Source organism: Lissotriton vulgaris, chromosome 6 (assembly GCF_964263255.1).
Source record: "Lissotriton vulgaris chromosome 6, aLisVul1.2, whole genome shotgun sequence".
Taxonomy (NCBI): Eukaryota; Metazoa; Chordata; class Amphibia; order Caudata; family Salamandridae; genus Lissotriton; species Lissotriton vulgaris.
In genome coordinates this window covers 1,098,477,106-1,098,549,194 of record NC_141694.1, presented here as the reverse complement: position 1 = coordinate 1,098,549,194, position 72,089 = coordinate 1,098,477,106, and positions in this window count along the sequence as shown.

The following is a 72,089-nucleotide window of genomic DNA, read 5'->3' as shown; positions in this document are numbered from 1 at the left end:
CTGCAGTCCAATAGCACTCTACTGGTCGATGATACTTAGGCACATCAGCGACATCACTAGCGGGCAGCTTCAGACTACCCCACTGGTGGCACTCCTAGGTTTCACGCAAGATGTTCCGAAGGGTTCTCGTAAACTAACGTCCATGTTGCTTCTGCTCGCAAAACGTCAGGTGGCAGTGCACTGGAAAAATCTTACCCGCCTACTGTTGCAGGGTGGATAAATGCAGCTGTTTATTGCAAGATTCAACTTTCCAATTACTGGGACTTGTTACCTAGCAGATCGAGACCTCTGGATATTTGGGGACCATTTGTAACTTGTAAATGTAAATTGATACTTGTATAGCGCACTACACACCAGCAAAGGTCTCAAGGCGCTTGTACGAATACCGCTGTGGAACCCATCCTGGCTTTCCCTGTGAGGGGTCCACTCCTGGGCACACCCAAGGTGGAGGCCAGGCATCCTTAGAGTTGTGGAGATTAAGCAAGCTATTGCCCAAAGTTGCAGAGTGGGACTCCATGATTGGAATAGGCACCGAGGCGAGAATTATCAGGTCCGTGGAATTTTTAGCCCAAGACCCAGCGAGGCGGGTAATTGAACCCTGGTCCCGGGCTAGACCTCTGCATCAAGCCTGCCGCTCTAATCATTGAGCCACACTTCTCCACTGGCTGGAACAGGGAGGCTCAGACCTCCGGATAGATGGCGATGTGTGAGGCCTCTTGTCTGCTGTTGGGTGGGAGTGGGGATCGCTGTTTGTTATAGACCGTGATTAACCTGTTGTGATGATGTTTCTCTAGTGGTGTATATGATAGATAGCTGGCTGTGTGTTAGGCAGACGGACGGTGATCACTGATATGTATCAAGTATACAATTTTTATTCGAGTTCAATGGTACCTGTTGACATGGTGGGGAGTTTACTTGTTCTACACAAGCTTATTAGTTAACATAACACATATAGCTTGAATCCATTGCCAAGGACATATTGGTTAAATTAGAGCTGACAGGTTCAGGCTCGTTGCCGGTCCCCCGGGATGGCGGTATACCGGCTGTGTACTATATATTGAAGTATTGTGCTATATTATGCTGCTGACCTCTGGGTTGTTGGCACCTGGCTGTGTATTTGCTGCAACTTGTAATACAATTTACAAAAAAATAAAAAATTCCAGCCATGCTCGCAACTTCTCTCCAATGTTTGTGGACCATTTTATCCTTTGGAGCACCTTATGCATTTCTTCCCCTCTTGTCTCTCCTGTTGGATGAGAGGGGGTTGCTGTTGGTACTTCAAGATGAATCACTGCCCTCAGGGCCCTGTGATCCCTTGGGCCCTGGTTTCGACTTTGAAATCTATCAGTCTGGCTGCGATGGTTTCACTGACTAAAATGAAAGTAGTAGTAAAGTTAGGACTACTAACTTTAGGATGCCTAAATGCCTTCTGTGAATACCAAAAGTCTTAAAATTAGGATTTTTCTCAATTTAGTAGTAGCTAACTTTACTACTACTTAATTGAGAAAAATCGTAATTTTAGGACTTTCGGTATTCACAGAAGGCATTTAGGAGTCCTAAAGTTAGGAGTACTAACTTTACTACAACTAAATTGAGAAAAATCCTAATTTTAAGACTTTCGGTATTCACAGAAGGCATTTAGGAGTCCTAAAGTTAGTAGTCCTAACTTTACTACTACTAGATTGAGAAAAATCGTAATTTTAGGACTTTCGGTATTCACAGAAGGCATTTAGGAGTCCTAAAGTTAGGAGTCCTAAATTCTGTGAATACCGAAATGAGTAAGTTCATTCTGTGAATACCAAAAGTAGTAAGTGCATTCTGTGAATGCCAAAAGAGTAGTAAGTTCATTCTGTGAATACCAAAAGTAGCAAGTGCAATCTTTGAATACCAAAACAGTAGTAAGTTTAGGATTGAGTCTTAAGTTCATTCTGTGAATCGGGCCCCATGTCCCACAAGGCGCCTCACCGCAATCCCTTTAAGTAAATAAAGATGCGCTGTTTGTGCAGTCACAAGTTAACATCAGCATCAGCCTTTTGTGGTTGGCGGCGGTTCGGCGTGCCCCAAAAACATTGAGTATAACCAAGTTGTTGCCACTATTACTGCCGAACTCTTTCTGGATGGGGGCTTTAAGGTGCGCGTGGCCACACACCTAAATACACGACCAGTAACCTTCTTTATCGGGAAAGAACAAGCCCACACAGGTTCGCAGGAAACTTCCTTTTAATTATCAGCATCACAGCTTCGGCATGACCGGTTTCGGCTCCCTTGCCTTTATCAAATGCCTCTCACTTCAAATAACATGCTGTCCACTTTTTTAAATGTAGAGAGTCCCGCTTCGATTGGTGCAGACACTCTTATAGGCAGGGAAAGTCTCCCGAACTCGGTGCTCCCAGTTATGGTGCTCCAAGCTCACGCGCTGCGGTCTCAACCATGTAAGTACTTCCCCCAGTGGGCCGTGACTGCAGCTTCACCTCACCTGCCTGGATGTTTTTGTGGTTAAAAATTAACAGTTCCCGGAACCTTCATCCAGCCTCCATGTCCCACAAGGCGCCTCACCGCAATCCCTTTAAGTAAATAAAGATGCGCTGTTTGTGCAGTCACAAGTTAACATCAGCATCAGCTTTTGTGGTTGGCGGCGGTTCGGCGTACTATAAAAACATTGAGTATAACCAAGTTGTTGCCACTTTTACCGCCAAACTCTTTCTGGATGGGGGCTTTAAGGTGCGCGTGGCCACACACCTAAATACACGACCAGTAACCTTCTTTATCGGAAAAGAACAAGCCCACACAGGTTTGCAGGAAACTTCCTTTTAATTATCAGCATCACAGCTTCGGCATGACCGGTTTCGGCTCCCTTGCCTTTATCAAATGCCTCTCACTTCAAATAACATGCTGTCCACTTTTTTAAATGTAGAGAGTCCCGCTTCGATTGGTGCAGACACTCTTGCAGGCAGGGAAAGTCTCCCGAACTTGGTGCTCCCAGTTATGGTGCTCCAAGCTCACGCGCTGCGGTCTCAACCATGTAAGTACTTCCCCCAGTGGGCCGTGACTGCAGCTTCACCTCACCTGCCTGGATGTTTTTGTGGTTAAAAATTAACAGTTCCCGGAACCTTCATCCAGCCTCCATGTCCCACAAGGCGCCTCACCGCAATCCCTTTAAGTAAATAAAGATGCACTGTTTTTGCAGTCACGAGTTAAATTAGGAAATTAGGAAATTTCGCTCCTTTCTTCAGTGGCACAACTGCTGAGATCGACAGGGAGCTTCTACGTTGCACTAAATAATCAACAAGTCCTGCCCATATGGGCGTGGCCTCTCCTGTGGCCTCATGGAACTCGTAGTGCAGGTAGGTATTACTTCAGTGAGTTCCAGTCTCATTATCGCAGTATAAATAAACATATGTGTTACCTCAGTGGGTTAAAGTTGAAGACTGCTGCAACTCAGCACCGCTTTACCAGTAAACATGGGGTACTTTCATGTACGCACCGGACCGGTGCTCGCACTCTGCCTCTCATGGATTCAGCTTCACCTGGCGCTCCGAGTCTGTACGAAACAGTGGGTCTCCTCTCGGGGCTGGACTGAGCCGCTATAATCCACAACAAAAGTAGCCCGAATGAAAAGAGGCCTCAGGCAGCTTGTAAAGTTCCGCTTTTAATGATGACAAACTTGCAGGCTGGTCACAAACAGAGTTCAGCTTCTCACTAACTAAATTGGCCAGACGCGTTTCAGGAAATTTCGCTCCTTTCTTCAGTGGGACAATGTGGTTCACTGACAAAATATTGATGTTAAATATATAGAAGTAAAAAATATCGATGCAAAAATATAGAATGCAAAAACATCGACTCCCTATACTTGAACAGGTAAGTACAAAAGTAACGGAAAACAATATTGATGAAAAAAACGATGGGGGTCGTTAGCATGACGGGCGGATCGCCACCGCCAGGCAAGCAGTGGTCACCACTGGCCCGGCAGTGGCGATCCACCCCCCACATGGCGCTGTATCACCGTCGCAATATTTGGATGGCATGGGGCACTGTGGCGTACGGAAAGACCGTCCGCTGCTTTTCCGCCGATCGGATTCCTGACCGGGCGGAAAAGGCCCTTAAGATGGTGGCGGTGCCTTGCAGGCACCGCCATCCATATTAGCATGTGACTTTTTCAATGCCTTTTCATGGCGGAGACTCCGCCATGCAAATTTTGCTTTGGGAGTCTGTTGCGGGCCTCCAGGGGGGTGTGGAGGTGGGGGGCTGCACTTGGGAGGTACCTATGGAGCCCCCCAACATTGGTATACACAAGGTGGCAGGCACTGCGCGGTGCCTGTCACGTTGTGCATGTCAATGCACAACATGCATAAATTGCAGATATATCGATAAGCAACAAAAAGGTGACCAGTCGAGCTTTGCAAAGGACTTCTACTGTGTGGCAACACCTGTAAGTGCTTTTTAGTAACCACTGAACCGTTTCAGCTATAAACAAAAAATATTGAGGCAAAGATCTGCAGAATATGTGGGAGATGACAGATTATGTGGCAAATGTGCCAAATCTATAAATATGCAAAAATCGTTACAGCCTCAAAATTACATAATTCCTGTGGCCCTGGATGTAATGGCTATAATACATGGGCTGCAACTTTAGTGCACGACATCCAAGGAAAGTCATACTATATTCCTTGGGATGCTGACGGCTTGGCTTTTACAGTTGCATGAAGCTGGAGGTTGCTGAATATCATTCATCAAAATTAAAACATACCATTTACAAGCATTCATGATGAATTGTAAGGTCCAAGTAGGATGTTTCTTTGATTTCAAGGGAGGAAGTGGTCCCTTAATCTTCGTTCACACTGTTATTGAAAAAAGGTTTTATTTTTAAAATATTAAAACAGACTTCTATTTTAGTAAAAACTGACTCCTAGTTATATTAGTTTGCTGCCGTTGTTGACTTCAGATATGTTTTGGATGACTGGAGGCCATTGAGAGGCTGAGCGTGGGTGTGGGGTCTAAGGTGTGGCAAAAAAAATATATTCTGTATATTTTAGGTCTTCCACCATCAAGTAGCTTCATATAAAATAATGGGCAGCTTAGATGAAAAATATATACATTTAAAAAGCTGTTACTCAGTGGGGAATGCAATATAGTACATTGTGAAACCTCTATTAGTTAATGCACTGCAAAGGTCTGTGTGTAACTAGAGAGCCACAGAATTAAATCTTGGTTGGTGCAGTGAAGAATAGCGATTTGTATATTTTTAGTACTACAAGGTCTCAGCCTGTGACAGAAAGCACTGTGAATATGTAATTTATTATTTTATACTTGAATTACACATTATAAGATAGACTGCTGTAAAATAAGCAAAATGTTCCTGAGAAAATTTTGTTTCCAAAATATTGATTTTAGTAATACCCAGAACGTATGTAATTACATTTATTTAACTAACTGTCCCTTCAACACATCTCATGGGACAGTATGCTCTATCTAAATACAATTGCAATTAATAGCAGGCCCTTCACAGCTCATGTGTTAACTCACACTACCACTCAGAAAGAATACATCTTTGTCATCACAAAGCTTTGATTGATTCAATCAATTGAAGCCAGTACTGGTTCCCAAGCATGTGCAGATTACGCTTTACATTTGTAAATTGACTAGTAGCGCACATTTGCATTTCTTTCAGGCAAGCAGGCACCCTGGCAGGAAAGCTTATTTAGCTGCCTGCCCAACTTCGGTTTCATCGCACAGTAAACTACACTGACACTCCAGCTGAAGCATTTTAACTATCGGAAATAACAGTCCGGGCCGGTTGCCTTTGTCTTTGTCCAAAATGAAGAGCAACCGTTTTGGATTCCAGGCAGAAGTTAGTCTAATGAATGCACCCCCCCCCCCCCCCCTTCCCATGACTCCACGCCCCCCCCTCGGGGTCATGTCCCACAGATTGAAGAAATCATATATGTGGTGTGCGTCTTTTAAGGTGCCATATCTTGAATTCTAGAGTATCTCCTAGTGAAACACACACTAAATAAATATAAATTGTATTATGCTGTTCTACAGACCTGTGTATTAAAAAAAAGAGGTGGCACATATTTCCTCCCAGAATAACACAGTCAACCATGCCACATATTTTGATCCTCCATTGATACATAATTCCAGTGACCCTATCTTTTAGCAAATGTTCAACTAGATGTATGCTTTTGCACACCTTATGGAATATTGGGATCAGGAGGATGCAAGAAATGCACTAGGAATGATTGGCAGGTGTTTGGTGAGAGGATGACATTGTTGTCAGATTTATTATAGGGCTCAGTGTGCTACAGTTTTGTGTAGCTCACCTATTGTTACATCAGATCCTCTTCTCAGGTGACAACATGGGCCATTAGAGTTAGAACAGCTGTAAATCAGTGGTTATCCCTGTCTTGCAGAACCGCTAACCAATACCCAATTTAGAGCTAGGAGAAGGCCCAGATTCCTATGTTGAGCCTCAGCCAACAGCCCTCTGCAACATGCCTGCCAGAGTGTTGGGAGGCTCACCCTAATTAAAGAGAGCGGAACAATGCACTTTTAGGGGGAAGCCTACCAGACAGCACAGCTGTCTGGTTTGCTAAAGACATCTTGGGGACATTCAGAAAGCATCCCTGGGAATGCATACTGCCCATTGCTAACCATAGTATTTGTGATTTGTAGCTCACATTTGCTCACTTTCTATGTGCTGGCTTTATTTGTTTTAGGCTGCCCAGCTTGAGTTAGTCCATCCCCTGGAGCATACCCTGTTTATGGTATCCTTCCACAAACTCACTTTCTATAAACAAGCTGTTAAATGTTCTCTATGACACTCCCCTCTACAACACTCTTGGCCACTCTACAACACTCCACAACCATCCACTCTATGCCACTCCATGACACTCTATGCCACTCTACTCCACTCTACACCACTCAACTCTATGTGACTCCACTCACCACTCTCCTCTATGCCACAAACATTTAGCCATGTTGAACAGCAGCCACGCTGGCGAACAACATGGATAAAAACACATTGGCAAAGCCAATAGCTCTTGCATTGGCAAGACCTATTGGCTGTACCAATGCTTGTTTCCTGATAGCAACTGCCATGACAGGCAAGGAGGTCACACATATGAAAACAAAACAGAGGACCTTACACCTAGGGAGTAAACACACTACACATCAAGGTCAATGATTTTTTTGCTTTGCAGGAAAACATCTGTATCTCAGGATTTGCTTAAGCAAAATATAAAATAATGATCAACTAGCACCATAACATGGCAGTTGACTAGCATTTCAGTTTTGCTGAAAGTGTTTCTGCTGTACTTACACAAGCATTTTTGCCAAGACAGTGGTGGCCTATTTGTATGCAACGGGGGTCTTCCCCTAGGGCGGTGGAGATATTCCCTATAGTGACCCAGCAGGCTGGCGGATTCCCACCAAACTTGTGAATGAGCCCCTTTATCTCCAAAAGCAGAGCCTATTAAATATTACATTAGTGTATAACTGAAAGAGAGAGTGTTTCCTGAATTTATATTTCTTGCTTTTAAGAGCTAGGCTTATTAAAATGTAAATAATTCTTGCTTTTAAGAGCTATCCTTATTAAAATGTAAATAATTCTTGCTTTTAAGAGCTATCCTTATTAAAATGTAAATAATGTTATGACTGTTGTGTTAGAGCAACATAACCGCCACAGCATCACCACCAGTCTGAAACTAGACAGGGGTGCTGACATCATAAACAAAGGTGATTTAAAACTGGAATTTTGGAAGAAGTCAAGACCCAGACAGCGGAAGGGAGCTGAGCCCAAACGTCATTGAAATCCTAACTTCTCATAAATTCTTAAGTTCCTAAAGAGGAAAATGCCATGGGCATTAACCGTTTACAGCTAACAACACCTTCTTCATCACCCCATGCCACTGGTGACTGCTTCATGTATCCTGAAATTAGTAAACTGGAGACCCTCCTACACTGCCACAAAGAAGTGAGAATATAAGTGTTTTTTCAATCACAATATTAGCTTCAAAGTTACATTTTAAGTGGCCACTTGACATACTGTGAAATACCAGAAGGAAAGAAGGAACATTTCGAGCATTTATACCAAATTACTGATTACCGCTGGTAATTCATCATTCCTAGGGGAACCCTCAGGGTCCCACTGGTAACTAGCTGGAGATTCCTCCCAAGTGACCTGCACCCCCATACCAGTAGCTCTGAGGGGATTACTAGCCACTTTAGCGGGCATTTGTTAGCAGGCCAGGTGTGTTTTGAATTTGTAACAAAAGTAGTAAGAAAGCATTATGTTACCATCTTAAAATGATTCCAGTCAGTCTCCATGATTTGACCAGGGAAGAAAAGCAGCCACTTCAGTCTCTAACCCCACTCTACTCATCAAAATCTAGGAAATGAAAATGAGAAGCTGTCTAGACCAGGAGAGGGCAACACCTCTCCCTTAGTGGGTGCCCTGATGTTAGGTGAAGGCTGATCCCTGAAGTTTTCAGAAGCTGCAGGTGACCTCGAGAAGGTACGGCTCCTGCCAGCACACGACAACTGAGGTGCTCCTCAGTCTACAGCAGCGGTCTTCAAACTTTTTGATGCCGAGACCCCCTTGTAAAACCTTTTTAGGGGTAAGGACCCCCTTCCGACAAAAGTTTCTAGAAACTGGTACTCCTCATCATCATCTTTTGACAACCATAAATGCGCCTGTTAGACCTCATCACATCCATCCATCATTCATCCACCCACACTTTCACACATCCATCCATCCTTTCATCCTTCCATCCATCCATCCATCCTTTATCCATCCACCCTTTCATCCATACATCCATCCACCCACCCTTTCATCCATCCATCCATTCCCCCATCATTCATCCCCCACCTTTTCACACATCCATCCATCATTCATCCATACAACCTTTTATCCATCCATCATTCATCCATGCAACCTTTTATCCATCCATCCATCCATCCACCCTTTCATCCTCCCATCCATACATCCATCCTTCATCCATCCACCCTTTCATCCATACATCCATCCACCCACCCTTTCATCCATCCCCCATCATTCATCCCCCCACCTTTTCACACATCCACCCATGCATCATTCATCCATCCATGCAACCTTTTATCCATCCATCCATCCATCCATCCTTCCATCCTTCATCCGTCCACCCTTTCATCCTTCCATCCGTCCACCCTTTCATCCATCCATCCATCCTTCATCCGTCCACCCTTTCATCCTTACATCCATACATCTATCCTTCATCCATCTATCCTTCACCCATCCACCCTTCACCCATCCACCCTTTATCCTTACATCCATAAATCCATCCTTCATCCACCCACCCCTTCATCCTTCCTTCCATACATCCATACATCCATCCTTTACCCATCCACCCTTCCATCCATCTACCCATCATTCATCCACCCACTTTTTCACACATCCATCCATGCATCATTCATCCATGCAACCTTTTATCCATCCATACATCCATCTACCCTTTCATCCTTCCATCCATCCATCCTTTATCCGTCCATCCTTGCATCCATCCATCCACCCATCATTCATCCCCCCACCTTTTCACACATCCATCATTCGTCCATGCAACCTTTTATCCATCCATATATCCATCAACCCTTCCATCCATCCATCCTTCATCAGTCCACCCTTTCATCCTTCCATCCATCCACCCTTTCATCCATCCATCCACCCTTTCATCCATCCATTCATCCTTCATCCGTCCACCCTTTCATCCTTACATCTATCCTTCATCCATCTATCCTTCACCCCTCCACCCTTTCATCCTTCCATCCATACATCCATCCTTCATCCATCGACCCTTTCATCCATCCATCCACCCATCATTCATCCCCCCACCTTTTCACACATCCATCCATGCATCATTCATCCATGCAACCTTTCATCCATCCATACACCCATCTACCCTTTCATCCTTCCATCCATCCATCCTTTATCCGTCCATCCTTGCATCCATCCATCCACCCATCATTCATCCCCCCACCTTTTCACACATCCATCATTCGTCCATGCAACCTTTCATCCATCCATATATCCATCCACCCTTCCATCCATCCATCCTTCATCAGTCCACCCTTTCATCCTTCCATCCATCCACTCTTTCATCCATCCATCCACCCTTTCATCCATCCATTCATCGTTCATCCGTCCACCCTTTCATCCTTGCATCTATCCTTCACCCATCTATCCGTCACCCATCCACCCTTTCATCCTTCCATCCATACATTCATCCTTCATCCATCCACCCTTTCATCCATCCATTCACCCATCATTCATCCACCCATCTTTTCACACATCCATCCATCCATCCATCATTCATCCATGCAACCTTTTATCCATCCATACAACCTTTTATCCATCCATACATCCTTCATCCATCTACCCTTTCATCCTTCCATCCATCCACCCTTTCATCCATCCATCCTTTCATCCATCCATCCACCCTTCCATCCATCCACCCTTCCATCCATCCACCCTTGCATCCATCCACCCTTTCATCCATCCACCCTTTCATCCATCCATCCACCCTTTCATCCATCCATTCATCAGTCATCCACCCACCTTTTCACACATCCATCCATCCTTCATCCTTACATCCATCCATCCACCCATCATTCATCTACCCACCTTTTCTGTGCCTCTCTCATGGTGGGGGGGTCAGTATCTCTCTGCTCTTCTTCCTTCTTTCCCGATCATGGGAGGGCATCTCTGTGCCTCCCTGCTGGGGGCCGGGGACGTGTCATGGGACCCACAGCTCCAGGCGCGCATTGACCTCAAAGGGCTACACTACAGCCTGCTCCCCCAGCCCCCCTCCGCTCCCCCCCCCCCCCACTTTTCCTCCTCCCCCAACTCGAAACGGCTTCAAGGGCACACACACACACAGCCACACCCGAGTACTTGACAGGTATTTAAAAGACCTTTTACTTGTTAATGAGGCTTTGATGTTTTTCAGGCCTTTGTGTGAATTAGGCCTCCGCCATGAACACCCTCGATCAGCCCACCGCCAGGAACTGCGTGACCTGGCAGAATCTGCGACCCCCTTCCAAGGACTCCACGACCCCCCTGGGGGTCGCGCCCCACAGATTGAAGACCTCTGGTCTACAGTGTTGTGGTCGGGGATACTGGTGGGGGGGTAACTACGGGGCTGATAATGGGTCGGGGTAAACAGGGGCCTACACGGACTGCAAACACTATGAGACGGAGCGAACACAATTAGTCAGATCTGTGCTGCCAGCAACTAGTGCTGTCGTCACCTTCATTTTATACTCCCCAGTCCACGCCCAGCCCAGGGAGTTGAAGTGATTACAAAGTATATTATGAGCCGGGTGGCTCAATACGTCCCATCCCACCAACATTTGTGCAAACAATGAACTAAAATAATAAAGATAACAGAAAAAACTAGCACAATAAACTCTTCAGTGTGACTTGCAGAGTCTTTTATCGGTTCGTTAGCACAGATAGTCCTTTAGTCGTTGACTTGGCTGTGGATTGCTCCTCAATCCATAAGGGTGCCCTCTCTTCAGTGTCTCATCGCCTGACAGTAGCGGATTGTCTTTTGGATGTCTCGGGAGTTGGGGTCACAGTTCTCCTCGAAGGTTGCTTGACGTTCTACTCTCTCTGACACTTCCACTTCACTGGACATCCTCGGGTGTCTAGGGGACTCCTTGACTCTTCTCGGCCTCTAGAGTGCATCTGAGGTGGCACTATTTTCTTGAACCATGAAGGGTTTCTTACAATTTGGCGATCTCCTCTTCGAGCAGCCACCATAGTCCCTTGCACCCATACTACCTCCCACGGCTTCTTCTCGAAAGATGTCCAGAACGTTCCTCCTGGATGCCAGTCCTTCACCACCACGTGATCGCCTCTGCTGATATTGGATCTCCGGGCTCTCCGACGTTTACTGGCCTTCTCATTGCTGTGCTCCCATTTTGCTTGTGCTTTCGCACTGTCCAGTACCCCTGGCATCCACTTCTCACTCACAGGTACCACATCTTGAACAGCTCTTTTCACCACAAGGTCACTGTGTACACAACATGTCGTGGTGTGGGGTGTTTGGTGATAAGCTCTTAAGAACCTGTCTAGGCATACCTCCAGGTCGTCTTTCTGGTCCACACCTGTTCTTAGCGCTTTATTAATGGTTCTCATGAACCTCTCTACACCATCATTGGCTTGAGGCCATTGGGGTGTGATCTTCCTATGACGTATGTTGTAGTGCTCCAAGTATTCACAAAACTCTTGCCCCTGAAATGGGGGTCCATTACCTGTGCATATCTCCTCAGGCATGCCCAGCAGAGCAAATGTCTTTTCCGGAATGGGTTTAATGTTTTCAAATGATGTTGAATTCACTAGTTCCACCACTGGAAACTTCGAATAGCTGTCCACTATGACTACTGTACGTCTCCCATCGGGGAAGCTTCCGAAGTCCATTCTGAGGGTGTTCCACGGCATGGTGCTAAGTGATTCAGTGATCACTGGCAAGGTCGGCATATTTGCTCCAGTTATCAAGCAAACGTGACACCGTCTCACCTTCTCCTCGACCATGCGATCAATTCCTGGGAACCACACCTTGAACCAGTTTGGAGCTTTCGTTTTTCTATTCCTTGGTGTCTTTGGTGAGCTAGGTCTACCATTCTCCTCGACAACTTGGTGGGAATCACTATTCTGGCCCTATGTAATATCACTCCTTCTCTGCTTTCCCTCAGCTTCTCTCTACATTTCCACATTCCTAGGCACGCTTCATGTTCCTAATCTGTTAACCTGCTGGATCCTTCAAAGAATAATTTCCAGTGATGGTTATGAAATGCCTCCTTGACAGCTATGAGGCAGGCATCTTCTCCGGTGGCCACCGCAATTTCTTCCTCCGACAGGGCTCTTGGACAGGCTGCATCAACAAGTTGCTTGACGAACGACTCCGTGCCCTCGTCTGTCTCCATCTGGACCTCTGTACTACTCACCACTGGGTGCCGCGACAGGTAGTCCGCAGGATTGTTTGCTCCGGGTCTGTATATGGCCTCAGAGTTGTAGTGTTGGACTTGCACTGTCCATCTTTCTATTCAGGGTGGTCCACTCCTTGCCGTCTCACCAAACAAGGGCACCAGCGGTTTGTGATCAGTGACCACCTTGGATTGATGACTGCTCAGGTATATATCAAAGTGTTGAAATGCCCACCTCATGGCAAACGCTTCCCTTTTGATCTGGGTGCATCGCATGTCTACCACCTTGAGAGCTCGTCTGGCGAATGCAATCGGCACCCACTCAGTCCTAGATAAATATTTCCCCATTAACGCCAACTCAGCTTCCTCCATGCAGGTTGGATGGGAGGCATTCAAGGTGGTAGTTCAGGGTCACTGCATGGGGCAGGCGGTGGGAGCCTATAGAGAACTCCGTCAGGAACTACTGGATCTGGAAGGGAGCATCCGCAGCTTAGATAATGCTCAGGGTACTGGGGACGCCACCCGGGTCACATTGCAGGAAACAAGAGCAAAATATAATGATGCAATTGGGCGGCTACGCTGTTATAATCGCAGGGATTCCTTGGACAGGGTGCAGAGGGAGGAAGGTAAGGCGGTCCGTCTGTTGGCGCTGTTAATTAAACCGGAACTAGGGGGATCCCCCATCACACAAATTGGCTTGGACACCGGTGAGGTAGTATACGGACCGGATACAATCAACAATGTCTTCCTAACATTTTACGCTGCTTATGCGACCCCAACTATGGCCCCCTGATCGGTGGTGAGGGAATTCCTGGAGCCTCTGCCTCTGCATGTGCTGGAGGAGGAGGACCAGGACGAGCTGGGGGAACCTATAACCCTGCAGGAGATTAAAGCCGCCATCCATGCGTTGGTGCTGGCCAAATTCTACTAAAGTTTTGCTAACTTGCTTGTGCCACACATGGTTCAGCTGTATGCAGACTCGTATGAAGCTGGGGAGTTGCTTAGTTCCACATGGGCAGCCTTGGGATCCCTCCCAAAATCTGGGGGTAGGGGTCAAAGAGTATAGGCCCCTTTCTATGCTCAACATGGATTGTAAGATTCTAAGTAAAGTGCTGGCCAGTAGGTTGATACCGCACATGAAGACGTTAATACAATCTGATCATAATAGGTTTATCCCTTTCCGTGACACCTCTTAAAACCTTTGCAGGCTCTACTCTGTTCTCTATCACGCCGAGACCCTGTCCAAACTCCAGACCGCGGTGCTCTCTGTTGATCTAGAAAAAGCTTTTGACACGGTGGGGTGGGACTACCTGTTCGAAGTTATGATACGCATGGGTCTGGTAGAGGCTAGGGTGTGGTTTCTGCACACACGGCGCCTACTGCAAGGGTCAGAACGGGCAGAACAATTTTCAGAGAGTATAAGGTATCTCGGGGGAACTAGACAGGGGTGCCCCCTTTCTCCCCGCTCTTAATCGCCTTGGTAATTGAACCTCTTGCTGAGAGACTTCGCCAGGGATGTGACGGGATCAGACTGGATATCGGAGGGCGTATGCATCAGGTTTCCCTTTACGCAGACAACCTTTTGCTATATCTTTCGGACGCAGTCGCCACGGCTATACGCATTTTAGACAACTTCGCAGGGCTCTCGGGACAACGAGTCAACAAAGCAAAGACGTATCTGTTCCCAGTTGCGGGCCCTATTTCTAGACCGGACACTTTGAAGGTCGACATATTGTGGGCTCAAAATACTTTTAAGTACCTGGGCTTAAATGTATTCCATTCGCTTGATGACTTACAGGAAGGCAACCTGAGTGGAGTATTGCGCTCGTTACTGGCATACATTGCAATTGCCTGTGAGGTTCCGAGACCCTATCTAAAATGGTCATGCTCCTGCGCTTATTGTTTTTCTTTGTCAAGCAGCTGGTTTCGCCCCCTGAATACCTTGCTGCGAGACCTGGTGTGGGGCGAAGGGTGCCCTAGGGTATCACTTACCACGTTGCAACGCCCTACTTCTGAGGGTGGCCTGGGAGAGCCGAACTTTTAATCAATCAATCAATCAATCAATCAATCAATCAATCAATCATTTGTAGAGCATGCTACTCACTCGTGAGGGTCTCAAGGTGCTAAAGGGGGGGCAACTACTGGTCGAACAGCCAGGTCTTGAGAAGTCTCCTGAAGGTCAGCAGGTCCTGGGTCAGCCGTAGGTGGGTGGGGAGGGTATTTGATGTCTTAGTGGCCAGGTGGAAGAATGATCTGTCGCCGGTGGCGGTTCTGTGGAAGCGTGGGACGGTGGCGAGGATGAGGGCGGCAGGGCGAAGCTGGCGATTCGGGGTGTAGAAGGACCGTCGTTCATTGAAGTATACTGGTCTGGTGTTGTGGAGTGCTTTGTGAGCGTTGGTGAGGAGTTTGAAGGTGATCTTCTTGTTGACTGGAAACCAATGCAGGTCTCTCACGTGGGTGGTGATGTGGCTGTGGCGAGGGAGTCTGAGGGTGAGGCGTGCACAGATGTTTTGTCTGCGTTGGAGTCTCTTCTAGAGTGTAGCCGTTTGTAGTAAAACAGCTTGATGCGCCAGTTGTCTTGAGATAAATTTAATGTAGGTTACATGGATGAGGAGCCAGCTTCAATCAAGCCAGCTCCAACAGACACCCACTCAAGAATGAAACGTGCACATTCCAATGTATCTAAGCAGCATAAGAATGTCCTTAAAGAAACACTATACATGAAATTAACAAATGGTTACTACAGATTACTACATTACCATCCCTTCTCATAACGAAAAAACCCAAAATAAAACACAATTCAACAGAAGCAGGTTAGATGACATTAACAGAACTTCATTCCCTGAACCTTTCAGTTTTAATAATAGTGCAGGAACTTCTCCTGAAGTCTCCAGGGACATTTCCCATACTGGAAGAAGCATTATTATTAATCTTTGAGGATAGCTGCTGGTTAGAACACTGAACCTTAGCTACCTTGCTCAAGTTCCACCAACAACCATCTTCAACTTGAACAGCACTCCCGACAATTTTAACAACTTTAGCAGGTGGACCAAATTTACTTTCAACTTTGATGACATGAATAGATTTCCTTATTTTAACTGTGTCACCAACCTTCAGGATGGCCATTTTCGACCCCATCTTGGTGTCAAAGCTCAGCTTTTGCTTGGCCTGAGTGATAGAAGATTCCCTTTTACAAAAGACATCAATTTATGCACATCTGACTCAGTATTAAGCCACTTGGACATCCACCCTGGATGGAGAGAGGTATTAGGCTTCCTTCCCCTCATCAATTCAAAGGGAGACACTTTTGTGGAGGAATGTGGGGTGGTTCTATAAAACCATATCATGTTATTAAGTGATTTTACAACATCTTGATTACTGGCTTTTGCCCACTTTACACAGTCCCCAACCACCCAATTCATCCTCTCAACAAGTCCATTTCCTTGAGGGTGATAAAGAGAGCTTTTTATGTGCCTTACACCAGAGATGGACAAAAAAGATTTGAAATCATTACTGACTAATTGTTTACCATTGTCAGAAACAAGAGTCTCTGGAAAACCTTCTCTAGCCCAGACTTCGCTTAAAAAAATCGATGATGGTTTTAGTATCAGCTTCTCTAACTAACTTGTATTCAGGCCATTTTGATGCATAATCAACCAAAACTAAAATAAATCTTGAACTGCCACTGAGAGTCATATAGGGTCCCATGACATCTACACCAAGCTTCTCCCAGGGACAGTTAGGACACTTAACAGAATGAGGAGAGAAACTGAAGTTTTAAGGGACTTGTCAGATGACTTGCAAATACAACAATCCATCACAAACTCGTCAACTTCTGAGTCTATTCCTGGCCACCAAAATGTGTCGCGGATGCGATGCTTAGTAAACGAAGAACCCAAATGTCCTTCATGGGCTCTAACTATAATCCCCTTCCTGAACGAATGTGGAGGAATAAGTTTGTCATTACGTAGCAGAATATCATCTTCCACAGATAACTCGTCTTCAATTTTTGAAAATGCTTGAAGAGAGGGAGACAAAACCTTTTTTTATCTGGGCCACCCACAACTAATGAACTTACAAACTTCTTGAAGAATACAATCATTGGCAAAAGCTAACCTCCACTCGTCCTCAGAACAGAACTTTAACTCTGGGATGTCAACACCTGCTACAAGGCAATCTTCACAATCCTCATCAATGAGGTCTGAAAAGGAAACATCATCTTCATGGGAGTCTATAGAGGGAAATCGAGAAAGAAAGTCCGCTCTGCTATTCTTACCTCCAGAGATATGCCTGATATCAAAATGATATTGCAGTAATTTACTAACCATTCCCATAATTCTGGTGGTACAACATTTAGTGAGAGTTCCACCCAAAATATTGACTAAGGGTTTATGATCTGTTTGAAGCAAAAACCGCTTTCCCCACACATAGGAGCGAAATTTCTTGATGGCCCATGCACAAGCTAGTAACTCTTTTTCAATGACTGAATATTGTAATTTAGGTGACCTCAAGACCCTAGTAGCAAACCCTATTGTTCTTTCAACTCCATCCTCCACTTGTGTCAGTGTAGCGCCAAAACCTACTTGACTGGCGTCAACAGTTAAACAGCATGGTAGGTTTGGGTCAAAGGGTTTGAGTACGAAACTCTCACTTAAGAGATTTTTAACCTCTTGGAAAGCCAAGACACATTCATTACTCCACACAAACTTAGGGGTCCATTAGGATGGTGGACGGATGCATGACCACTGTGCTGGAGGCGGCGGAAAATGCACCTCACCGTCCACCAGCAGCGGGCCTTCCGTCCGCCATATTAGGAAGGGGAACTGGGCACATTTACCGTCTGCCGTGGAAAAACATGAACTGCCGCGGGAACACACCAGACACCACAGCGGACGGAGCCAATCCAGCCTCACCGCTGTGCGGAATGACGTCCCGACCGTCCACAATATTACGTAGTCACAAACAAACCAGAACACCGCAGCGGAAACACCACCATCTCATAGACGGCGGAAGCACCACAACGGAGAGGGAAAGCAGTGCCTCGAGACCCACCGCATGGACCCTATCGCCATGGACCCAGCCGTACTTCACTTCCAGCAAGTCATGCACCGTCGTGGACGGCGCCGCAGGTACGCAAGCATGCAATACACACATACCACGCCACAGCATACATGAACACTGTTACCTGTTCACACCAGCAGAGTCAGATTAGGAACGAGGGCACTAGGGCACTGCCCGAGGGGCCGGTGTCCAGTCCCGACTGCTTTTATGGGCAACCGTGGTGGACCGATTTGGGCAGTCCCTGCATTTGTAAACGACCGCCAGCAGCCCAGTGGGTGCCTGAGAGGCCTGCCTGTAAGTAAATGTGCGTTCATTGCCACCCTCCCATCAATGCCAGAGGTGTCACTCCCTTACTCTTGCTGGGCCGGACCAGTAATATATGAATATTGAGCGGTGCAGGGGGCATGATCAAAACTCGCCTCACTTGTTGTCAGGTGCGTCACCAGTGTCAACTAACCCGTGGTAGACAGGGCATGTTGTAAACACAAGAAATCCACAATGCAAGTACACAACAAGCACGGACACTGACAAAGTACACAACATGAGTAACTGACTTTATTAAACATCACAAAGATAGCACTCTGATGTACCCAGGAGCCAGCCCAGTGGCCAGTACACATTGCAGAGCATGTCCATGAGAGGCTGCACAACCAAGGGGCAAGAAGCAGCACAGTTCCAGGCAGGGCAATGAGAGAGTGCAGAGCATGTCCATGAGAAGCTGCACAACCAAGGGGCAAGAAGCAGCACAGTTCCAGGCAGGGCAATGAGAGAGTGCAGAGCATGTCCATGAGAAGCAGCACAACCAAGGGGCAAGAAGCAGCACAGTTACAACAGAGCCAGTGGCCAGAACAGAGCAGGTACATCCGAGGCAGCACAAGTCAATGGCATATTGCAGGGGGCATGATCAAAACTCGCCTTACTTGTTGTCAGGTCCGTCACCAGTGTGAACTAATCCGTGGAAGACAGGGCATGTTGTAAACACAAGAAATCCACAATGGAAGTACACAACAAGCACGGACACTGACAAAGTACACAACATGAGTAACTGACTTTATTAAACATCACAAAGATAGCACTCTGATGTACCCAGGAGCCAGCCCAGTGGCCAGTACACATTGCAGATCATGTCCATGAGAAGCTGCACAACCAAGGGGCAACAAGCAGCACAGTTCCAGGCAGGGCAATGAGAGAGTGCAGAGCATGTCCATGAGAAGCTGCACAACCAAGGGGCAAGAAGCAGCACAGTTACCACAGAGCTAGTGGCCAGAACAGAGCAGGTACATCCGAGGCAGCACAAGTCAGTGGCACATTGCATCATAACTCAAACAGGGCCAGTGGCCAGAACAGAGCAGGTCCATCTGAGGCAGCACATGAGAGGGCACAATGCAGCAGCAGAACAGCAACAGGGCAGTGTTCCTGTTGTATTTCTATCTAGGACCCTAATTCGATATTCCCGATTCATGCCCTTATGCGGTTATAATTAATAATATCCTTATAAAGGCATAAGAATCATATCCATATTCAGTAATAGCCCATGCAGTCCAAAGCACAGCACGGCTACTCCCATCGACTCCTAGAAAGCACAACGCGTTCTTTAAACAAACCAAGCCTCCAGCAGCCCGGGAAATTCCCCCCTGCTTTTGTTTTGATTTGAACAAGAACTCCTGGAGTCCAGAAAGAACTGTTAGTTCTTAGTGACGTCTTATGTCCAATCTTACGTCAAACCCGGCACCTTTAAGGTATAAAATACCAACAGTTGCCTTAAGAAAACACACGGTGGTTTGGAGCAGAGCGGCTATCTACTTGCCCGAGAGCCCAGCTGATGCGAGAGCCCACGGAAGCTGCCCCTCCCCTTTGACGTGCTGGAGAAGCTACTTTTTCTCACGCCGAGAAAATCCAGCATCGGTGTTCCCGAGTCACCCTTGCGGGTTGCTGGGAGATCAAGTCCTGAGGAAAGAGATACCAGACCTCCCACATTCTATTAGCAAGGTACGGAGCTTACTAAACCCTTAAGAGAATTCTTGATTCAGATCCTTGGCAAAAAACAATCTTAACCAACTTAACTTAAACTGCTACTTACTTACTCCTTCCCAAGTATTAGGCTTAGGTCAGGTACATCGGGGTAGGCGTAGTTAGAAGCACCAGTTGAGTACGTTAGTCAATGGTTTTATGTATGTATATATTTGATCTATTTTAAAGTATCATATGGCTAAGAAACCATATCTATGCTTTTACAGTATTATTTCATAATACTACTTTTACTGTACGCACTTTACTTCATGATAAGTATTGCAATTGTGGCAATTAATTTCTCTTGCATGAGCAAGAAGACTGCTCAATAAAATAACACCTTTAATTGAAAACGCCTGTCTCTCTATTTCTCTGCACTCTGGTGAAACTAAGTATGCACGATTGACTGAGTGAAATAGTTGCCTATTGTTTTCACACAACTCTAGAGATACACTCTATCCTGAGGGAGCAAAGTTGTCATGTTTGTATGGTTGTCAGAAGCTCCCTTCTTGTCTAAATCCGGAGAGTTAACTCTTTCCTGAACATTCGAGAAAGCTTCTAGTGACCTCTGAGCTAGCTGGCAAAACTAATTAGGTCTAATATAGTCAGTAGAGACCTAGTCGACCTCAGTCCTATGTCTACACTGCTGTTTATATTATTCCAATGTGCAGAGCCTATTGGGAATATAGGAACTACACTACATTCCCAACAGAGCAGGTGCATCTGAGGCAGCACAAGTGAGGGGCACATTGCATCATAACTCAAACAGGGCCAGTGGCCAGAACAGAGGAGGTCCATCTGAGGCAGCACAAGTGAGGGCACAATGCAGCAGCAGAACAGCAACAGGGCAGTGTTCACAACAGAGCAGGTACATCTGAGGCAGCACATTAGAGGGGCAAAGTGCATCAATAGTCCATGGTACAGAACAGAGCATGTCCATCTGAGGCAGCACATTAGAGGGCACAATGTAGCATCAGAACAGCAACAGGGCAGCGTTCACAACAGAGCAGGTACATCTGAGGCAGCACATGAGAGGGGCAAAGTGCATCAATAGTCCATGGTACAGAACAGAGCATGTCCATCTGAGGCAGCACATGAGAGGGCACAATGCAGCAGCAGAACAGCAACAGGGCATTGTTCACAACAGAGCAGGTCCATCTGAGGCAGCACATGAGCGGGCACAATGCAGCATCAGAACAGCAAAAGGGCAGTGTTCACAACAGAGAAGGTACCTCTGAGGCAGCACATGAGAGGGCACAATGCAGCAGCAGAACAGCAACAGGGCAGTGTTCACAACAGAGCAGGTGCATCTGAGGCAGCACAAGTGAGGGGCACATTGCATCATAACTCAAACAGGGCCAGTGGCCAGAACAGAGGCAGGTACATCTGAGGCAGCACAAGGACGTGTGTCATACGGACAGTCCCATGGACAAGAATATTGCAAGGGTGGTTACAATGAACAGTCCAGACATCAAGTACAATGAGATTTGAGTGATGGGAACTGCACCTCACAGCACAGAATCAGGTGGACTTTAGGATTTTGTAGCTTCGGACACAGTGGCAGGACCTGATACAGGAGTGTGAGAAACAGCCACAGCTCCTGTGACTGACACATGAGCGATAGACTCAGACAGACTGGCAGGACCTGATACAGGAGTGTGAGAAACAGCCACAGCTCTAATGACTGACACATGAGCAATAGACCCTGACACACTGGCAGGACCTTATACAGGAGTGTGAGAAACAGCCACAGCTCTAATGACTGACACAGGAGCGATAGACCCTGGCACACTGCCAGGACCTGATACAGGAGTTTGAGAAACAGCCACAGCTCTAGTGACTGACACATGAGCGATAGACCCAGACACACTGGCAGGACCTGTCCCTGGACACTGACCAACAAATACCATGCCAGCATCTGAGACATGAGATTGGAAGACACACACAGTGGCAGTACCTGAAACAGGAGAGGGCACAACTGACACAGTGCTGCTACATGAGGCATGACAGCGAACAACAGACACAGTGCCACTATCTGACACATGAGAGTGAACTGCAGCTGACCTACTAGGACCACTGAAATGATGAGCCCCAAGGCTGTATGGGCCAGGAGGCACGGTGGCTCTGGGAGCTGGGGACAACTCTACTTGTGTGACATTGGGGTGGTCAGGTGTCACCGGTGTGTGTTTCCGTTTCTTTGGGATTTGGAAGGGCACCCTGGACATGACTGGACTGGAAAGTGGTGCGGGCTCATCTGAAACATCACCCATCAAAGGTGGATCATGTGCATGTGGGGGTCTGCTCTCTGGGGACGTGCTGGAACCTGCTTGATGCTTGCTCTGGCCCTGCCTTCTGCCCTCTGCATCATGTGTAATGGGGGATGCTACAAAAGTATACTCTTTCCTTCGCTTCACCGGGGTGTGGATGGGAGTAGAGGTATGGGGGGCCTCCACCTCCGAAACATGTGGTTTACGTTCCTTCACCAACACCAGCTTCAGAGGACACATGGGTGATGTATGTCTGCCTTGGTTGATGTCCTGTCCATGGGAGACGCCTTGGCCCTGGGAGGTGCCTGCTCCCTGGGAGGTGCCTTGGCCGTGGGAGACGCCTTGGCCTTAGGAGGTGTCCTGTTTCTGGAATGTGCCTTATCCGTGGGCGGTTCTTTGTCCCTGGGAGGTGCCCTGTCCATTGAAGGTGCTCCGTCCCTTGTAGGGGCCCGATCCTTGGGAGTGGCCCTGTCCTTGGGAGGTGCCGTGTCCATTGTAGGTGCCCTGTCCTTGGGAGGTGACCTGTCCTTGGGAGGTGCCCTGTCCTTGGGAGGTGCCCTGTACTTGGGAGGTACCCTGTCCTTGGGAGGTGCCCTGTCCTTGGGAGGTGCCCTGTCCTTTGTAGGGGCCTGGTCCTTGGGAGGTGCCTGCTCCTTGGGAGGAGCCGTGTCCATGGGTCGTGTCCTGTCCTTTGCAGATGCCCTGTCCTTGGTCTGTGCCTTGTCCATGAGATGTGCCTTGCCCTTGTGAGTACCTTTTGAGGGGGATGCCTGTGTGTCCCATGAATCTGTGCCCCCCATCACCCCTTGAGGGTCCTGTGTGTCATCTCGAGGGTAGCTGATGCTGTGTTCTGTGCAAGATATCCCTTTCCCAGGGGATGGTGTCTGTGGCCTCTGTTGCCTGCCTTGCTGCTTGTGCCTGCTTCTACTGCAATACCCTGAAAATGATGCATGTTCAGAAGTGTCACTCTCCCCTGTGACAGTAAGTGGTGTGGATGGGGGAACTGAAGTAGAAGCTTGTCCATGTGACTGTTGAATGGCTGCAGACACTTCGTTGGATAAGGACTGTACTGTACCCAACATCACCATGCATCCCCTCCATGAATGCTACCACCTGCCCCAACTTCCTATCGTGGCCCAGGAATGCATTTATCATATTTGTTTGCCCTACATACAGCTGTCGCAACAGATCAACCGCCTCAGCACTAAGGGCAGTTTGTGGCACAGGGGCAAGGGCAGCTGTGCCTGCACCAAAGGCCACTCTGCTCCCCCTATTCTTGCGAGCACGAGCAGTACTTTTTGCAGTTGGTGGCAGTGTGGGCCCAGTGTGCTGTGTACCGATTGAAGGAGTAGATTGTCCACTTCCTGTGTCTACCAACAGTGCTGACTCACCACCGGTGTCTGAAGATGAGGACGATGGTGTCTACACATGTGAGTCCTCAGGGATAGTTCTGTCCCCCTCTCCGGGGCTGCTCCCTTCCATCTCAGTCTGTGTTTGTGTGGTCTCTAATATGGATGCATTGCCACCACTTCCCTCTGTCGTTTGTCTGTCAGTGCCTTCATCCAAAGCTGAAAGAGAGAGATCAGAGGTATACCTAAGTGCCACACTCACTAACTGCAAATTACAAAATCCAAACTTCCTTGACTGCTGGACAACATGTCGCACCCATCCTGCACTTGACCACCCCTCCCAGACATCCTTATATCAAAGAATTAGTGGGCCCTGTGACACATGTACAGGAAACAAACAGGGCAAGTGCATGCAGACCACCACACATGTGATGCCATGGGACCACAGACATGAATGGCATGTCCTGGGCCCCTGCACTACAATGCAACTGGTATGTCCAGCTGGCTGACATGGATTCTGACTCTCACTCCACTAATGCCACCAATTGCAACAGCGTCACACCATATACACCATGCATGTCACTACTGTGTCTGACCAGCAATACATGCATGCACTCCCAAGTCACAAACCCATTCAGTGTGCTTACCGCTAGTTTGCTGCAGCTCCCCTCTCAACCGTGCGGACAGGTCAGGATGTGTCACAGCTATGATACTTAGCATTACAGGGGTCAAGTCAGTCAAAGAAACTTTATTCGGTGTATTTCAACCATAAAAGTACATTAAAAACAAACAGTACATACATCAAGTTTCATTATAAGTCCAGATAAGGAAAAAGTTACATACATTAGTTCATTCATTGATCCAGACAAAGACGCAGTTTAAGAGCCAGTTAAAAAAATTCAAGAACTTGAAGGACACTTTCACTATGTAGTAATTGTAAATATAAAAAGGCTGGTCGTATCTGTTTAAAATTCATTTTTTTTAAAAGGGCAATTAAAAAGCGTTTGCGGGGGAATTCATAATATTTACATAAAAACATAAAGTGCATCATGTCCTGTGGAGACTTTCCGTCGCAGCCACAGGACGAAGGTTTTTTCCAGAAGCTCTCCTTTTTGGGTCTTATAATCAGATGTTGAAACTGGTTGAATCTAAATCTTGTAAGCAAGAACTTGGCATGGGTGCTAAAAGTGCCAAGTAAGTAAGGCTCAGTTGTCAAGCATGTTTTGACCATGATAAGTTTCCTCACGCTGACTTTTTGTATCTCAGCACCCTCCCTCTCAGCCATCTTGCGCTGTGTAAACACCTGCTTCACTAGGTCAATGTCCGCCTTTACAATTCCTGATGGATTTTCAAATAGATCTGGGCGACCCAACTCAGAAAAACATGTTTTTAAATACCTCAGCCAGGGGGAGCCTAATGCGCTCTCAAGGGCCAGGAAGTCATTCACAATTAAATGTGTAAGGGGGATTTCTTCACATAACCACATTTTCAGCCAACATGATAGAGGTCGTAGGGACAGGATATCGCTCAAATACCCCACTCCTAGTTCCTCGTGTACCATAAAGTTAGAAGTAGAGGCCGAAACACACAGAAGTCGTTTATAAAACTTATTTTCTGTGATCTGAAGTTGATCCCCGGCCATATAGCCCCAGAGCTCACTCCCGTATGCTGCGGTTGCTACAGATTTTGCGTCATATAATTTGATCATAGCAGCCGTGGGTTTTTTGCCAAGCTTAGACGCGAAATTAAAAATGGAGGCATTAACCTTAGACACATCACACTTCTTTTTAACAAGTTGCGGGGCCCAAGATAATTTCGAGTCAAAAAGTACGCCTAGATAAGAGAATGTGCTGGAAAATGGTATAGCTACATTATCTAGTTTGAAGGTGTATTGTCTTTTTGGCTGTTTCCCCACCTGCATTACGAAAGATTTTGAGTTGTTCACTAACAAATCTCTATCTTCCATAAACTTTTTGAATGCATTAAGTAACTTTTGGAGGCCTTTTTCTGTTCTTGCTAACTACACCGCATCATCTGCGTATAATAGAACGGGGATGCTTCTATTCCCCACTCTAGGACTATCTGCTTTCACCTCCCGCAAGACACCATCCAGCTCGTTTATATAGAAGATAAAAAGGAAGGGGGCTAATATGCAGCCTTGCCGTACCCCCTTCCCAGTTCTAAAATCGTCAGTCACAGACAGGTCTTGAGAGTACCTTATATTTGCACTCGTGTTGTTATGGAGATCAACCAGGAAATTTATAATGTCCTTGTCCACTCCCTTGTCCCTCATGGACCCCCACAGCTTCCCCCTGTTAACACAGTCGAAAGCTGAGGAAAGGTCCATGAAGGCCAAGTGGACTGTGCCTTTTTGAATAACAGTATATTTAGTTAGTATTAGGAAGAGGTTCAAACACTGAGTTGTGGTCGAGCGGCCGCTGCAAAAACCGTATTGGGCGATAGACATGATATTATTGTCCCGTGTCCAATCTAAAAGTCGCCTCAATACTATTCTCCCCACAAGTTTTGCCATGGAGTTAATCAGGGAGATGGGCCTGTAACAAAGGGGACTATCCCTATCCCCCTTTTTAAATATCGGCACAATGGTAGAGAGCCCCCAAGATAGCGGGCATCCCACCTTTGCGGCTGCATTGATAACTGCCACAATAATCGGGGCCCAGAAATTAGGATCAGATTTAAAAAGATCCGGGGGTATCCCATCCGGTCCAGGTGATTTGCCCCCTGTGAGCCCCTCTATTTCTACCACCACCTCTTCTATACTAACATTCAAACTAGGATCCCCTATAGTGCATTCAAAAGGTACTACACTTAATTCAGATCCCCCATACAATTTTTATAAATGTGCTACCCACTCCTCTTTTGTAATGACACATTCTAACCCCTCCCATGAGTCTTTCACCAGGAAGGGTTTCTTAATCACTGCCCAAAATCTAGCACTGTTGTTCAAAGTGTGTGGTTCAAGAATCTCAGCCCAGGCATCATTCTTCAGAGCCTCCTTTCTCTTAGCAATGACTGATTTATACTCTTTGCGTGATCTCTGGACTAATTCCTTATTTCGCGGTTTTAACAACAAAACCGCTCTGAGATCACGAGCTGCCTTGGAGCATTCCTTGTTGAACCATCTCGGGCCCGCACTCCCTTTATGGGTTGAAGGTTCTGTAATTGAAACAGCTATCTTGTCAGTTAAAGTCTGAAAATCCGACAGAACCTGGGTTGGATCAGAACCAGCCTGCGTACATCTATCGATGATGTCGCTGCAATTAACTTGAATGTTCTGATATATAAGGGCCGGGGTACACATAGACCATTTTAGGCGGCGTCTCCCGTCAGTTGGTGTTACCTTACCCTTCCCTAGGTTATGACTTTCTCTAGCCACCCAGGGTCCCCTTAGGTGTATGGTCAGAGGATTATGGTCACTATGTAAATTATTTTCTATGGAGAATGAGCGCACAAACACCTGCATAGGCATTGTTAGTAACATGTAATCAATAAACGTCCCCTTCCCATGCCCTTTAAATGTTGGGGTAAGGAAACTCTTTGAGGGATCGCTTAATGCCATTCCAATGGTTCATGTTCATTGAGTAAGTTATTAAGACAGTCCCCCTCCACGGTATGTTCCATATGTAACCCGTTTAATCTAGGACAGAGCATTTCCTGAAGGTTTTTCCCTAGGGGATCACCACAAGGGTGAATGTTAAAATCGCCCATGATCATCAAGTTATGAGAGCAGTCCCTCATAGAGCTACCTATTTTTTTTTTTTTTTTTAATATATTTTTATTGCAGGAATCAGTAAATCAGTACAGTAGCGACCAGCATTGTATTATAAGCAACATATACAGAATAAAGCCCTCTGGCCCCCCTCCGTAAAGTCTGTACACAGCCAACCGGCCCACAACCCTGGGGTCGGGCGGCGAAATGCAACAGGGGTCAGTAGGATGCTGGAGCTGGTCCGGATAATACACTGTCCGTCATCTGCTTTTCCAAACAAACCCAAAACCCCCAAAATAAACCCCCCCCCTCAAAATATCTAAAAACTGAGAACCCCCCCCCCCCCCCCCCACCACCAGCGCCAGGGAGCTATCAACATAGGATCTGCTATTTGACCCACGGGGAAGGTAATAGGACTGTCAGTGCTGACGTTCATCGGGACTCGGGGCGAGTCGCTTCTTCACTTTCGGAGTCGCTGGGGGCACAATAATCCCTGAGGGCCTGCACCAGCATTTCCCACTCCAACGCGGCCTCCTGCGCCTTCTCATTACCCTGCCTCCAAGCCAGCTGATATCTCAGCGCGCTCTCTCCCGCCGCCCATTTCAAAAGCTCACTGTGCCATCTGCTGCCTGCCGGACCAGCTCGTGCCTTCCAGTTCCTGGTCACCTCTCGCTTAGCAAGGAGGAGCCCCAGGTCGATAAATTTACTGGAAATTTTATTCCGGGGGGTATGGGGGAACCAGTGTAAGAGCCCCACCGCCGCATCGAATGATAAGCGCCTCCCCGTCACCTCCTCCAGAGTCGTCGCTACCTCCTGCCAGTAGGACGTCAGTCCTGGACAGGCCCATAACATGTGTAGAAGGTCCGCCTCCTGAGCCGGGCATCTAGGGCATTCCGCTGAAGCCGTGGCAAAATAACGCCTGATTTTCACCGGGGTCAGGTACGCTCTATGGAGAACATAATAGTGGACCAGTTGGAAACGGGCGCTACGTGTGCCCCTCCAGGCACGTCTCACCAACTGGGCCCAGGTCGTCTCCGGGATCTCCCTACCAATGTCCTCCTCCCAGCGGGTCCTCAATGTGGTGAGAGGAGCCAATCCCTCGGCAATCAACCTGCCGTAGAGGCAAGTGACCGCCTTCACCGTGCCCGCCGACATCATTACGTACTGGCACACCTGAGACAAGTGGGGTTCCTCCAGCCCGTTCTGCCAGTGTGCCTGGATCGCTCGCACAATGGCCGAGTGCAGCAGAAAGTCGCCCCGGGAGATCCCGAAGCGGTCAATGAGATCCTGAAAGGACAAGAGCGCTCCGTCCTCGTACAGATCACCGACGAGCTGTAAACCGGAATCCTCCCAGGCCGCCAATCGTGACCAATCCCCTCCGTGGGGGAGGGCCGTCAGCATCCCCAACGGTATTTCAGGCGCATATGGTGTTCTCAGTCGGCCTCTGGCGTGAGCCCGATTCCAACACAGTCGGATAGTCCGCTCCTCCATCGACAAGTCCCGCAGGACCAAGCGTTGTCGCAGCGCTATAAAGGAGAGAACATGCCTGGCCATACCCGTCCCTCTACCGTCTTCCGGGCCCCTGAATTCCCTGGCGATCTCCTGGGCGAAGGTCTGGAGCTGCGCCGCCAGATAGTACTTCTCGAAGTCCGGCACAGCGAGCCCCCCCTCGTCTTTCGGCCTCATCAGGGTATTGAGGGCCACCCGCCGCCGGCCCGTTCCCCAGAGGAACCCGACCACCATAGAGCGTAAGCGACGAAACGTGGCCGGTGGGACCCAGATCGGCAAAGTTCGGAAGTAATACAATAACTGGGGAAGCGCCACCATTTTGAGCAGGGCGATACGTCCCGCCACTGAGAGCGGCAGCGTGGCCCAAAAGTCCATGCGACCCCGGAGTGCTCGAATGCAGCGGGCAATGTTCCCATCTAGGAGGTCGGGTTGGTCGTGGTAAACGAATACCCCAAGGTACTTAAAGCAGTCGGGCTCCCATCTAATCTCCCTACTTAGCGCAGGGGTGGGGGTACCCCTGCGTACCGGAAAAAGACAGGTCTTAGACCAATTCACTCGGAGGCCCGAGACCGCTCCGAACTCCGTGAGCGCCAATTCCGCTCCCCGTAAAGCGTCGACCGGGTGCTCCAGGAAGAGCAACAGGTCGTCCGCATATAGCGAGACATAATGCGGGCCCGCAGCCGTCCATAAGCCCGTATAGTGGGCTCCCGAGCGAAGGTGCATCGCCAGTGGCTCCACCGCTAGCGCAAAAAGAAGCGGGGACAAGGAGCACCCTTGCCGCGTGCCTCGTTCCACCGGATACCGCGATGAAATCAATGGGCCCGATCGGACCCTGGCCGAAGCAGAAGCATAAAGAACCGCGGTCCATCTGACAAATCCCTCTCCGAGGCCGAATCTCCTTAACACCGTGCAGAGGTAGTCCCACTCTAGGCTATCAAAAGCCTTCTCCAGGTCCACCGACAAAACTACCGGGGACGGGGCATCCACAAATGGTTCCCCTAGCAAGCGGAACAACCTACGAATATTCATAGTCGTGTTCCGCCGTGGGATGAAGCCGGCCTGGTCCTCATGCACCAGGGAACTCATATGTCCCAGCAGCCTCGAGGCCAAGATGCTGCTCAATATTTTGTAGTCCACCGTCAACATTGATAGGGGACGGTAGGACCCCGGGTCGGATGAATCTCGGCCCGGTTTGAGAAGAGGAACCACCAACGCTTCACACATCGAGCTCCGGAGTCGCCCCAGCCTCTTCGCCTCCCTGTAGACCACCAGTAACCGAGGGGCCAAGAGGTCAGCGTAAGCTGCATAGAACTCCACTGGTAGGCCATCTAGGCCCGGGGTCTTGTTCCTCGCCATCCGTTTGATGGCCCCGCGGATCTCCCCCAAGTCGATATCGGAACCCAGAGTTTTCGCCACTTCCTGCCCTACTGTGCGGAGCTCCAGTGGGCGAAGATAATTATCAAGCCGGTCTGGGTCACGTGCGGAGCGACTGCGGTATAAACATTCATAATAATGCCGGAAGCAACTAAGAATCTCCGGTTGGGTGCATACCTCGGTCCCGTCTGTCCCACGCATATTTGTCGTCGTCTGGGACTGGCGCGTAGGGTTGGCCAACCACGCCAGCAATGCACTCGACTTGTCTCCCTCCGCGATAGACCGGACCGTATAGGCCTTATAATCAAAACAGCGGAGCCGTTCGACCTCCACCGCTACCCTCTCCCTCGCCTCCGCCGTTTGTGCCTGCAATTCCGGGTGTCCGGGGCGGCTAACTTCAAGCTCGCGGAGTGCCCGGTCCGCCGTGTCTAAATCAGCCAGGATGACGCGCCTCATGCCCACCTTCTTAGAGATACAGTAGCCCCTCACCACTACCTTAAAAGCGTCCCATTCTAACGCCCTAGTACTCGCGGAGCCGCCGTTGGACGCAAAATAATCCGATATTCTCTCCCCCAGGTCCGCCTTGAAGACACTGTCCTCGAGGATCTCGGGTCGCATCTTCCAGGTGGGCACCGCCGGCGTCCCAGGAAACCAGCGAATGTCCAGTAGGAGGGGGTTATGGTCCGAGATGGTCCTCGATAAGTACTCCGATCGGACCGCTGCCGAAACCAGTTCGGGCGAACCAAGAAAGCCATCTAGTCTGACATGCAGCTCATGGAGGCTCGAGAAATATGAATAATCCCTAGATGCTGGGTGATGCGCCCTCCAAATGTCCGTCAAACCCCAGCGGGTCTGCCAATCCTGACGACCCTTAGCCGTGCGACGGACCGGGGAATCGGGGAGCGGGGGATGCGAGCGGTCTATGTCCACATCCACTACGGAGTTAAAGTCTCCCCCCAACAGGAGGGGCCCGGCGAAAAAGTGGGCCAACGAGCCCGATAACCTGGAAAGGAAGGCAGTCTGGTCTACATTAGGAGCGTACACACAGCAAACGTTCAGGTCCCTCCCTCCTAGAGTGCCTGAGATGGCCACGAAACGCCCCTCTGGATCCAACACTGTCCTCGTGACCTGGAAGGGGACCCCTGCCCTGATCCAAATTAGCGCCCCCCTGGCATAAGCAGAGTACGACGTGGAAAAGACCTGCCCCCGCCATCTACGCTGAAGCGCCGCCCCTTCCGCCTTGTTCAGATGCGTTTCCTGCAGCAGCGCCATTTGCACTCCCCTACGCACTAAATAAGCATGGACCTTGTGGCGCCTGGACATAGTGTGAAGCCCCCTCACGTTCCAAGTAACACATTTCAAGTTAGCAACATCAGCCATTGTCCCAGATTGTTCTTGCACAGTCCCCCCATCCGGGTCCCCACAAAGAAAAGGCATCAATCCTCCCAGCGCTGATGGCGGCCATTTTCCCCAACCAAAACCAAACCACCCAAGAACCAACAAAGCCCCCCCCCACCCACCCCAGAACAGGACCCAAACTGCACCATCTAGATCCCATCCAAACCTCGTCGTACATCAACCCCGAGCCCCCACTAATCCTACGGTCGCCACCGTAGGAAGGCCTTATGGGCCAGGTGCGGGCTGGGCGGAGGCAGTGGGCCCTCGTCGCCCAGGCCACCAGGACTATAACAAGCCCCAAACAGTGCTAAAACCTTCCGGGGCAAAAGCAGAGGCCCCCCAACCCTCTCTCCCTCGTTGTCAGCAATAAAGGACGGCAACCGCCTCCCCCCTGCCGGGCCCCCACCCAAAACAAGGCAGTATACCCCGTTACCCTTGTCCATCTAGAAGGTCCTCCACCGATTTCGGTGTGATCACCGGTGTATGGGTACTATCTGCCACTGAATCCTCCGAGTCCGACGGTGCCCCCTGAGCACCCGGGTTTTCTTCCTCCTCGATGGCTTCGTCTCTTGCTCCCGACAGTTCCGACAATACTTCCAACACTCCCCTCCGTTCCGATGATGTCTCCGCAGTCGAGGGCCCTCCCGTGCGGCCGCGGCGATTCCTGACCCTCTTGGATCGCCTCCTTTGTTCCGGCTCATCCGCCTGTTGGGACGAGGAGCCAAAACCATCTTTCCCTGTCCGGTACAGTTCGAGCCAGTCACAGACCTCCTCCGGGGTGTCGAAGAACTGGGTTTTGTCGTCGACAATGATGCGGAGCCTTGCAGGATAGAGGAGTGAATACTGAATGCCCTCGCTCCTGAGTTCGCGCTTAACCGCTAGGAAGGAGAACCGCTTGCGCTGCGTCTCGTAGGTGTAATCAGGGAAGATGTTCACCTGACTGTTCGCAACTTGGAACGGGCCATTGTGCCTGGCGGCATTGAGGATTAAGTCCCTGTCCCGAAAATGCAGCAACCGCGCCACCACCGGCCTCGGGGTACGTCCCTGCTGTGGGGGCCGTGCTGGGACTCTGTGGGCCCGTTCTAGAGTGTAGAAGGAGGACAGACCCTCCGGGACCACCGTGTCTCGGAGCCAGGTCTCCAAGTATCGCACCATGTCGCCATCCTCGCTCTTTTCCGGCAGGCCCACCACTCGGATGTTGTTCCTCCTGTTGCGGCCTTCCGCATCCTCCGCCCTCCGTTCGAGGGTCTCAATTCGGGATAAGGCGTCCTTCATCGTCGCAGCCAAGGTTCGCTGCGCCGGCTCCAAAGTTTTCACCGTGCCCTCCACCTCCTTGACCCGGTCTGAAAGTTTGCCATGGTCCGCCCTGAGGAGGCCCAGGCTCGTCGCCACCTGAGCAATGTCCTGTTGGAGGGCCGATCTCGTAGCCTCTATCGCCTCTAGGACACGGTCGAACTGTTGCTGCAGCGGCGCGCTACCAGAACTTTTTGGGTCCCCATGCTCCTCTTTGTCCTGGGCTTCAGAGTCCGAGGTGGTCTGGGTGGATCCCTTGGCTCCTCTAGGTTTCCCCATGCTGCCAGGGGCACTCCGTGAGGGTCCCGGAGTAGGTGTCTCCGTGTACAGGTGTCGATCACGACCTTCCCGGGTGCTTGTCCTCAATTCGGGTATGGGCGACCTCCTTCTCCAGAGCCTGTGGAGACTCCGCCGCTTCGGCTCACGCCACCGCCACGGCGTCCGAGGGCACCGATGAGGGGGCGGAGACAGCCGTCGCCGAGTCGGGCAGACCCGTTCACCCACTATAGCCCCGGGGTGAGGGCCACCAACTCCCTCGGATGATCTGTGGCGCCAGAGTGTCGCGCCTCCCATGTAGTTGGACTGGCCAGGAAGACGTAGCTAGTTGCGGAGTCGCGAGGCGGGCCACCGCTTGGATCACAGGGCGGCCGCTCCCGGTGCCCTCCAGTGCATGGGCACCCGTCCGGCCGTCCAACCGAGTGCAAATCCGTTGCAAAAGGTCCAATCCTGTAAATGTCCAATGTCCAGAACAACCGGGGATGGCGAAGCCGGGCGCCAGTCGACACCCGCGACACCTCTTCAACTCAGTAGTTTCGATCAGGGGGACAAAGGAGTCCGGGCGCCATGTTGGGTCGCACTCCGCAACTCCGCAAACTTCGGTATTACTTCGGAGCAACCCTCGTCCAAGCTCCACCAGGGCCCCCGGCAGGTTGCCGTCGGCACGCTCAGCAGAATGCGGGGTCTGGGGTGCCCCGCAGCCTCCGAATTTCAGGATAATCCCGGGCTTAGTCCCGGAGCCGAGCTCTCAGGCGACCATCGCCATCGGCGCCCAAGCCACGCCCCCCTCATAGAGCTACCTATGTAGTCACTCAAGGTTTCTAAATTACCGTAACTTGAAACATCACTAGTAGAGTTATAAAAATTGATTAGACCAACCTTACAGTTGCCTGCAGATAAAAGTAGTCCTTGCATGCCAAGATTACTTGATGGCCTGCTAACAATTGTGCATTTCAGTGCTACTGATATGAACATCACCATACCCCCCTTTGATCTTCCCCGGGTTACTGATATAGCAGGTACATAATATGCCTTATATCCTTCAATATACATATCACATTTTACCGACCAAGTCTCTTGTAAACATATGATTTGAAAGTTCCTAATGTAAGCTAACCAGCTTTCATCCTGCATTTTATTTTCTAAGCCCGCCACATTCCAACATGTAACATAATTTTTTGGCGTAATTGGAGAAATCACCTCTATCTGTTGAACAACAGAAGGCTGTACAATACTCTGACCCTCCGGGGCCCTCAGTCAGTCGCAAGCGTCCAACCCTGAGAACATCTCAAAGCTATTCTGTATGGGGACATTGTACCCTCTAGTATTCTGGTTATCAGCATTAAAGTTTACTGCAGGTGTCCGCCAGCCATTGGCGTTTACTACCAATCAGCCCATTAGTATTATTATTGTTGTACATGTAAGATACTCCAGGACTTGGAATCTGAACTTGTGATATAAATCTGTTCCCACGAAAGTTATTAGGGGGATTTTTAGGGGAGTTCTGGTCAGGCGCATAAAAGTAACCCAGAGGTCGCACACAGACACTTTTTGTATTATAAACCAGTGAGGATGCACGTAATAAGACCGTGGCGACATGTTGGGGGTGCTGAAAGTTGACAATCACACAGTCCCCCGTGGTTGATTTCCTTGACGGTCCCACCCAATTGACTCTTTCGGTAGATATGATTTGATCATAATAGTGGGATGGGTAACCACAGTTTTTGTTTAGCCATGCCACCGTTTTGTTTTTTAGAGAATCGTGGGATTCTCCATATGGCTGGGCTGGTACTTCCTCATAACGTGGAACATTAGTTAGCACTACCACATATGGGACACAGTCAGGAGGGAGGTTTACATTCCTAAGTCTAGGCCTCTGTGGGGCCACTGCACAGCTATCTGGGGGTACCAGGGCCTGTATGGTAGGCTGGTTTACAGGAGCAGCAGGTAACACTACAGGTAACACTGCCCCAGAATTTGGCTGCCGTGTCTGCTGCCCACTCTCTCCCCTGCAAACATCCTCATTTCCATCCCCAACAGGGACGGTTGTAGGAGTTATCACACTTGGGACACTTGGGGCAGGGGCCATGTATCCAGTCACCAAGCTGCCCAGTCTTTTTACCTCAGTAGCTACTATATCAAGTTTGGTCATTAGAGGAGTAATTAGATCTACAATTTTTGCCTCCAGTCTTCCCACAATAGTATTTATAAGTGCTTCTAAATTTGTATCAGACAAAGTCACACTATCTTTGTTAGTTTTTTCCAACCCCTGATTACCTGCGCTATTGTTGATAGTACCTTTGGAGTTATTCGGAGGATTAGTGTGAGATTTGGTATTTACAGACTTCCCCTCACGCCTCCCCTGGGTCTTTCTGCATTTCCTAACTGGTCTTTGTGTAGAGGGGACCTCCACTAGCTCTTCTACTGCTGAGTCTTCCTCTGAGGTAACATACAGGTCCGCGGGCTTATTAGAGTGAACCTGTGCCTGTACTGATATGCTGGGGTCCTTAGTGCAGCGTGTAGCATGTTCTTGGGTGCCATCCAGACATTCCGTGATTTCGTTAGGCACGCTATCCATGACAGGGGGAACACTTTTGCTGCCTAATGAAGCCCTACGCTCATTGTTAATTTGCGTAATTTTTTTAACTAAAAAGTTATCCATAGTTCGTATGCCCAATGCTGCTAGGTCCGTGGTAATTGTGGGCATGTTGGCTAATGTCAGACAGGGTGTGTTTTCCCAATATCCCACAACAGTTACCCAACCACACACGGGTGACTGATAGTCAATTATAAACAGTGAACAGTGCAGAGTCTTACTTGATTGTCCTTAATTGTCCTAGGACCTTGGGGCCAGGATCCATGGCCCGTCCCGTCCTCTTCCGGCCACTGAGGGCCAAAGAGGGCTCGCCCTTGTCCCGGGCTTCTCCCGGCGCCGGCCCCGCGGCAGAAGTAGGCGGCGGCTGGCGCTTGTAGCGCGTCACCCTCGGCGACCTCCCGGGGCTTTTGGGGGTTGTAGTTTCCCTTGGCCGTTTCCCTCACGGCGGCGATGTTCCTCTGTTCCGTGTGGCCGTTTCTCTCACGGCACGAAACAGTCTGCAGCAATGCACCCCGTAACAGGAGTGCTCCCTTTGACAGCAACACTGCTCCGCTCTGCAAGGGCGTCCCGTGGTGCGTGGGGCCCCGCGGCAGAAGTAGGCGGCGGCTGGCGCTTGTAGCGCGTCACCCTCGGCGACCTCCCGGGGCTTTTGGGGGTTGTAGTTTCCCTTGGCCGTTTCCCTCACGGCGGCGATGTTCCTCTGTTCCGTGTGGCCGTTTCCCTCATGGCACAAAACAGTCTGCAGCAATGCACCCCGTAACAGGAGTGCTCCCTTTGACAGCAACACTGCTCCGCTCTGCAAGGGCATTAGAGGGGTCATGGTACGATGTGCAATCCAGCCTGATCGGTCAATCAACCCCAGTGTCATCTCTGCCACACTCTTGCTGAGCCTGGAGATGTCGTCCCACCGCTTGTGGCAGTGTGTGTGTCGCCTGTTGCACACCCCCACTGCCCGTACATCACGTGCTATGGCCCTCCACACGGCCTTGCGATGGTGCAGCTTGATCTACCATATTGGGAGACAAGAGGGGGCAAGTCAGTGAACAGTTGGCCATTCACACAGATAGACGGTACAGGTATCTGTCAGCAGCCATGCACAGTACAACATATGTGACTGACAGGACAATATGGCATTAGTCCATCATGGAAAGCAGGTGAGGCACACACCCACAAGATAGCTGTGATCGGTCGTGACCCAGCACAGCCACAAGACTACACATGTCATGTTTGTGACCCCTCAAAGATAACACTGCGCAGCATAGAGGTCAATCAGTCAGTGACAGAACCAGGAACACATCACAGCGTTCTTGGCATATCCATACTGCCTCCCACAGAACACCGCCCAGATTGCAGACACCAGGAGTCAGGGACCACCTAATGCACACCAACATAACCCCCACTGCACTTACCACCTGTCCTGGGGCACCATAGAGCCGTTCATAGTGGCTAAGCACACCGTCCACAAGGACCTCCAGCTCCTCTGCACTGAAGGGACGGGACCAGATCTGTCCAACTCCCGGCATGGCAAGGTCCAGGACACTGGCACAACAGCAGCAGTTGGTGAAGTGGGCAGCAGCAGCAGCAGGTAGAGGTGATGGGTGCAGGCAGCAGTGGCCGGAAGCAGTGGATGTGTGGTGCTCAGACTCACACATTTATAGGGCCCTGAGCTGATATCAGTGGCACACGTCTGCAGCAATTTGTGTACCCGGGCTGCCTCATTCAAAATGAGCCAATGACTGGCCCCGCTGTGGCGATGCATGGCCTCCGCATTTTTTTAATTCGCTTACGGGTCCCGCGGTACCTATTTCCATTGGCTGCATGTGCAAGGACCATCACGGTCACACACCGCCAACCGCATGTGTAAGCTACCGCGATGGTGCATCATTTGAAAATCATCACTCGCTGGCATCGCAATGGCGGAGCACGCATTCCGCGGGGGTGGGGCAGGCTAACAGATACATTTGAATGTGCAAGTGGCAATTGCAGTTGGTATCCCCCCATTCAGTCACATAGCGGCACCATGGCCATGGTAACATCAAGACATATAGCGGCACCCACCGCCGTTCCCCGGCGGTGACTCACCGCCCATGCTCATTCAGTCCAGGGTCCCGCCATGCAGATAGCAGTACCCATCGCCATTCTCCGGTGGTGACTCACCACCCATACCCATGCCCATTCAGTCCAGGGGCCCGCCATGCAGATAGCGGTACCCACAACCGTTCCCCAGCGGTGACTCACCGCCCATGCCCATGCCCATTCAGTCCAGCGGCCCGCTATGCAGATAGCGGCACCCACCGCCGTTCCCCGGTGGTGACTCACCACCCATGCCCATTCAGTCCATGGGCCCGCTATGCAGATAGCGGTACCCACCGCTGTTCCCCGAGGGTGACTCAGCACCCATGCCCATGCCCATTCAATCCAGGGGCCCGCCATGCAGATAGCTGTACCGGCGGTGACTTCCTACCCATGCCCATTCAGTCCAGGGGGCCCGCCATGCAGATAGCAGTACCCACCCCCACAGCCCATGCCCATGCCCATTCAGTCCAGGGGCCCGCCATGCCGATAGAAGTACCCTCCGTCGTTCCACGGCGGTGACTCACCACCCATGCCCATGCCCATTCAGTCCAGGGGCCTGCCATGCAGATAGCAGTACCCACCGCTGTTCCACGGCAGTGACTCACCACCCATGCCTATTCGGTCCAGGGGCCCGCCATGCAGATAGCAGTACTCACCGCCGTTCCAATGGGAAACTCATTAGTGGAGGCTGAATGCAAGTTTTGTATTTGCGACAGGCATGCACTGCCAGCGCGAGGCCAATTACTGCATGGTCAGGCACACATTCCGTGTTGGCAAGGGGACATGGGTGGCTGAGCAGGTACATGGTACCTGCCAATACATCATGCTGTGACGAGGACGCTGTCCAAGGTGTCCATTGGCCACCATGATCATGCAACAGGGCAGTGCAAACATTGCAAGTTACCCACCCAGACCAGTGCTGAGTGCACATGCCAGGCCAGTGCACATCTGTGACAATGTAGTGATTTGGTGGCTCACATGTGACATGGGTTGTTGGTTAACATTTACATAGTTCAGTGTTATCATGGACCTGCAGATTGTGTTACATGTGAGTCTGTGCATGGTCTGTGCAACGACATGAGATGATGTGATGGATCCACTATGAATTTGTTGCTGTGTGATGAATGCTTGATGGATTGCCCTCTCATGTGTCCTTGTCCAGCCTATGCAAGTCTAGTCAGAGGTGCATGACCTCATGGACTGTGTATTTATGTATTGGCATGGTGCAGCACAAAGATTGGGGCCTGTGGGGATGCAGATCCATTCCACACATGAAATGTATGTTGCACAATCAAGGCTGTCTGTGCTACATGTGGAAACATGCCCTTGTGCATACACATGGTTGTGACGTCATTGTGGGGATGTCAATGTGTGGCAAGTCTACAGGTGTGCCATTGTTGTGTACCAGGGCCAACCCACATGTAGTCTGTGGTAACATCACTGGTGATGTCAGTCATTGTTTATGCTGTGTCCGTCATGATCACAAATGTGGTACAGCTGTGTTGTGTTTACAATTGACATGTGCTACCATACTAGGAGGGCTCCGAATGTGCACCGTCGATACACTGTGCTGGAGGACATTGTGGCCGACGAGGTGATACACAGATTCCGCTTGGACCGTCCCACATTGCAGATCCTGGTTGCCCAACTGGAGCCCAACCTGCAGCCATGCAGGGAATATCCCGGGGCAATCACACCAATGGCCAAGGTGATGGCGGCACTTCACTTCTTCGATACTGGCACTTTCCAGCACACAATTGGTACAGCAGGGGGGATGTCTCAACCCATGTTTAGTGTGATACTGCGTGATGTCCTGGCAGCCATGATGCTGTTTAAGGATGAATATATCCATTTTCCAGGGGCAGCGGAATTGCCAGCAATGAAGGCTGATTTCTACGGACTGGGTCGGATTCCACATGTGGTGGGTGCCATTGATGGCACACATATTGGTCTGTTTCCACCACAGGCACGTGAACACATTTATCGTAATAGCAAGCATTACCACTCCATCAACGTCCAAGTGGTGTGCCAGGCCAATCAGATCATCTTGCATGTGTGTGCCAGATTTCCAGGCTCTGCACATGACTCCCACATCCTGCGGAGCAGCATTTTGCCAAGACTGATGGCGAATATGCATCCGGAACGTGGCTGGCTTGTTGGTGAGCTGTAAGTGTCAAACATTGTGTTGTATGTGTGCCCTGCTGACCCCCACCACAGTGGTAATGTTGGATGTGCCTGTCCCCCTCTCCCATAGGTGACTCTGAGTATCCGAACCGCCCATGATTGTTGAGCCCAGTACGGATATAATGTGGCACATGGCAAGACACGTCGGGTGGTGGAGAGCACATTCGGGCTGCTGAAGTTAAGGTTCCGTTGCCTGGACAAGACCGGAGGGGGCCTGCCTTACTCATCCGCAAAGGTCTGCAAAATCGTGGTTGCCTGCTGCATGCTCCACAACCTGGCCCTGCGCAAGGGGATCCCCCTGATCCTGGACCCTGCAGACCAACAAGTGGCTCTGCATGCTATCCTGCCCGTGTCCAGTGATGATGATAGTGGAGAGGAGGAAGGTGTGGACCAGAGACGTCAGCTCATTGAGCGCTACATCCCTTGAAGGTGGGTGTCAATGTACGGTGTTGACATGGTATGCGGGAGGGGTGGTTGGTGATGATGTCTGGATGTTTGTTGTGACTGCTGCCTGTGGTTGGCTCTGTGCTGGTTGCAAATGTGTGTGGGACATTGTAGTCATGCACGGCTCACGAATGGGTATGTTGTGACTGGTGCAAATTTCGGAGTGGATAGGTAGCACAGCCGTGAAATGCGGTGTGGTGTGAAGGCTGTGATGCAGTCTCCTGACATGTGTACGTTGTTCTCTTGTTCTCCCTAGGTCGCTTCATTTTCACCATGAGTATAGACAGGCATTGCTCCTTGGACATGGTAACGTTTATATCATTGTACACCCTGTGATTAAAACATGGAGTACACACAGACATGAGTGTTTCCAGGGTGTTTATTTACAATGGTGGCAGTGTTGCTTGAGTGCATATTTACAAGATGGGGGTGGGGATCAGCAAGTTGAAAGTCATGGAGGATGAGAACATCGTGTAGAACCCACATTGTTGTGGGAACCCAGTACAACAGATATATGCGATGGCCTTGCGGTGTGGGGAAGGATAGTCAGCAGAGTGAATCACAGGCTCAGGGTATGGTAAAGTCAGTGGTAGCTCCTCGTCTGGCGGCTAGCTGGTGCTTTGCCACTGGTTTCACCTGGCTGTTTCCTCGGACGTCCCCTCTGTATTTTGGCTGGAGGGGGGGCTGCTGTGGGAGCAGCTTGCTCTGGGGACACATCCCTCTCTGTGGCCTCAGGGGATGTTTGTGGAATGACATCCTGCAGGCCACTGGGGGGAGGGGGAGGTGGTATATGACCTGCAGGCTGCTCCCTCCGAGACGCTGCTTGCTGCCCCATGATGTCCACCAGTTGTGCCAGCGTGTTGTCGATGGACCTCAACAGCTGCCGGTGCTCCAGTGTGTCTTGGTATGCATGTGCCTGTGCACGCTCATATACGTCCACAACCCAGTTGATGGCATCCAGGGCCTCGGCACCACAATTGGGTGGGTGTTGCTGGCCACCTGCCCTTGCACCTGCCCTCCTGTCCGGAACCTGTTGCCTCACCTGGGTCCTAGCCCAGATACTCTCCCTGCTCTCCTGGGATGTGGAGGGTGTTTCATTGTCCAATGTGTCTGGGAGGGTAGCACAGGGAAGACTTGTTGCAGTGGTGGTGGTGGTGGTGGTGGTAGTGGCAGTACAGGTCCTGTTGGCAGGGGCCACTATTGGTGTTGTGGTGAAGGTGGTGGTGACAGCAATGTCCTGGGACCATGAAGGCACTGGTGACACTGGTGTACTGGCTTCATCCACAGCCTCCAAGGTGTCAAAGTCATCTGCTCCAGAGAGTCCATGGTCTGAGGGGGGTGCCTGGTGTTGCCGGTTGCTGACATTTCCTGTCAGTTCACGATCACCTGTTGTACAAAGGATAGAGAGTCATTGATGTGTACTGCACAGGTTGGTTGTTGTGACAATTGGGATGTCATGTCATGCAGCACAATATTGACAAACTCATCACATTGTTGTGGTACACAGTACTGGGCATCATGACGGGTTAGGGTGGCATACGCTACTTGGCTAGGTGTCATACTGTGCTGGCCCCTCACCCAGGAACACCCCTCCCTGTGAAGATGGCTACCTACCTGTTACTTTGGTGAGGCTAGCACATGGTGGAGGGACTCCATCTTGCTGGGCTGTGGGTGAAGGGGGTCTGTTGGGAGTTGTAGTGCTGGCCCCTCACCCAGCTACACCCCCCCCGTGAAGATGGCTACCTACCTGTTACTTTGGTGAGGCTAGCACATGGTGGAGGGACTCCATCTCGCTGGGCTGTGGGTGAAGGGGGCCTGTTGGGAGTTGTAGTGCTGGTCCCTCACCCAGGTACACCCCTACCTGTGAAGATGGCTACCTACCTGTTACTTTGGTGAGAGGGGTTGCATTGCTAGCACATGGTGGAGGCACTCCATCTTGCTGAGCTGTGGGTGAAGGGGGTCTGGTGGGAGTTGTTGTTCCAGCCCCTCAACCAGGTACACCCCTCCCTGTGAAGATGGCTACCTACCTATTACTTTGATGAGGCTAGCACATGGTGGAGGGACTCCATCTTGCTGGGCTGTGGGTGAAGGGGGCCTTTTGGGAGTTGTAGTGCTGGCCCCTCACCCACGTACACCCACCCTGTGAAGATGGCTACCTACCTGTTACTTTGGTGAGAGGGGTTGCATTGCTAGCACATGATGGAGACACTCCATCTTGAGGGCTGTGGGTGAAGGGGCCGGTTGGGAGTTGTTTGCTGGCCCCTCAACCAGGTACACCACGACCTGTGAAGATGGCTACCTACCTGTTACTTTGGTGAGAGGGGTTGCATTGCTAGCACATGGTGGAGGCACTCCATCTTGCTGGGCTTTGGGTGAAGGGGGCCTGTTGGGAGTTATAGTGCTGGCCCCTCACCCAGGTACACCCCTCCCTGTGAATATGGCTACCTACCTGTTACTTTGGTGAGAGGGGTTACATTGTATTTTCTAGCACATGGTGGAGGCACTCCATCTTGCTGGGCTGTGGGTGAAGGGGCCCTGTTGGGAGTTGTAGTGCTGGCTGCTTAGCCACACATGACCCAGGAAATGGTTGCTCCATGTGTGGGTGGTCATGGTGGATGTATTTTGGCCCTGGCATTCACACATTTGAATGTATGTGTGCTCAACATGCATGGTATGGGGCCTAGGCGGAGTATCTTAGCAGTTGTGCAAGGCAGTACTTGGCATTTTGATTGTGGTCATTAGGTTGTGCTTACCAGCCTCCATTCCCTCAGCTATTCCTTCCAGGCTCTCTGGGTGCAGTATTCCAAGCACCTTCTCCTCCCATTCAGTGTATGGTCTTGGCTGGATGGGACTGCCGGCGCCAGTACGCTCGGCCCGCTCGCGGTTCTTGGCTCTGATTGACTTCACCTTTGCCTTGAGGTCGTGCCACCGAATGTCTGACATAATATCGACAGACAGAATATCGAAATACAAAAATATCGGCACAAAAATATCAACATCAAAAATATCGGAATCATATCTTCATAAAGGTAAGTACAAAAATATCGAAAAAATAATATTGTAGTACAAAAATATCGGAATTAAAAATATCGTTTTTTTAAATGTATTAATAATAATGTAAAAATAATAATAAAGGAGATCATGGCGAAGTTGGGAAAGATGGCGGCCGGCTGCTGAGACCGGTCGGGAGCTCCGTGCCTGAGCTCCGTATGCGGTTCTGTTTTGAGGAGGATGCTCGTGAAATCCGTGAATAGGATACTTTTTTTTTAACCAGTCTAATCACGGTGGGCTGAAATACAGGAGCTTGTTAGCTCTTGAAATGTCAGTTGCAGCCATTGAGGGCACCGGTGGTCTTTAATGGACGCGGAGGAGGCGGAATTCGTTTCTTTTCCCTTTTCGGCTTTTTTGGCTTTTGGCTATATCGTCGTGTAAGCGACATGTAAAAGAAGTGACCCCGGTTCCTACCTGCCGTGTGTGCCTCCCTGACAGATGTTAACCCCGCTCAGCGTCAGCGTTCAGGATTCCTCTCCAGCCCCCGCCAGCGGGACAGAGAACACCGGCAAACGGCGCCTTCCCATCAGTGAATCGAGGCTCGACTCAGAGCCCTCCGCAAACTCAGACATTGGAAAGTGGGAGGTAGCCCTCCGTGCTCGGCGGACCTGCAGGAAGGCAGTGAGTTGATTTTCCTTCAGTGCTGGAGATAAGGCGGGGACTGTTGAAGCGTTTAGAAACTGGACATTTTTTTCAACGAAGTACTCTGACTCTGAGACCTGCTCCTGCTTCTGCTCTTGCTCTGAAATTGACAAGCCAGTTCGGGGGAACTTATACAAATTATACAAATTATCCGGTCCGGACGACCTACCCCAGCTGATTTACCTGCCAAGAGCTTGTGAGAGCAACATACTGTTACAACCTTTACAGTCACAATTACAATTGCAACACATCACTTTAGGGAGATTGGCTGGAGTAAAAGTGGAGGGACAGAAGGAAAGCACAGTCTGCGCCACCACACCCCCAGTAATCCCAGAACTATTAAAACAGACAAGAGTTTTTTTTCCAACAACAGTCCTCCAGGTACAGATAAAATTGTTACCGTAGTAGTTGACAATTCTGAATTGGACGCTAAAACTAAGCCTCATCTTGATCTGTTCCGGCAGGAGAAGTCCACCTACTGCCTAAGGAATAGGCTTTTTCTTAAAAAATCAGCTCCCCCTGCTCTTAAACAAACTGTAATTCCGCGAATTACAAAGAGAGTTTCGCGTAAAGCTCCTAAATCAGATAAAGGGATACCAATAAATAAGAAAGGAGCATAGGAGGTAAGGCAGGAACCAGTTGATAAAAGGAAAAAATCTGTAATAAAAATTACACCATCTTTGAGGACTTACTTTAAAGTGCAGGACAAACTCCAAGACAGAATACATTCTATATCCGCAATGGATAAGTCCGCCTCACCAGCGATACCAATGTTACCTCAGTCACTAAAGGGGGATATAAGCGATCCGGGAAACTTCTTGTCTGAATTCTCAATGAGGGAGATAGAGAATCAGGATCTAGAGGAATCACAGACGATAGCCCAATCTCAAGACCAGACCTCCAGTCAGATTCAGTCTCAGACTACAACTACACCTCTAGGCTCTTATGGAAATGAACCTGCCCCTGGTTGTTCCAATATGCCGTCTGCTCCAGAGCTAGAGAATGTTACAAAATCTGTACCCCCAGACGCCACTACTTTGGATATATTTAACACTAACTCTAATTCTGAGAATTCTGACAAATCTGATAATTCCGCTAAAAATCTTTGTGAGCCCAGCAGCAGTGTGGAGATCCTTATGGAAAAAATGTTCGCAGAGATGACATCCAGATTTAAGATATCAGAAGATAATCAAATCAAACTTCATGATAGGTTTGAATCTTTGGACTCAAAGTTACTGGCGTTAAATGAGAGAGTCTCTACAGTAGAAGCTGTAGCTGTGGGTCTGACCAGGAGGGTGGAAGCATCAGAAAAAAATATAAGAGATTTAAAAGCAAAGGACAAAAGTATGGAGGAAAAATTGGAAGCATTGGAGAACCAGTCTAGGAGATCAAACTTGAGATTTCTTAATGTGCCAGAAGGGAGAGAAGGGTCAGACATAAAGAAATTCATTATTTCGCTACTAGAGGAATACTTTCCGTGGTGTAAATCCTCAGACCTGGAAAATGACATTCAGCGGGTTCACCGTGACCCTTTTGGGAAACCCAAAGAAAGAAAGAACCCAAGGAAGATTCTGGTGAATTTTAAATCATACAATATTAAAGAGAGGATCCTGAGTGAGGCTTTAAAAACAGGGACATTTAACAGAGATGACTGGTCTTTTAGGATCCGATCTGACATTGCGAAGGTGACACAAGACAGGCAATGGGAGTTGGGTCAAAAAATGTCCGAATTAAAATCACTTGGGGCTACAGTCCAAATGAAGTTCCCGGCTTCACTCAGGATTATGTGGAGGAACAAGATGTATAATATTAAAGATCCTCTAGAAGTTGATAACTTGTTAGCACATATGCGGGATCAGAGTCAAATTCAATCCCAAGCCCACTCCTAGACTAAATGCTAAATACACCTGTTCTGGGCGATTACACTTATAACGATCCTATGAGAACTAGAATCAAAACATACTTACTACACCAGCATCCTTATCTAGTCCTTTTCTTTTTATAGGCACGGAGCTCAAAGAGGGCCATAATTAAGGCCCAAAGGAAAGGGAGGCTTTCCCAGGGAGGGTTTGTGTCTCCCCGTCCCTCCTTTTTTCTTTTCTTTTCTACATTTCTTGTAAATACTCACAAACACAAGTGGCTTTTAGCCATTCTAAGAGGGGAGGAAGGGGAGGGGGGGAGCACATGGGGGTTGGGAGCAAATTAGGGAAAAAAATAAAAAAATGTCCTCATCGCAAATCAGAGGAGAAAATCAGGAACCAGATGATTAATAACGAGCGCCACACACTTCACAGAGGGAGATGGAAAAAAATCCGAAGAATATAAAAATAATCACCTGAAATGTTAACGGGTTAAGAGTTAAGAGCAGAAGAAGGAAAATCTTTGAATATTTAAAAATTGCTGATAGCGAAATATTAATCTTACAAGAAACCCACTTAATGAAAACAGAATGGGAGGAGATCATTAAAACTCTTTATTGGGTAGAAGACTATGTCTGTACTGACCAACATTGCGCCACAAAAGGGGTTGTTATTCTTATAAAAAAATCCCTGAAGGCAAAAATACTATCCTCCGAGACAGATCCTAAGGGGAGATGGGCCCTAGCCAAGATTACCTTCCTTAACAATACCTTTATTTTAGCCGGGTATTATGGCCCTAACATAGACGATCCCACTCCATTACAATCATTATACTCCCATTTAATCTCGGTAAACTTTCCTGTGATCCTAGGCGGTGACTTTAATATAATTTTAAATCCAAACACAGATCGGATACCAAAAGGGAAACAGAACATCTTGCCCAAAATGAGAGAATGGCTGGTAATATATAAAAGAGATCTAAATCTCATTGACGTATGGGACGAAAAGGGCTCCAAACAGGATAGATTTACTTTTAACAATAAAAAATTGAGAATACAATCAAGAATCGATTATTTCCTAATAGATCAGGGACTAGTAGAAAATACTCATAAAATGACCCGCCTTCCCGCTCACCTCTCAGATCACTCGGCTGTCCAAATGACATTAAAAATAAATGATGTTATAACCATATCAAGATGGACTCTAGACCGTTCGGTCCTCCTGGATCCCACAGTAATCGACCAACTTACACAAGAGACAGAACAGTATTTTCAAGACAACAATGGGAGTGCTTCACCCCAAATGATCTGGGATGCATACAAGGCAGTAATTAGGGGCAAGATTTGTAGCTTGGCTATACATAAATCAAGAGACGCAAAAAAAGAGATCCAGAAAATGGAAGAGAACATAAAAATATTGGACCGACAGATCTTGTTAGACACTTCCTCCCCGACATGTCAAGAATTAATGAGGGAAAGGCTCAATTTGAAGGAAAAATTATCGTCACTATTAGAAGGAAAAATTAGGGGAAGATGGGAATGTAGCAAACTTGCCAATTATGAGTATGGAGAGGGCTGTGGAAAGATGCTCGCATGGAAGCTCAAATCAGACCAAGTTAGAAACAAAATAAACTATATACACCCATCAGACAACTCTCAAAAGGGGTTTGAAGAGAAAATAATAAAAGAAGAGTTCTCAGCTTTTTTTACTAAACTCTACGCTGAGGATAGTAACCCAAAAATTGAAGACATAACTAACTTCCTACTAACACAAAATATTCCAGTCTTAACCCCAGAGGAAAAAATAACTTTAAAAAGTGAAATAAAATCAGAGGAAGTTGCCCAAGCGATTAAAGAGCTAAAGAGAAGAAAAGCAGCAGGGCCTGATGCCTTTCCAAACGAACTCTATTTAAAGTTAAAAGATACACTGGTTCCCCATTTAACAACACTAGTCAACCAGATTTTCACAAACAACGTTAAAATTCCGGAGTCATGGAATGACGCCATCATTTCTATTATACTGAAACCAGGCAAAAATCCTAAGCAATGCGAATCTTATCGCCCAATATCCATTCTAAATTGCGACTACAAGATTTTTACTCAAATCCTGGCAAAAAGATTAGGGAAAATAGCGGGAACATTAATAAATTCTAATCAAAAAGGCTTCATGGCAGGAAGGCATTTACAGGACCTCACTCATGAGCTGATTGCAGCAATTGATATCTCTATAGTAGAAAAAATCCCTCTATCAATAATTACGATTGACGCTGCTAAAGCATTTGATAGAGTAAATTGGTCCTATCTAAGTGAAGTATTAAAGAAATTCAATCTAGGGGAAAACATCGTAAAAGCAGTAGAAAATATTTACAACTCACCCAGAGCTAAAATACTAATTGACGGCCACCTAACAAATAACATTCTGATAGGTAGAGGTACACGACAGGGTTGCCCCCTCTCCCCCCTACTCTTTAATTTCTATATTGAGCCGATCGCAGAACATCTTAGGAATCTCCCTTCAATCTCCCCATTTTCCTACCAAGGGTGGCACAAGAAAGTCGCATTATATGCGGACGATCTCATGATCTTTACCTCAGACCTAGAAGAGGCTCTTAAAACAACAGAAGAGACCCTGTTAAACTTTGGGAGGATATCTGGTTATCAGATAAATCAAACAAAAACTGAAACCGTAAGCTGGAATGAAAACTTCGTATCCCCCTTTAGTAAAGATAAAATAAGATACCTGGGTATTGATCTGGTAAAGGAGATTGATAAAATTACCCAAATAAATCTACATAGGGTAGAGGTTGAAGTAAAAAAGTTAATGAAAGTCTGGAGAGCTCTGCCCTTAACATTCCTGGGGAAATCGAACATCATAAAAATGGCAATCTTACCAAAATTCACCTTCATTTTCAATGCTATCCCGCTCGAGTTCAATAGAGATAAGATAAAAAAGATCCAGGGAGACTTATCCAGTTTCATATGGTCACCTAAAAAACCAAGAATTGCATGGCGCAAATTAAGAAGATCTAAAGAGCAAGGAGGAATAGCAAGCCCAGATCTATTAGAATACTGCAGAGCCTTCCAATTCAAAAGTAGTAGGGTATTGCTGGGTCCATATGAAAATTACCCACTATTCTTATGTGTTTTAACAAACAATACCAGCCACTTTCTTTACAAATTTGGGCATCCAAAGTTCTTTAAAAAAATTAAACTAAAGGTCCTGAAATCTGCCGCAAGAGTATGGTACTGTATTAGATCTACGTTGGATATCCCCTTTTATAGTGAAAAGGCCCCGATCTGGGATTCTCAGACCACACCAGACTGCCTTAAGGATAGCTTAGCAACATCGCTAAGATCAGCAGGAATAAAGGAATGGGGTCAACTTCTGTTTCAAAATAAACTGCTTGATTGGGATATATTATCTCATCGCACGAACTCCACTCTTTCTAAATTCAAATACTACCAACTACTGAGTTGGAGTAAGTCTCTCAAAGAAACTAGAAAAGGTAATCCTACCCTGGAGATAAAGATGCAGACGTCTAAACCATTTCTGAAAGAAACTTCCTTCTGGTACTGGGCCCTGATCTCGGCCGGGGAGGACGATTTCCGAATTCCAGAAGATATCTGGGGAAAAGATCTGCCGACGCTGGATACAAGTAACATATGGCAAGTATCTATGAGCATTTGCTGGTCAATTGTAACATCTGCTGCTCTTAAAAGAAACCATTTGCTCACTGTACACAGAGCCTACTGGACACCGAAAAGATTATCCAAATTTAACGGGGCCACAGTGAAGAACTGCCTAAAGTGTGATTTACAGATGGCTGATGATTTACATATGTTTTGGCGTTGTCCCAGCCTGGATGCCTTTTGGAATGAAGTGGGTACTACCTTAGAAGGGGTATTTGGAAGACAACTTTCTGTAAGTATGGACCTAGTTATTTTTGGGATCTCAAGAACAGATGTAGAAAGGCCTCTTACTAAAGCTCAAGAGAATTTACTTTTCATTCTGATTCTTTTGGCAAGGAGGGAGATCTGTGTAAAATGGATAACTCCGGTTCCCCCTACTCATAATGAATGGTTAGCCTCAATCTTGAAAGTGTTTAATCTAGATAAAAATAAGAAGTATGCCTCTAAAAGATATAGATTCTGGGACCTGTGGGAAGAATACCATAAGCGGTGAATTAAAGGGTGTGGTATATATAACGTGTATATGAAACTTGAAGGCAACATTCCTGGTTTTCCAACCACCTCCTCTGTTTACGGTCCAATGATTACGCTATCGCAACAATGATGAGAAAGGCTTGTAAGAGTAGCAAAGATGGCTAGCTCAACCCACTTTGAACAACCAAGCCTTCTCCTTATAAGTATGTGGACGTAAGGGGTTTCCTTTTTCAAGGGTGCCACGAAGTTGAGAAGGGTCCCTGATAACTCCTGACTTTTAACTGTTGCGTAATGAGGACAAAAAAAAAGAAATTATGTAAAAATAATGTTAAAATACATATAATTTTACAAATATTAAATAAAAGTATTAAAACAAAATTAAAACTAATACATATACATTTAAAATAAATAAAACACTTAATAATTTAATGTAATTTTTTTTAATGTTATTTAATTGATTTAATGTAATTTTTTTTTGTTTTTACCCTGTACGCCTGTACCCCAAAAACCCAAAACTGACCCTGAACCCTAAAAATATCCCTGTACCCCAAAAACCCAAAACTGACCCTGAACCCTAAAAATACCCCTTTACCCAAAAACTGAAAACTGACCCTGAACCCTAAAAATACCCCTTTACCCAAAAACTGAAAACTGACCCTGAACCCTAAAAATACCCCTTTACTCAAGAACTGAAAACTGACCCTTATCCCTAAAAATACCCCTTTATCCAAAAACTGAAAACTGACCCTGAACCCTAAAAATACCCCTTTACCCAAAAACTGAAAACTGACCCTGAACCCTAAAAATACCCCTTTACCCAAGAACTGAAAACTGACCCTGAACCCTAAACATACCCCTTTACCCAAAAACTGAAAACTGACCCTGAACCCTAAAAATACCCCTTTACCAAAAAACTGAAAACTGACCCAGAACCCTAAACATACCCCTTTACCCAAGAACTGCAAACTGACCCTAAACCCTAAAAATACCCCTTTACCCAAAAACTGAAAACTGACCCTGAACCCTAAAAATACTCCTTAACCCAAAATTAATTAATATTATTTAATTACCAATTAATTATTAATTAAAATATGTTCAAGCATATAGTAATTCATTAATTATTATTAAATTACTTCCCACCCTATTCCCCTATAAACCCATAACCCGCTACAGAACATATTTATCAATTAATCAATTAATTAAAATTAATTAAAAATTAATTCTCAATTAATTAATTAATAATTCATACTAATTAATAATTAATTTAACATAATTAAATTACTTCCCACCCTATTCCCCTATAAACCCACAACCCGCTACAGTAGTAAAAGACAATATTTAATTAAATTACATTAAAAATAAATAATAAAACATAATAAATACAATATAATATACACTAAATTTATTTAAAAATTGATATTAGTAACATCGAAGTTATTTATTTCGATATTATTGACATCGATATTTAAAACTTCGATATTACTGATATCATACTAATATCGATATTAAGACTGTCGATATTACTTACCTTCGATATTTTGTCCCATCGATATTTAAACTTCGATATTATTGTATATCGAAATTTAAAACTCAATATTTTGTCTGTGTACCGTGCCACCACCTCTGGATGTCTCTTTTGTTGCGTGGCGCGGTCCCTGATTCGTTCACTCTGGTGACTATCCTTTTCCACATTTTGGTTTTGTTGGCCAGTGTGGTCTGTTGTACAAGGGTTCCAAACGGGTTTGGTTCTACACGTATAATCTCATCCACCATGACTTTCAGCTCATTCTCTGTGAATTTAGGCTGTTTCTTGTGGGCCATGGTGTGTGCTGTGCAGGGTGTTGGGGGGGCAGGTGTGTGATTTGTTGGGATGGTGTTGTGGTGGTGTGTTTTGATGTGCAGGTTGTTGTGTGGCTATTGGTGTATGTGGTGCTGTGCTCTGCTGTGCTCTGCTGTGTGCCTCTTCCTCTCAGTTCTGCAGTGATGCAAAGGATTGTGGGGATGGGGGGGGCGTTTTTTTTATTTTCTTCTTTGTGGCTGTGTCCCAATGGTATCTTGCAGTCAGGTTTGTTGTGGGTGTGGACCCTTTCCTGTCAGGTGTTCCACCATGGGGGGTGTTTTTGATGTGGGTTATTAGGGGAGGGTGTGTTCATGGTAGGTTTGGGTCCTGATTTGCTGGATTGCATGGTATCTTGCAGCCGCCATTTTTTTTGCGGTCAGACCGCCGCGGGGATTAGTTTTGGTCCTTCCGCTGTTACTTACATTTATCGATGTTATTTTCCACGACGGTCGTGGAGGGGGAATTTTTATGTTGTCCTGGCGGTGTTATCCTAATCGTGCGGCCGGTCACTCCACTGCACTGTCGGCTGTTGGGCCTGTTACCGCGGCCACTCCGTCCGCGGCGGTCATTTTTTCAATGGTTCCGTCCGCGGTCGGCGTTCTTTGGTGGCATCCCTCCGCCGTGGATGGGTTTTCTATGCTTCCGTCCGTGGTCAGTGGTCTTTGGTGACATCCGTCCGCCGCGGTCGGGTTTTGCTGGAGGGGAATCCTAATTGCACCGCCGGTTTCCCCACAATGCAGTCGGACAGTCAATTCCCGCGGGACTGGCGGTCAGGACGCTTTCCGTCCGCCATCCTAATCGGCCCCTTAGATCCTTTTTTTAAAAGATTGCTGATGGGACGCACTATTGTACCATAATAGGGAATAAAGCTCGAATAGTACTCACAAAGATTTGACTCCAGTTTTGTCTGTGGGAGTAGCAGCATTGGTGATTGCTTCTAAAAGACCAGGTCTGGGCTTGATATCATCTTGAGTGAGAATATTGTATTGTATTGTATTGTATTGTATTAATTATTTATAACGCGCAACTGTCACCCTACGGGTATCCTGGCGCCCAAACAGGAAATAATCAGATGGTACAACAATACACTAGCTGTCATGACATATAGAAGAGCCACCAGAGCTATTACATAGAGTCACGGGGATTATACTTTGGCGAACAGCCAGGTTTTCAGGCTCTTTCTGAAACCCAGTAGGGTGTCAATTTGTCTGATGTTCTGGGGAAGCTCGTTCCACAACCTAGAGGCAGAAGTGCAGAAAGCTCTGCCTCCCATCCTCGATCTCCTGATCCTGGAAGTAGCTGCCAGACCTTGGCTAGCAGAGCCTAGGGACCTGGAAGGTCTATGCCAGGAGAGCCTTTCCTGTAGAGGGATAGGTCCCGTGTTGTGCAGGGCTCTGTACACTATACATAGGGACTTGAAGGCAACTCTACTCCCGATTGGCAGCCAATGTAGATCTCTTAGCGCCAACGAAGTGGAGGAACTGCGAGGTCTTTTAAGTGCCAGCTTGGCCGCTATAGACTGGACCCTCTGGAGCCCCTGTAGGATATATAAGGGGGCCCCTAAATATAGAGAGTTACAATAGTCCAGTCTCGCCAGAATCACACTCCTAACTATTAGTGGTCTAGACTCATCAGGCAGAAGGGGCAATATCTGTCTGAGTGCTTTCAACAATCCATAGCAGACACTGATGGTTTTATTGGTCTGGGAGGTCATTTGGAGATCCGCATCAAACAGTACCCCCAGATAGCACACCGTCTTAACTGGGATGCAAGGTTCTGCTCCCGGCGCAAGCCTGATCTCATGGGAAGGTTGTTGACTCAGTTTGGTTAATGAACAATAGACAACCTCTGTCTTCCCCTCATTAAATTGAAGGGAGTTTATTGTTAACCACCTGGCCACCTTATTCATGCAGTTCTGGAAGGTCTCCATGGTCACCGCCTGTCTTCCTTCTAAGGAGAACACCAGTTGTGTATCATCGGCATAGTTTATCAAATCTATACCGAAGGATTTGATCATGGGGATCAGGGGCTGCAGATAAAGATTAAAAAGAATAGGGCTGATGGATGAGCCCTGAGGTACTCCGTGACTGACCGGGGACTTGGGAGATGAAAAGGGTGCTAGGGTCACCATCTGTTGTCTACCTGTCAAGTAGGATTGTATCCACCTCAGGGCCTTGCCCTTCACGCCCAGTTTTTCCAGCCTACCTAGCAGAACTGCATGGCTAACCGTATCGAATGCGGCTGACATGTCCAACAGCACCAGGACTGAGGAGTTGCCATTGTCGGCTCACATCCGAAGGGTGTCCAACATGGTTGCCAGTGCAGTTTCTGTTCCGTGGCCTGGGCGGAAGCCAAATTGGTCCTTATCCAAAAGGCAGTTGTCTTCCAGATATCCTGACAAGGACCTACTGACCACCTTTTCCAGAATTTTTATTGGGTAGAGCAAGAGGGATATGGGCCTAAAATGCGCCGGAATAGTAGGGTCCAGCAAAGGCTTTTTAAGCAGGGGGGGGACCACTGCCTGCTTCCATGCTTCCGGCACTATGCCTTCTTCAAGAGATTGGCGACAGATCTGATGCATCCAGGGGAACAGCTCTGGCCCATATTCTTTACAGATCCTGATATGACCTAAATATTCCACTTCTGTGCAGAAGAACTTAAATTTTTCTCATTTTAAAACCACACCATGCTCTTGAAATAAACCCAACACTTTGTGTAAGTAAGATCATGTGAAGAAGCATCTTTTGCAGAAATGAGAACGTCATCTTGGAAGACCAATACTCCGTCAACCCCTCTGAGGATGTTGCTCATCACTCTTTGAAATACTGATACTGCAGATGCCAACCCGAAAGGCATGCGTCAATATTGAAACGTTCCCAGAGGAGAGACAAAAGCAGTCAGATGACGCGACTCAGGATGTAATTCAACCTGGTGATAAGCGCTAGCCAGATAAAGTTTTGTGAAGAATTTTGCACCCTTGGTTGATGCAAACAGATCATTGATTTTAGGAAGAGGATGCGAGTCAACCCAGATCTCTTTATTTAAGTACCTTAAGTCAACACACACTCTGAGTTGACCACACCTCTTCCTAGCAACAACCGAAGGTGAAAGCCAAAGTGAAGACTTTGCTGGCTCGATAACTCCTTTCTCACACACTTGCCTTAATTCCTTATCTAAATCTTCCCTGACACTATAGGGTTCACCCCTGAGTTTGTGCTTTACAGGCAAAGATCCTTCTTTAACTATTATTCTGTGTTTAAATGCCTTGATTTTACTTAGGTCAGAGCTGAAAACAGACGGAAATTTTTCCTGAAGGACTTGGACTTCATTTGAACACCCAACAACAAGGTCTTGGTCTTTTGTTCCAGGTTTCAGGACTATACCAAAAAGTCCTTGGTGGAACTACCCTAAAATATTAAGTCCTTTGACAGCAACTTAGATTTTCCCTCTAATTCTCCTTCCTTTGAAACACATCTCCTCTTCAAAATAACCTAAGAGATCAATCTTCCAACCTTCATATGATACTGATGTGCGGTCGGGAGGAAGAAGAGGTTGAGTACCTTCCCAGGTTTCATCAAAGAGTTTCTGGGTGATCATGGTTATTTTGGCACCAGAAACAACTAGGAACTTGACACATTTGCAACCAACATGAATATCCAGTATGGGATCAACACAGTCTTTGGGATCTCTTTCTATGACTTCACCAACAGTAAGGTTGGTAATCACAGAAACCACTTCAGAGTCGGAAGAAGATTCAGAATCAATCATACACACAGTGGGTTTCTTAAAATTCTTTTGACCCTTTAACTTTTGGCAAACTTTTGCAAAATGCCTGACTTTTTTGCAATAATTACAGGTGACATTGGAAGCAGGACAATGCGATCCTTTAGAGTGAGGCGAGTTCCCACACCTTATACAAACAGCAGTATCAGTATTGACAGGCATGGAAGACTTAGTTGACTTTACCACTTTGTTAGCATACGGCTTGACAGGTTTCTTTGTCATTTTAAGGGAAGAAATAAGGTTAATGGCATTGAAAGGTCCTACAACTTTCTCTTCCAACTCTTTTAGAGAAACCATTGAGATCTCAATACTTTTCGCTAATTTTATAGTTTCATCTATGGAAGGGTCGCCCATAGTAAGTAATTTCTGTCTTATATTTTTGTCCTTACAATGGAACACAAACTGGTCTCTTATACGTTGGTCGGTAAAGTTTTCAAACCTACAATCACCCGCCAACCTTCGTAACGCTGAACTTTCACATTGCTTTCTCTTAATGAACGTATGCCTGAGAACCATGAGGCTAGGTTGCTTGTCAAAACGCAATTTAAGTTTTCTACAGTTTCTTGGTACACATCGTTCAGTGCAGGATCATCTTGCAGAAGATTTGGTAGGTGTTTAAAAACTGACCTCCCTTCAAAACCTAGAGAGTGTAGCAGTAGATATTTCTTCCTATCTGCAGCAAATCTGGATGCACCAATTGCTCCTAAATAGGTTTCAAATGCATCATGCCAAACTTCCCATCTTATTGTTGGTTCTCCAGGAGTGTCACGAAAAGCTGGCGGAGGATTGACAGACTGTAGAGTACACATTATTAAAAATAATGCGGCTGTAGTTTTGCAGTATACACTGTAAATAAAACCTTGCTAAAACTAGTGAAATACAATGCAGGAATGAATAGTTTAAAATGACAGTTAAAAATGTATACGGTGTGTATGAATACAAAACTAGGCAAAACATGAAATTAAAAAAATATATATTTCAAAAGAGCTGTGCACGTCAGCATTGAGAATCCTAAGAAATTAGAAACACACAGTAGGCAAAACTACTTGTAAAAGTCAGGAACATGGAGCTGTGTGTATCAGGGTTGTGCAATTTAAACACCAAAAACACACAATAACTGTGTGTATCAGCGTTTGAACAATATGTATATATCAGGAAAATGGAGCTGTGTTATTCAGCGTAGTATTTATGAACTGAAATACACGGAGATACGTAGAAGTACAATTGAATACTTGAAACGCACTGTTAGTTGTGCGAATCAGCGTCGTAATTTCCGCAATTTGATAAAGGCTTTAAACGCACTGTTAACTGTGCGCATCAGCGTAAGTAAGAGCTGGAAGACAGTGTGCGAAAACAAGCTGTGCGCGTCAGCGACACACAGACGTGAGCACAAAGGTGTCTTGTACCAAGATTGAGCGTTGCTAAAGACGCCAATCAGCGTGCGGCTGGTTGCTGGGAAACAGTTGAAAAAGGTAGAGGACGTTCAGCCAATCACACGCAGAGCACTGACAAAGCCATGATGAGGTTGTCGCAAGGAAACAACGGAGCTACACGTGGAGGACGTCCCACTAATTACGGGCAGAGCGCTGACGTTGAGACAGATGAAGACTAATGGCAGGCACAATGACGATAAAAGAATTCTTCAATACGGCGGGGCGCAGAATGTCTCGTGAAAACATCGAAGGTTAGGTACGAGAATGTAGAATTATCGTGCGTGTAAATCTGTGGCGCATTTTAAAAATGCTGCAAGCGCTCTGTAGAAACAATGTTCCGATTTTAAACGCTGCGTGCGTTATGTTGAAAGGGTACCAACAGAGTTTGAACTTCACTCAGCACCCGGTCACAACCAAACAAGTAAAGTGATTGGGAGTGCTGATAAAAGTACATGGGTGCACAGGGTGTAGGGCAGGGAGAAAGAGAGTCAAGAAAAATGAAACGCCCCTACCGTGTCTGAAGGCTTGGCTGGCACTGTAGTGAAAACACTCTGAAGGAGACAGATAAAACGAAGTAGATGGCAGTAGATTTCACCTGAAGGAAGGAGATGAGGCACATGACAGGAGGCTGATAAGTCTTCAGGGTAGTGAAATCTTGATAAATCTTCAGGGTAGTGAAATCTTGAAGATAAGCATACTGGGTTGTCCATGTAACCAAGCCCTTCACCAATAAAATGTAGTAAAACACCAGGATGCGTTAGTTGTCTTGAGATAGATTTAATGTAGGTTACATGGATGAGGAGCCAGCTTCAATCAAGCCAGCTCCAACAGCCACCAACTCAAAAATGAAACATGCACATTCCAATGTATCTAAGCAACATACGAATGTCCTTAAAGAAACACTACACATGAAATTAACAAATAGTTACTACAGATTACTTCACTGTTGTTCCTGTGTAGAGGGTGTTGTCGTAGTCCAGCCTGTTGCTGACGAGTGCATGGGTGACTGTTTTTCTGGTTTCAGTGGGGATCCATCGGTAGCTCTTGTGTAGCATGCGAAGGGTGTTGAAGCAGGAGGAGGAAACAGTGTTGACTTGCTGGGTCATGGAGAGCGTTGAGTCCAGGATGAACCCCAGGTTGCCGGTGTGGTTGGTGGGTGTTGTGGCAGCTCCCAGCGTGGCCGGCTACCAGGAGTCAACCCATGCCGAGGTAGTGGAGCCGAGGATGAGGACCTCTGTCTTGTCTGAGTTCAGTTTCAGCTGGCTAGTCTTCATCCAATCAGCGACGGCCTTAATTCCCTCGTGGAGGTTGGATTTGGCGGTGGCCGGGTCCTTGGTGAGATAGAGGATCAGCTGGGTGTCGTCGGTGTACGAGATGATGTTGAGGTGGTGTGCTCAGATGATGTTGGCAAGCTGTGCCATGTAGATGTTGAAAAGGGTCGGGCTGAGGGATGATCCTTGCGGTACACGGCAGGTGATTGTGGTAGCTTCGGAACGGAAGGGGGGAGGCGGACTCGCTGGGTTCTGCCGGTGATGAAGGAGGTGATCCAGTCCAGGGTTTTGCCTTGGATCCCTGTGTTGTGGAGGCATGTGCACAGGGTGTGGTGTCAGACGGTGTCGATGGCGGCCGAGAGGTAAAGAAGGATCAGAGCGACGGTTTCACCTTTGTCCAGGATGGTCCTGATATCATCAGTGGCGGCAATGAGGGCGGTTTTCGGCGCTGTGATTGCTGCGGAAGCCAGATTGGGAGGAGTCCAGAACATTGTTCTCCTCCAGGAAGTGGGTCAGTTGTCTGTTGGCAATCTTCTCAATGACTTTCACCGGGAACGGGAGCAGGGAGATGGGCCGGAAGTTCTTGAGGTCGCCCTGGGTCCGCCTGGGGTTTCTTGAGTAGGGCGTTGATCTCGGTGTGTTTCCAGCTCTCTGGGAAGGTGGCAGTCTCGAAGGAGCTGTTGATGATCTTTCGGAGTTGGGGTGCGATGATGGAGCTTGCCTTCTTGAAGATGTGATGGGGGCAGGGGTCAGAGGGAGAGCCGGAATGGATGGTGTTCATGATTTTGGCGGTGTCTTCGTCATTGAAGTAATTCCAGGAGAGCAGGAGGTCGATGTGTTTGGTGGGCATTGGGTCTGGGGTGTCGGCATCTGTCGTCAGTGTCTGGGTGTTGAAGCTGTTGTGGATGTCTGCGATCTTGAGTTTGAAAAAGGTGGCCAGGGAGTCGCAGAGTTCTTGTGACAGTGGTACGTCATTGGAGCTGGAGCTGGGGGTGGCGAGTTCTTTCACAATGTTGAAGAGTTCTTTGCTGTTGTGTGCTTTGTTGTCGATGCGTTTCTTGAAGGAGGTTCTTTGAATATTATATGTTGGCTGGTCAATTGGAATGGCTGGCACAATGGCTAGAGGATGTGAGCGTAGATGGAACGTTCCTGTTGTACCCGGATTCCCTCCCTAGCTTCTTAGTGGTGGAATTGCTGATGCCAACGATGCCAACGATGCCCACTCCGTACTGCTCCTTGCTTCAGCACACTGCCTTTCAGGTCTGGAGGCGATGCCAGGCAGAGAAAAGCGACTTGTTAAGTACACCCCTAAGTTGACCCTTGTGGAATTGTCACATGGCCATCCGCAGTCTGTCTTTATGAGTGAGCAATTAGCCCACTGGACTGAGGCTGGGCTTGATAACGTTGGGGATTGCTTCCTGGTTAAATCCCTGCTCCCATTTGGCGGGTTTAGGGAAGACTATGGTTTACATCCGGGTCAGTTCCTGTGTTACAAGGCCTTGGCCTGTACGTTTGCCCAGCTGTGGAATAAGGGGAGACATGAGCCGGAGACACACCCTGTACTGCATGCCCTGTTCATGCTTGGGATGGTGGGCATCTGAAGAAATGGTTTTACGTGGCCCTGCAATCAGCATCGGTACGTCCCTTAGACAGGCTCCAGGCAAAGTGGAATAGGATTGGAGATAGAGCCCTCACAGATGCAAAATGGCGGAGGGTTTTGCATTACCCCAAGAAGATCTCTCGCAATACATGCCTCAAATATATACAGTTCAATTACACGCACATGGCTTACATGACGCCCTACCGCCTTAATGTGACCTATGGGGGAGGTCCGTGGCTGCCCTCGGTGCTTATACCCTGATGCGAATTTCAACCACATGACCTGGGATTGTCCGGGCCTGCGACCTTTCTAAAGGGCGGTGCTCAGTAAACTTGCTGCGGTATTGGGAAGAGTGCTGCCCTCCGCAGTGGAGACGTGCCTTCTGGATCTCTTCCCCGGGAAACCAAAGCGTAAAGTTGAGAACAGGCTAGTGGATCTCGTGCTTGGTCTGGCGAAACATTGCATTGCGATGGAATGGAAATCCCAGAGGGGACCAGCGTATGAGACTTGGAACAGGGTAGTCATCATGTGGGCTGGAGCAGAAGGTAGAGCGCTCAGCTAGGAGGAATCTAAGGGCATGAGAAAGCACCTGATTGCCGGCCAATGGAGGGAGGTGATGGCGACTTGGTAGAAGCCGGAGGGGGCAGCGACTAGTGGGACAGGTTCGGATTCTGGTCAGGGGCCTTGCCCTAAAGAGACTTAGTAAGTCTAGAGAATATCCCTGGAATGGTAGTAAAGATCACAGTGTGCAAGGGACAATTGCTATTCTGTGTCCAAAACACCCATACGCATATTGTTAAGGGACACGCCAAAAACCAAAGTATAACGTTTACAATCTTTTTATTAAAATAAAATACGATATTGTGGAGTTAAAATTTCTGAAAAAATCAATCAATTCTTCTGAAAACATACAGTGTCAACAGTGTAGATTACAATTTCATACTATTAAAAAAAATTTAAAAACACATAAATGACATTTTCTCAATTAAAAAAGAGGCTGCATAAAGACCTAAGTGCAAAGCAAATACAATACAGTACAATGATATCAATAACACAAAATATACAAAATGGCAGAAACACCCCAGTAGTAATACTCGCTCGAATGTTATTTCAACCAATTTGTGGGATCCAATAGCCTTACTCAATTCGCATAATAATACCACAGTTATTAATTTTGCATATAGTTGGTATCTTCTAGGCTTTGTTGGATTCTCTATCTTTCTGTGCGTCGATGCGTTTCGGTGTTGATGTACCATGGATACGGTCACACCTTCCTCAGGACAATTAATAATAGGGTCCTCAGTTTCATAAAAAAGGTTTCCTTCTTTAACCACATGGATGCTGCCCCGATTTCCCTCCCGTGCTGGGCCCCTATGTAAATGGGTGTGGTTGCGACAGAACCATTCTGTCATCAGCACAGCGCAACCGTGACTGATGACGGAATGGTTCCGTCACAAGCATCGAAGGGGTTAAAGATCTTTTCAAGATGACACGATAGTGTGCTTTAAGTATCCCTTAGCGACCAGGTTCACTGGGTACTGGAGATGTCTCTTAGCGTGGCAATTTATTGATCATTCTCCTCTTTTATTGGTGAGTTAAGCACTTTCATTTATTCCGTGTGTTTATGGTTATTCTCGTGGTACCATCGGCTCTTCGGTGTCCACGTTTATATTCTATGCGGGTATCTTTTCTTTGGTTTAAAGATGATTTCCCGCACTTGTCACTGGCTACAGGGGGTGGCTATTGTGTGCGTTGCTCCGCCGTTTCGAACCAGATATGTTCTGCCGCCTTATCGCGTCGTGCTTCCCCTCCTGTTTGCCGCTATTTCAGTGATCATCCATGGACGGTAATTGAACACATGCCATCTGAATTAGGTCTACTTCAAAAGGAACAGAGGTGGGTGTTCCGTCTCGGCACACACATCCAGGGTCTCAATGATGACGTTCCCTGGGGTCAATTCTCCCACTAAAAACTGCCCCCTGCAGGAAAATGGTCAACAACCTTGAGACCTTTGGTGGCTGAACATATTGATTTCCCTGCATTGCACTACTGGAATGTTTCACACCCATGGGGTCCATTGTCCCATTTTTTTTTAAACTGCCAACTGCATGAAAATGGCTAACATCCTTTAGATCTTGGGTGGTGGAACATATAGTTTTCTCTTCATTGCATTACTGTAGTGGTTTACATAGCAACCACGTTTCTCTTTGAATTGTGTATCACTAGAACATAGGATCATGCTGTTCCAGTTATCTACCATGTTAAGGAGATTGACGCTTGCGCGAAGAAAAAGGATTGCGCTATGTCAGACGCTTTCCCCAAAGCGCATGCGCACCACAATGGACAACAACGCATGCGCTCTTTAGAGGAACACTACTGAGCGTGCGCTCAGCTGTAACATCAACACCAGGAACAAATAATTGCCGATTCTACCGGATGTACCTATATAAGGTGTGACAATTATCTACAAACAAGACGGATTTTCCTTTTTTGGGCATAAAAGCATATCCGCCAATTATCCCACGATGGCAAAACCAAATAGGGAAACTGAGTATAAATACCGCACGGCATGCATCCACAGTCATTACCAGCGGAGCAGCGTGTGGGGAAGTACGGAGGATAACTTGTCCCGAGTCTGTGAGTATAGGGTACCAAAACACATCATTTTCCTTCTGAAAAAGTGAGTAAAACGTACTAAAACCAATTCTTTATCTATCTAGATTGCAAAAATAGCAATCAACCCCAGACGTTCTTGAATGCTCATGAAGCAAGCCAGCTTTTACCAATGAGTATGACCACGGTTTTTAAACAACCTTATGTGTGTTATCTATGTTGTATGTTTTGTCTGTCACTTTCCTTTACAGGGCAAATTGCGCTAATGGTGTTCCAGGAGACTGCACCTGTCTGAGCCACCCTAACTAGGGTAACCATATCCATTTTTCTCTTTTCTTTTTTCAGGTCATGCAAATGCATGTGTCCTGAGCCAAAAACCACTGTAGGCACATTATAGTCTATAATCTTTTATTTACACACTTAAAAATAGTTCTTCACTTTTTGTTATTTACACTAAAATAATAGAGATACGTGAGTAAGGTGGGGAAGTTGTGCCCCCGTCCTGAAGAAGGAGCATATGCTCCGAAACATGTCGACACACACCTGAGGTACTGTCCATAGTCACGACAGAGAACTACCTCGCACTGCACTTCTTTTAACAGTACCAGCCCGGGGTTGTGAATAAAGTTTTTTCCTATACACCCACGAGGCAGGTACTTTTTAATCCTTCACTATATCCCACCACTCACATTAATACCCCTACCACGTACACCACATGCACCACACATAGTCCATACTATCAGTGCTCCCACGTAGTCGTAGGTCGTAGCACGCCACATCCCGTTAGAGGGGTGCGAAGACCCCTATGATGAAGCATGACACCAAGGGGTCTTTTGGTGTGTGAGGGGTATTTTACAAAACACTGAGTGCTCCCACACTCCTGTGGGTGACACTTCCCCATTCACTGCGAGTAGGATTCCCTTTGTTTATGTAACTGTGCCTGTGGAGTAAGAATCCTACTTCCATACTCTACCTCCCTTTTTTGATGATTTCATAGAGCCTCTGTTGTGCATATAGCTAGTTCCTCTTCATTGCTACAGATCCTTTTGAGACGAAGCAATTCCCCATATGGGATGTTGTCAACCACATTGCGCGGGTGGGCACTACTCGCGTGAAGGGTCGAATTGCCTGCTGTGCCTTTTCTAAACAGGGTGGTAGCTATTTTTCCTGCCTTTATATATACTTTAACATCCAAAAAGTCTACGGTTTTCCTGCTTATGTTATGGGTAAACTTGAGATTTTCTTCATTGGTGTTAAGTTGCATGATAACATTTCTGGCACTAGCTTCATCCCCCTCCAAATTAAAAACACATTGTCAATATAACGAACCCATAATGTTACATGTTCAGAGAATATTTCGTGGTGTTCACCCATGAGGACCCGCTTCTCCCACTAGCCGACGTGCAAGCAGGAGCAGCTAGGGGAAAAGCAGGCCCCCATGGCTACACCCCTCTTCTGTAAATAGACATCATTACCAAATACAAACAAGCATTAGAAATGCAATAGGTCTCGCAGCATTAGAGTTAGTGCTTTTAGAATTGTTTATGGGTTTTTTTGTAAATCTTTAGCATGAGGTTGAGGGTGAGTGAGGGTGAGTGAGGGTGAGGGGTTGAGGGTGAGTGAGGGTGAGGCTGAGGGGTTGAGGGTGAGGGTGAGTGAGGGTGAGTGAGGGGTTGAGGGTGAGTGAGGGGTTGAGGGTGGGTGAGGGGTTGAGGGTGAGTGAGGGTGAGGGGTTGAGGGTGAGTGAGGGTGAGGGTGAGTGAGGGTGAGTGAGGGTGAGGGTGAGTGAGGGTGAGGGTGAGTGAGGGTGAGTGAGGGTGAGGGTGAGTGAGGGTGGGTGAGTGTGAGTGTGAGTGAGGGTGAGTGGGGGTGAGTGTGGGTGAGTGTGGGTGAGTGTGGGTGAGGGATTGAGGGTGAGGGGTTGAGGGTGAGTGAGGGTGAGTGAGGGTGAGGGGTTGAGGGTGAGTGAGGGTGAGGGAGGGTGAGGGGTTGAGGGTGAGGGGTTGAGGGTGAGTGGGGGTGAGTGAGGGTGAGGGGTTGAGGGTGAGTGAGGGTGAAGGTGAGTGAGGGTGAGGGTGAGTGAGGGTGGGTGAGTGTGAGTGAGGGTGAGTGTGGGTGAGTGTGGGTGAGTGAGGGTGAGGGATTGAGGGTGAGGGGTTGAGGGTGGGTGAGGGGTTGAGGGTGAGTGAGGGTGAGGGGTTGAGGGTGAGGGGTTGAGGGTGAGTGGGGGTGAGTGAGGGTGAGGGGTTGAGGGTGAGTGAGGGTGAGGGGTTGAGAGTGAGTGAGGATGAGGGGTTGAGGGTGGGTGAGGGTGAGTGAGGGTGAGTGTGAGTGAGGGTGAGTGAGGGTGAGTGAGGGTGAGGGTGAGTGAAGGTGGGTGAGGGTGAGGGGTTGAGGGTGATTGAGGGTGAGGCGTTGAGGGTGAGTGAGGGTGAGGGGTTGAGGGTGAGTGAAGGTGAAGGTGAGGGTGAGTGAGGGTGAGGGGTTGAGGGTGAGTGAGGGTGAGTGAGGGTGAGGGGTTGAGGGTGAGTGAGGATGAGTGAGAGTGAGGGTGAGTGAGGGGTTGAGGGTGAGGGGTTGAGGGTGAGTGAGGGTGAAGGTGAGTGAGGGTGAGGGTGAGTGAGGGTGGGTGAGTGTGAGTGAGGGTGAGTGTGGGTGAGTGTGGGTGAGGGATTGAGGGTGAGGGGTTGAGGGTGGGTGAGGGGTTGAGGGTGAGTGAGGGTGAGGGTGAGGGGTTGAGGGTGAGGTGTTGAGGGTGAGTGGGGGTGAGTGAGGGTGAGGGGTTGAGGGTGAGTGAGGGTGAGGGGTTGAGAGTGAGTGAGGATGAGGGTTTGAGGGTGGGTGAGGGTGAGTGAGGGTGAGTGTGAGTGAGGGTGAGTGAGGGTGAGTGAGGGTGAGTGAAGGTGAGTGAAGGTGGGTGAGGGTGAGGGGTTGAGGGTGATTGAGGGTGAGGCGTTGAGGGTGAGTGAGGGTGAGGGGTTGAGGGTGAGTGAAGGTGAAGGTGAGGGTGAGTGAGGGTGAGGGGTTGAGGGTGAGTGAGGGTGAGGGGTTGAGGGTGAGTGAGGATGAGTGAGAGTGAGGGTGAGTGAGGGGTTGAGGGTGAGGGGTTGAGGGTGAGTGAGGGTGAGGGGTTGAGGGTGAGTGAGGGTGAGGTGTTGAGTGTGAGTGTGGGTGAGGGTGAGTGTGGGTGAGGGTCCTGGTAAGCGCCCTTGATCCTGGCGCCGGTGCCGGCGGTCAGCACCCGTGGGGTGGCGTATTCGGGCATGGTCCTGGCTGCTGTGCGTGCGGCGGATGGATGCAGATACTGGGCGCCCCCTTCTCCAGCCAGCAGCCTTCAGTGAAAGGAAAAGGAAGCTTCCAGTGAAACGCCGGTTAGACAGGCGGGGCTTCTCTGACGCCTCTAGGATGACGTTAGGAGCTCCATCTAAGGCACAACCTCTAAGAGCAACAAAAAAAGGACTATAGACAGGGGAGCGCCAATAGAAAGCTCGCCAACTCAGCGGCCATACAGTAATGGTACACGTTGAATGTACACGTAAAGAATGACAGGCGAAACCATATCTAAAGTCAGCATATTAAGTGATTTCAACAAGTCCTCCTGAAGACACTGGCATCCGCAAAATACATTACAGTTTCTAATTTTTTTACAAGGAATTTATAGTCAAAAGCTGATCAAAAACAGTAAGTTGACAGCGGGGTATTACCCGAGTAGTTTAGTAATTCTCCCGCAAATGGGGACATTATAGGCAGATACTTCAAAGAGCAGCTGCGGTACCTCTCCAGTGCGCAGTATAAGGCGAAGCGAAATTGAAGAACACAGCCAGTATAGATTTAACAATGACCTTGATTATACCATGGGACAGTAAAGGAACTTGGGTTGGAGGTCCGGTTGTATGAAGTCTATAGTACATTTAGGAAAAAAAAAATCCCACACCATGTCGTTTGGAAACGCCCGGTTACGCCCACAATGATGCCAAGCACAAAGTCTCTATGGCGACGGCCAAGCCTAGCCAAAATCCGCAAGCTGACAGCTCATTCTATCTAGCGAACCGCCGAACAATGCAGGCCTTAAAATGCTTTATGACAAATGTACCATTGAACACGTGCTTTAACACGGCGGGCAGGGGAGGGGGCGGAGAGGGGAGAGGTGCGACACGGCAGGCAGGCAGGGGAGGAGAGTAGGAGTAGGAGGGGGGAGGAGAGTAGGGGAGGCACGGCCTAGCGGCAGGCAGGCAGGGGAGGAGAGGAGGAGGGGGGAGGAGAGTAGGGGAGGCACGGCCTAGCGGCCGTGCAATCAAGTAGTGAGGGGGCGGAGCTGGGGGAGGCTGTGAGAGAGAGTAGGCGGCTGGGGGCATGTGCACGCGCATTTAAGCTCAATGCGCATGCGCATTGAGCTTAAATTTCTCGTGCACTGCAAGGAATCGCCACGATTCCTTGCAGTGTGGATAAAGAGCGGATAAGTGCCAATACTCTCGCCTTGCTCGATGCGCATGCGCATCGACAGGCGAGACCTAAAAGGTTATGGTACAAACTCCATGTTACATAATCTACTAGCATCTTGTTGTGGTTGTAGCATTGCAGGGGTCTGGTGCTTAGAAAAAATTCAAGTGCTTTGAGCCCTGTAGGATGTTCTATGCTCGTGTATAGAGCTTCAATGTCTAAAGTAATAAGTAAAGAGTTCTCTGTCCATGGAGCATTTTTTACTCTTTCGAAGAAGTGGCCAGTGTCCCTTACATAGGTTGGTAGATTGGTAACCAAGCTTTGCAAAAATAATCACTATATTGTGCCAGATGTTCAGCTACACTGTTGATGGCCGATATTATTGGCCTACCCGGGATAGGTGATGTTTCCTTATGCATTTTAGGTATAAGATAGAACCTGGGTATGACTGGTTGCTCCACATGTAAAAACTTAAATTCCTGTGTGGAAATTAATCCTTCCCTTTTATATTTGAAAAGGAGTTTTTTCAACTTTTCCCTTGCCAGGTCATATTGTTTGAAACATGTTTTTTGATAGCATGTCGCATCTGAGAGTTGCCTGTTGGCCTCCGCAATATATTGTGTTTGAGGCCAGATCACAATATTGCCTCCTTTATCAGGGCTGCAAACAATATTTTGATGGTCATTTTTAAGTTTAGTTACCAGAGCCCAGTATTGTTTTTCTTTTTGCAATTGGATTCTTTTGCGATGTTTCACTTGGTGGTACAATTTTTTCAAATCTGTCGTGACCACCTTGTGAAAAGAGTCTATGGCATCTCTTGGCATGGTTGGCATAAAGCAAGATGCAGGTTTAAAAGGACTCATCCCTGCGCCAGTTTGTTGTATTTCTGCCTCTCTAAGCTCTTCCTGAGTGGACATATTTGTATCTGTGTCTCTTTGCATGCCCCCCATCTGTTGTAATGTTAGTAGCGCTCTTGCATCACGAGCCTGAAGAATGGGATTAGAGGATTCTGCAGCATTTGTATTAATGTTTTCCAGTCCTTCCTTGATGCTAAAAAATTTGCGTAATTTGAGTTTTCGAATGTAGCGAAAGACATCAATTCTTGTCGATGTGTAGTTAAAGTCTGTGAGGGGACAAAAAGTGAGGCCAAGACTCAATAATTGATTTTCCGCTGTTGTCAATATTGTGGTGGACAGATTGATCATCGTTTTGTCCTTTACTTCTTCTTGCGCCAGAACTGTTTTTTCTTTTTGTTGCTGCTTGCATTTTTGTTTTTTCCGGCGGGCTTTGCGGCATCGGTTGATTCTGGCCCTTTTTGTTGCTCTTGTTGCCTGATCCGTGGTCGAAAAGGTAGGAGCTGTGCGTTCACTAAAAAATCAATCTCCTCCCCTAAGTCAAGCAGCATTTGGGGTTCCCTTGCACCAGCCTCTGCAGACAGGTCATCATCTGAGTATGTACTGCTGTTGCTACTTCGTGTTGAAACAGTATTGTTAGAGCTTGGGGTATGTTCAGGGAGATTGCTACGCGGCCCCGTCATAGATGTAGATGTCGAGGTTGAAGGGGCTGATTTTTGATTCATTTTGATACGTTTGGCATATATATATATATGTTTGTATGTGTATATATGTATGTATATATAATTGTATTAAAACCTAAAGGTCTTAGCTAACTCCAAACATAAAAAATGAAGAGATGAACACCTTTACTGAACGATGGTCTAAAACCCTAGAAACAATTTCAGAAAATCAAGAAACCAATGTTTGGGATCAAATCGGGATGTTTTGCACAGGGTGGAGTCCTCTTCACCTGAAACCTGCCAGTTTCATTCTGGCACATATCAATATGTGTCCCTCCCTCAGCCATCATGTGTTGGTGAGCCTATCTTTCTGCCTGCCTCAGGCATGTGTTCAGTTCATGCCTGCCAAAGAGGTATTTACTTGTTGTCAAAGGTGCCAGCGATGTTTTAGCTGCTGCTTTCAATATTCCTCAACAGATTGATGCGCTGTTGTGGGGTTCCCATACCGAAACTAGCAACTTGGCCACCTTTGTCGACCCCCTTCTGCCAATTGTAACAATTCTATCCACATTTTATGAATAAACCATCTTTCTGCATTGGTTTCCTAGAGCGAGTTCAGTCAGCTCAAGGTGGGGCGCTCCAAAAAGGGCCCGTGCGGTGCTGTGGGCGTGTACGCACATATCAACGCGTCCCAATCAGCACCTCCCTTGAGCGTTTCTCTCCGCCGAGAGTCTGCCAACTCAATGACGCCACAAGCCGGAGATGTTGGCAATTGGTTCAATATAAATTAAATCCTCAGTAGGTGTTGACATCATGAGTTCTGTGTACACTGCAGCTGGGACGGCCCGACCAGTAAACACGGTTTGTAATAAAATGGGAGGAGTTCCAAAAACGGACCGCCGCAGGCTGTTTCTCGAGATGAAGACAGAGTGTCCAAAGAGGCAGAACGAAGCTGTTGTTTACGCTGCCATCATCCGCATTTATAGTTAATCTAGTCAGGCTTTTAAGGACAACTCTGCTGAAGGGAACAGTAAGTTGTTTCTGCACATCTGTCATATTTTTGGAAGGTAAAGACTATGCTTGCGCAGGGGATTACTGTTTATTAGCTCCCTGTTTGGAATGTTCTGATTGGACATCAATGCGGTCACTAACTACTGTTACTCGACCGCATTCTTAGTTCAGTGAGAGTGTGAGGCGGGGACATTAAAGACGCCTGTGGACAGTTGGCCAACTACCTCTGCCTTGGGTGAGATTGGGGAGCATGATAATAGCCTTATTGCGCACACAATGACTGGGGTTAACAGCTGTTAATTGACTGTTACTCTCAATATGAGGCCTCTCCATGGCCTGGGTCCGTAGCAGCAGGATAAGCAATAACTTAACAACAGAAAAAGCTCTCTGGACAGGCCATTAACCACTGCTAACAGCATAAACAGAAGGAAATAAGGTACATCAGTTAAAGTAAGCCTGTTTATTACAGAAAGAAAACTTTAGCTGTAATTTACTTTGGCCATTGGCTGATCTTACCCTGAAAAGTTTGGACAGATCTAGGGTGACCAACTGGCATGGGTGCAAATTCAGGATGGTGAGTGTAAAAATTCAGGACAAAGGGTCAAAATTCAGGACAATAATTCAGGACAGGAGGTCAAAATTCAGGACAAAAATTCGGGACAAAAAGTAAGGTTTACAGACATGTCAGAGGAGGTCACACAATAGTATAAAAGTAAGTAAATAGACAACCACTTAAATACAAGTCAAAATAAGTTTATATTAGGTTGAGACAAACCTGCACTGCACAGTATTTCAGTATGCCCGCAGCTTGCTACCTTAGACAATTCAAAACTCGCATCTCACTCCAGCAGGTACATTAGTCACCAGACAATGGTGAACCACAACTGAGTTCAAGTGGGACCGCTTTTATTGTTGATGGAAAACTACTGGATATACAATGAACTTTGCAGTGCCATCCCCCAGTAACAAAACCGCCCCCCTTCCAGCCTGCCAGGGAAACACCTGATGCCCGGTCTAGCCAGTCCAGCCTTGCTACTACCCTCCAATGGTGCCCCTCACCTTTACATAGACCGTTTCTTATGTGTATTTAATTTCTCTTATAGTACTACTGATCCCAAGTATGTAGGCCAGGGTGTCGGAGTGCGTTACATCACACACACATCATATAGAGACAATAACCCAAATAAACGTGAAAATCAATGTATAGGAAATGTTACTTAAGATAATGGGTGATACAAGGTGTAATCATTCTTTTATCTATCATTCAGTCTTTCACCATTCATCCTGTCCTCCCATCTGTGTGCTAATCTATATCCAAACATATTCAACCATTTGCAAACCTATCCACCATGTATCCTTCCCTCCATCATTTCACTCATCCATCCATTATTTATCCAACCACCCTTTCACTCCATCCAGCCGTACCCTCATCCATCCACTCTTACACCCATCCATCTGTTCATTCATCCATCCAGCAATGTACCCTTTCACCCATCCATCCTTTCACTTACTCATCCATCCACCCAGTAACATATCCTTCCACACATTCACCCTTTCAGTCATTCATCCTCCCTTTCTCTCTACATCCCCCTTTCACTTATCCATCCATCCTTCCACCCACCCATTTACTCATCCATTAATGAATCCATCCATTGACCCTATTACTCATCCATTAATTAATTAATTGTGTGCTTATATAGCGCTGGAATCACTCCCGAAGGGGTACCTCCGCGCTTCGACCGCTGCGAAACCCTTCCTGTCTTCCCTGAGAGATGGTCCCTTAATGGGTATCTCCAGGGTGAGAACAGGCATCCCCGGCGGTCTGGTGGGGCCGTTAGTGAAGATGAGGCAAGCTAGTGCCCAGATTTGCCGAGTGTGATCGCTGATCAGAGTGGGCACCGAGGCGAGAGAATTATCGAGTCCGCTGACCCTGGTCCAGAAACCTGCCGCGTCGGGAATCGAACCCTGGTCCCGGGCCGTTCTCTGCTCTCGGGTCTGCCGCCTCTAACCAGTGAGCCACACTACTTCACCATCCATCCTTTCACTCATCCATCCATCCGTTCTATCATCCATGCACCCTTTCACTTCTTCACTTATCATCAATCCATCATTTCACTCATCCATCCACCAATTCACTCGCCCATCATCTACCCTTTCACTCATCCATCCATCCACTCACTCATCCACCCTTTCACACATCTGTTGGAACCTAAATATGTCAGGTCACCTAAGGTAGCCTGGCCTAGGATAAGGCAATATCAACAGAGGCACATATGTGAAGGTTGCAAACCACTCGACAGTAACTCAAAGTAATTCCACTCAAAAATGACGCTACACCCG